This window comes from Paramacrobiotus metropolitanus, unplaced genomic scaffold, assembly GCF_019649055.1.
Source record: "Paramacrobiotus metropolitanus isolate TYO unplaced genomic scaffold, Prichtersi_v1.0 Parri_scaffold0000008, whole genome shotgun sequence".
NCBI lineage: Eukaryota > Metazoa > Tardigrada > Eutardigrada > Parachela > Macrobiotidae > Paramacrobiotus > Paramacrobiotus metropolitanus.
Window position 1 is genome coordinate 1173424 of NW_026570228.1, and position 68958 is coordinate 1242381.

The 68958-nt window shown below is 45.5% G+C and overlaps 7 protein-coding genes across 10 annotated transcripts; 3 read left to right on the plus strand and 4 right to left on the minus strand.

Moving 5' to 3' along the window:
• The first annotated feature begins 5786 nt into the window (after positions 1-5786).
• On the plus strand, positions 5787-10166 carry LOC129582625 (BTB/POZ domain-containing protein 6-like). Of its 2 annotated transcripts, XM_055474181.1 has the most exons (7): positions 5787-5855; positions 8025-8270; positions 8337-8459; positions 8880-9039; positions 9111-9292; positions 9541-9676; positions 10002-10166. In XM_055474181.1, the coding sequence occupies exons 2-7, from the start codon at positions 8092-8094 to the stop codon at positions 10158-10160; spliced, it is 939 nt and encodes a 312-aa protein (XP_055330156.1). In that variant the 5' UTR covers positions 5787-5855; positions 8025-8091; the 3' UTR covers positions 10161-10166. The 2 variants fall into 2 exon arrangements, with proteins under 2 accessions (XP_055330156.1, XP_055330157.1); XM_055474182.1 differs by lacking the exon at positions 5787-5855 and having other exon boundaries at positions 7908-8231.
• A 3798-nt stretch (positions 10167-13964) lies between these two features.
• Positions 13965-16373, minus strand: LOC129582622 (uncharacterized). Its single transcript, XM_055474177.1, has 4 exons — positions 16289-16373; positions 15499-16201; positions 14583-15416; positions 13965-14400 (listed from the first exon to the last, which is right to left on the minus strand). The coding sequence occupies exons 2-4, from the start codon at positions 16123-16125 to the stop codon at positions 13978-13980; spliced, it is 1884 nt and encodes a 627-aa protein (XP_055330152.1). The 5' UTR covers positions 16126-16201; positions 16289-16373; the 3' UTR covers positions 13965-13977.
• Positions 16374-29315: 12942 nt separating this feature from the next.
• LOC129582627 (BTB/POZ domain-containing protein 3-like) lies at positions 29316-31642 on the plus strand. The gene is made up of 6 exons (XM_055474183.1): positions 29316-29587; positions 29660-29782; positions 30436-30595; positions 30668-30846; positions 31020-31155; positions 31490-31642. Exons 1-6 carry the CDS (start codon positions 29406-29408, stop codon positions 31640-31642), a joined length of 933 nt encoding a protein of 310 aa, XP_055330158.1. The 5' UTR covers positions 29316-29405.
• A 3139-nt stretch (positions 31643-34781) lies between these two features.
• On the minus strand, positions 34782-35838 carry LOC129582853 (variant surface antigen F-like). The gene is made up of 2 exons (XM_055474471.1): positions 35682-35838; positions 34782-35473 (listed from the first exon to the last, which is right to left on the minus strand). The coding sequence occupies exons 1-2, from the start codon at positions 35713-35715 to the stop codon at positions 34782-34784; spliced, it is 726 nt and encodes a 241-aa protein (XP_055330446.1). The 5' UTR covers positions 35716-35838.
• A 2221-nt stretch (positions 35839-38059) lies between these two features.
• LOC129582623 (BTB/POZ domain-containing protein 6-like) lies at positions 38060-42512 on the plus strand. Its single transcript, XM_055474178.1, has 7 exons — positions 38060-38145; positions 38676-39233; positions 39322-39444; positions 39737-39896; positions 39954-40129; positions 40795-40930; positions 41699-42512. Exons 2-7 carry the CDS (start codon positions 39082-39084, stop codon positions 42218-42220), a joined length of 1269 nt encoding a protein of 422 aa, XP_055330153.1. The 5' UTR covers positions 38060-38145; positions 38676-39081; the 3' UTR covers positions 42221-42512.
• Positions 42513-47862: 5350 nt separating this feature from the next.
• On the minus strand, positions 47863-56688 carry LOC129582651 (carbonic anhydrase 2-like). 3 transcript variants are annotated; one of them, XM_055474221.1, is made up of 6 exons: positions 50069-50319; positions 49825-49947; positions 49491-49670; positions 49252-49403; positions 49007-49184; positions 47863-48633 (listed from the first exon to the last, which is right to left on the minus strand). In XM_055474221.1, exons 1-6 carry the CDS (start codon positions 50181-50183, stop codon positions 48143-48145), a joined length of 1239 nt encoding a protein of 412 aa, XP_055330196.1. In that variant the 5' UTR covers positions 50184-50319; the 3' UTR covers positions 47863-48142. The 3 variants fall into 3 exon arrangements, with proteins under 3 accessions (XP_055330196.1, XP_055330195.1, XP_055330194.1); XM_055474220.1 differs by lacking the exons at positions 47863-48633; positions 49007-49184; positions 49252-49403; positions 49491-49670; positions 50069-50319 and adding exons at positions 51922-52043; positions 53260-54144; positions 54255-55008; positions 56536-56688 and having other exon boundaries at positions 49903-49947; XM_055474219.1 differs by lacking the exons at positions 47863-48633; positions 49007-49184; positions 49252-49403; ... (1 more) ...; positions 49825-49947; positions 50069-50319 and adding exons at positions 51353-52043; positions 53260-54144; positions 54255-55008; positions 56536-56688.
• A 10128-nt stretch (positions 56689-66816) lies between these two features.
• On the minus strand, positions 66817-67950 carry LOC129582854 (uncharacterized). Its single transcript, XM_055474472.1, has 2 exons — positions 67213-67950; positions 66817-66987 (listed from the first exon to the last, which is right to left on the minus strand). The coding sequence occupies exons 1-2, from the start codon at positions 67399-67401 to the stop codon at positions 66817-66819; spliced, it is 360 nt and encodes a 119-aa protein (XP_055330447.1). The 5' UTR covers positions 67402-67950.
• Between the last annotated feature and the right edge of the window lie 1008 nt (positions 67951-68958).

The window sequence follows — 68958 nt, forward strand, 5'->3', positions numbered from 1 at the left end:
ATTCGAAAAAAAATTTTTGCTGTCGTATGTATAGATCTCATATTATTTATATTTTAATTTCATTTCCGGTGAAATTTCGACTGACCAGCGTTTTCAGGATATTTTGGCTTGCAACTTTTTAACGGTCTTCGTAATTTTCAGTGTTTGTTTTTTTTTCTCATGTACTTTGTACAGTGTCATAGGACTCCCGTGGTCGGCATCTCGACGCCACTGCCTCCAACGTACGCCCCGGTAATTCGCTGATAATTCCTGACAGATCCTGCGTACTGCCAACCGGTGTAGTGTGGAAGCCATTGAGAAGAGCCAGAAAGTACCGCTCTAGACACTGAGGGCCAAGAAACGGAACTCGAATGAACTGCAACACGTCCGATAAGTGCCCCTTCCGTCCAGTTATCGGACGTGTTTACTAATTGGTTTACGTTTTTAATAGGCTATGATTTGCCATAAAGAATTTATGGGTAGTGCTTTGCAACGGTGTTGCTGATTAGTGGTAAGGACAGTTGTGCGTAATCTTCCGCTTCCTGCAGGCACTGACCCTTATTGTTGCTGCTGAATGTTGCATACCTTCCCACGCCACCCGTTCTTCCTCGGATGCCGGAGCCAGTCCTATGCCGATTAGTTCTTTTCGTCCGGAGAAGATGGCTGCTTGTGGTGCTAATCGGCAAATTTAGCGTATAGAATTGGTGGTTTACTGTCTGGACTTTGAGGAAGTGTGCCTGTGATGTGTATAGGATACACCAAGAGCTGTAATACCGTCATACACCGTCATACACCCAGAGTTGTAATACCAACAAGCTAGAGGCTTGATCTCGATGTGATTAACTTTACGGACTGCTCTCGTTTTCTCTTTCGAGCGAGGAACGGCTTGAGACCTCTTGGTTAACTTTCACCTACGTCTTCGGTTCTTTTCTACTTTACGGGCTTGCGCAGTCATCTTCTGATTGTCTGGGCGTCTTAGGTGTAATGAGGTGACCGTTCTGCTTCTCACTTATCCAGTGACCTTTGGTCTTTTTGTTCTGCATGCCCAGTATCGCCTAATTGATGGATCTTTCTGTCGCTTCTGCAACCATCTAGCTTGAAAACAGGCAAAGTATAATATGTATTCTAGTATATTTCTCGTGTTTGTAGCAAGGACTCCTGGTTCCGGTCTCCTTCGTCGTAGTTAGGCCATCTAACTTCCATCCGGCCATCATTCCCCGATAACAGTTTCAGATAGAGAGTTCTCTTACCGCTTGACTGTGTGTCCTTATGACTGTGATAAAGGGGCAAGCAACGTGCAACGTCTTTTCTTTGCATCGCAACAACTTCGGTATGATATTTTCCGGCGGTTTTGTAGACTTTGTAGTCTTTTGTAAATCTTGGCGTCTTTAATCGTTCTGCATGTATTTTTCGATTTCTGATGGAAGTTAACAAGTTACTTTGTTTTGCATGCAAGCATCGGAATGGTAGTCAGACAAACTTTCTTTTACATGCGAAATTTTGCAAATGCTCTTTAGTCATTCTTTTGCTCATTAGAAGAATTACGATTTTTTGGATATTAATAGTACAGAAATAAGGCATACGCCTTATTTGTGGACATATGCGGTGTCAGTTTTAGATCGGCGGAATAGCTGTAGCAGTTCTTCCTTAATCATTTTCGTAATCGAATCGTCGACAATCTTGTTCTGCAATAAGCCGTACGTTGCCGGGGCAAACGTCAACGAACACGGTAGCGCGTTTAACTGACAACAGAGCAAGTGCGCCCGCCGTCGGCGCGCGCCCGAATAAGGGATGTTCTCGTGCAGTCGCGCTTCGTTAATTCCCTGTACACCTCATGCGCAGCTAGTATTTCAGGGTCAGAGCATTGCGGATTTTACATAGGCGTATGCAGTGGCTATAGCTTTTTACCCTTGTAGTTTGTACTGCGTTTTCTCAAGTTACTTCACCTTTTACCTTCACACTAGAATGTAGGAAATTAATTTCTCTACAATTTGGTATTTAACATGCCCAAGAAAACCTAAAGTGAGAGTTTCAAGAAGAGATTTACCAGAAGTTAAGATTTTATTTTTCAATATGTACGGCAACGAGCACCACTCAGTCTAATACAATCAAATGAAGAATTTGTCCCAGTTAACACGAGAAGGGACTGTGCATAATATTTACCAGAATGATCCAAATCCCATCTGCCATATCACCTTGCGAACGCCCTCGTTCGGCAGTACAATGCAAAAGAACAACTAAAGACTTCTTTGTTCAAACGCTTTTAAAATTGTTCCATAAAGTTTTACTTGACTCAAGATGCATCAAAATGTAGAGGAATGAATTCTCTACATTTCACTTTCTGTCTGACAGTTATGAGCTTTCCGTAACGCCTTAAAACAAAAAGATAGCTGATTCCGGCCATAGAGCCAATGCTATCCATGACTCTGAAATACTTTGTGCACTTGCGCACTTGAATGCCCGTCTGCACGCGAGCATCCCTCATTGACGATTCTCGCCAGGATGGCGCCCCGTGGCGGTTGGGAGCCCTACGCCCACGCTACGCCCAGAAGTCATCGTAGGCCCATAGCAACACGTGCTTTTCCAGGCATTGTTTAAACAGCGCGAGTTCGCACATTATTCTGCTTACTAATGCGGCAATCACATAAAAATTAATATAACACTAAAGCATGAGGTATACTCCATCTGGAGCGCTTCCAGTTTGCTAACTGGCCCCAGTTAGCTGAAGGTTGTTTATACTTTCGAGCTCCAGTTTCCTTCCAGCTTCGGTTGTAGTATAAACGACCCCCAGCTTGTCTGTAACCGAGGGCTACTGGACTAGCTCCGGTTCGAAACTGTCGTCAAAACTGCGGAATTGAACGAGTTCAATTTTTACTGTGGACTGGAGCCTGCGCTCAATTTCTGTTTGTTGCACTTCGTTTATTTTGATCGCGTTCGCGTGGTTCTACGCCAAGTTTTTCTTGTGAGCTTCTATTGTGACCTTATTTCTGGACTCGAATCTCTTAAAATTTCATTTATTCGTTTTGTGTTTTTGGCTTTTCTCAACGATATCGGAGTCGTTTTTATTAATACGTGTTCAAAATGCCACGAGCGCCCACCCAACCAATTCCTCAGGCATCCGAAGATGCTGTAAATCATCAGTAATTGTAGTTCCTCGTCCACCTCGCGCATCTGTTTTACAGCATTCGAAAATTCCCCATAATCACGCTTATGTGCATGAACAAACCAGCGACGTTGACAGAATAATTTGATCGTAATAAATCGTAATTAGCAAACGAACTGTTTGACGCAGTTATGAAGTACGAAGAACACTCTAGCGCAGGCGATCCAGATGTACTAACAACGCAAGTTTTAAGCAAGCAAGCTCGCTGCAGATTGAAAAACTGTCTCAAAGGAGAAGATGCAAGATTCAGCAAGAAGATGCACAACGGAGAAAACGCAAATTAAAAGATTTATCTAAAGTGATCGCACAGAACAATCAATGAAATTATAAATGTTTAAAACAACTATAAGAAGAGTATAAAGCTAAAGTCGCTAAAGTACTAGTAAGTTCTTTAAAAGTGCCATTTATTATTGTAATAATTCGTAAAATTAATCCGTACTGATATTTGTGTTTATACTGCATTGGCAGTTTGCGCTTCAGGCAATCTGCTTAAATTTCTGAATTTGCCATACAGTGTTGGCTACCGCCAACTGTGCTGGCCAGTCTCTGTATCGGTTTTGAATTTATCTGGATCTGGAGCCGTCTCCCGACGGAGTATACCCCATGCTTAAGCTCTACCAATTGGGCGGCACATGCCTGATAAAAAAGTGTAATGTGCCCCGTAAATTGTGCGGCAATGCCGATGGCCGTGGTATTACAGAACGCCTCGCGTGCGACCGTTTTCGCGTGTTACATGGCGCATGCGCATTTCCCCTTTTGGCGCACTGCGAAATTCCTGTAGTTTGTGACGTCAAAATGACACACTGCCAGTCTGCAATCCCGGCGAGAATCACGAATAAGAAATTAAGAATCGCTTGCTTCTGGGTCTGAACCGCCTACCGGGGGTGTTGCCTAATCCTACAGATGCGGTTCAGTGCACTCTGACGCAGCTGTCGGTTGTCAGCTGACCTGCCAGCCAGGAATGCAGTCTGTCCGTGACTCCGTGTATCTGAGCTAGTTTGAACACGAAACAGGTTTGCGCAGGTGCAGCGGTTCTTCACAACCAGCTGGCGTTTTGTTTTTGTTTCCGTTACAACTCTAAGAACTCTTGCAGACTTTTTTACTCCGTCTGTTTGTGCCAATATTCGATCGGACTAACAGACGTCGAGTTACTTAGCCCGTTATATTATGTCTGATTCTACCGCGTGGGGATGGCAGGGCGCCACCACCGGAGTTCGAGACCGTTGGGAGCATGTCCTGGAATGTGGAAATTTCAGTGACGTGCAGTTTGTCGTCGAACAGAGCCAGGGCGAAGCCAAAATTTTCCGCGCGCACAAGTACTTCCGATGCTGCTGTGTTTTACTGCAATGATGTTAAACAGTTCCAGAATAGACTCGTTGGATGCTTAGAGCTGTCTAGGTGGTGAATTATTTTGTCGTTGGTAGGCTTCTGCTGTGCATGGGTAGCGCGGTGTTCGAGACGATGTTCCACGGGAGTATGCCGGAAGCCGGCGACAAACCTATCAAAATTTCCGACGTCACGGCGGAAACATTCGGCAACGTGTTGAGGCAAGTGGTGCATGTTGTTTTTACTGCAAATCTGAAAATGGTACTGCAGACTGCTATCAAAAACTATGTGAATGTGCTATTGTGAATGTGCTTCGAAGGCTCTAGGCAAGATGCAGCCAAAGCGTACTGCTGCTTTCCTTTAAATCGACGCAAATTTACCCGTTAATGTTTTCCGAAGATTCCTTTATATAAGACCTCTTCTTTGATGTACGTCAGTAGCTATTTGTACACGGATCGTACGGATGATATGAAAATGGAAAATGCTTTTGAAACTCTGTATTGCGCTGAAAAATACGGGATTCCATCGCTGTTCACACACTGCTCCCAGTTTATTGTCAGCCGGTTGGACAGCAACAATTGCTTGATCAATCTGGAAAAGGTTCGTACTTGAAAAAAGCATCACTGAACATTGCCGAACAGGTCCACCGATTATAGCAGTTTTACTTGCATATTTTATAGGCACTGCGCTTCGGTGCCGACAGTGTGATCAAGGGTTGCCTGGAATTCATCGACGCCAACTGCAAAGCAGTGCTGGATACCCCAGAGTTCATAGCTGTCCGACACGAGATCCTGGAGAAGATTCTGCAGCGCAATACGTTAGCTGTTGATGAGAATACGGTTTACAAAGCGGTCGAAAGGTACAAAACAATCAGCATTATCGATGCCTTTTTAAGCGTGTTGCAGTTCGAAGTTGTAAATGTTTATATAGATGGGCGGCGAACGCTTGCGCCGAGGCCGGAATCGACAGTTCCGCAGACAACCGTCGTCAGGTGTTGGGAACGGCGTTGTACCTGGTGCGCTTTCCACTGCTGACGGATGGGGAAATCGCCAATGGCCCGTTAAAGGTCAGTCAAATTCGGCATGATACATTCTTCCAAAAAGCGATAACATTGGTTTATGAACGTTGCAGAGCGGATTGCTGTTGAAGGAGGAATTCTGCGCCATCTACGAGTATCTGTATAAGCACGGCGCCGATAAGCCGCATATTCCGTTTCCGGCTACGCCGCGTGTTCATCTTTTGTCAGACCACCCGGTGCGCCATGCCAGACAGCGACCCAGCGCATTTTTTATTCCTCCGCGTCGCCGATGAGATAACGTCTGCCTTAATCGTAGCGAGCTGTTTCTCGGGATAACGACCGGACAGTATGTCAAGAATTTCACGTCAGGTTTGCAGCCGCTCTTATGTCTGGAAATTTCGTTCAGAAGTGTTTGGTGCGGCAGTAAAGTAATAGTTTTTGACGCGTAAAAGCTTATTTACAGATACTTTGTAATTTTGTAATTCTACTTTCAGTTATTTCAAGTACGTAATTTTTTAAAATTTGTACAGTCAAACTGTGTTGAGCTTGCTGCTGAGTTTGGCAACTGTCTCATACCTACGGTGATTTTTCATCTTTGTTCCTGTTAATTTTGGAACTTGTTTTTTTGTGAAACGTAGAGCGGACCAGCGGCGTTGTACGTGGTACCTGCGGTTCGGCTTTTGTATAACTGGATCTTTGTACCGTTGTATAATAATTTACGCAGTACCAGGGCAGATCTCAATACAGGCAATACCACTGACTCGTTACGTCATCCCTAGAGTAGCTCGCATATTAGCGCGGCTATAGTAAAATGCTGGGGAAAATCGGTTTGCTCCCCTTTTTCTGTTTCTGTTGAATGCGATACGAACTGCAAAATATGCGTATTAACTTCCTCTATTTTTATAAATAAAAGAATCTTTAAATGTGTAACGTGCATAACTTAAAATCAATTTCCCACTATCCTATATATTAATAAAATAAGCCTTAGCGAATTCCATTTCTGTCACCCTTTTTTGAGCGATCCACTGAGCCAAACTTTGATGTCTATATGTCATTTAATAGCCGTGAGTTTGCAGATTTGCAGAAACCAGTCAGTTTTTTGAAAGTGTGTGAAGCTTTAGAGAAAATCCTAAAAGAACTTAACATACAAAGTCTATCACTGGATTGTTTTGTCGGGACGCACTGACTAAAATTTAACGAAGCTCCGAATGGTATCTGAACCAGTAGAAGTACTGCAATACGGCTACAAAAATTTCAGTAATTATGGAGTTTTTTTTATTTGTAGTTCTTGACAACTGACCGGCATATGCTGCTAATTGCGAGAAGCTTAAAAACTTTGTTATAACTGCAAACAAAAAGGACATATTCCTGGAAATTTTCAAATTTTTCGGGTCTAATGTAAGTTTAAATCTGAAGTCGGCGGAACGCGACAATTTTTTCTCAAAACGGCCTTAAACATTTAATTAGTAAACTGTGATACATTCTAACTGCTACCAATCTGTCAGTGAACTATGACCAAAGACCCAAAATAAAGAATTATTTACGACATTAGTTATGATAAGCATAACCAAACAGGTATTGGGCAGATACTGTTTGTCTCTGCCTATGAAACTAATCAAACTGTATTATTATTAATATTCTTATACGCTCCGCTCAATAAAACTAAATTTGCAGTCCTGGGTTTGTACTTTGTAGTTTTCCTAAATAAAAATTTATCGCCGATTTATTCCGCGCAGTTTGCGCGGGGTCTACTAGTTTTTTAATAATTTCCCCATACAAATGCAGTGTGCGGTACTGTGGGCAACTGTTCATATTAAATCACCGATGCGTGATTCTATCTCGGTATTCTCCATGTAAATTAGTCCAATTAGTTCTTTAATTTTGCACATTGTTCAGTTCAGTATCTGTTTCATTTTTTTCTTAGATTTTGAAAAGTTTCATTTGAATAAATCAACAAAACCAACTCGTGCAGTAATAATTTTGCCGTATACCGGTAGAAACCAATAAGTTTCCAACAGCCGCTTTGGAACTTGCCGCACCGTACTTAATCATGTTGCCTCTTCCTATTGCTTATTTTATATTAGAAATAAAATCCCAACTGCAATAAAAGAGCGAAAACGACTAAAAAAACACAAATAAGCTTTGAAAAGCTTAAAAAACTCTGGCTTTCACGGTGTTCTTCGGCAATTTGGGCTACTCTAGCGCTTTCGTCATTCCAAATCCCGCCCTCAGTGGGGTTGCCTGTATTGAGATCTGCCTTGTTTGTATCTATGATTAGTACTTAATATCTAATTCTACTGAAACTCTACCGAGCGCCAAACGCACTGGGACGGCAGCGGCATGCAATACTCGTGCGAGCAGTACTCGTGCGTAAAGCATTTGACTCAATCACTCAATGCCAAAGATTTTTGGAAACTTTGTCACTTGTGTTAATTTTCGTTCACTTTGGGATTGATCATTGCTATCACATATTTCTGTCAGGGAATTCTGCGCTTAATTCTTATCAGCTGTTTGAGGCTGCCTGATTTTGTCCTGTAGCCTACAAGCTGCAAGTGTACAACTGTGTAAGCTGTTTCTACGATCGCCGTTAGCAGCTATATCGACGATGGCAGCGAGCCAGGAACCTGTTGCAGCCCCAGGCATCGCCAGTCGTCTGAAACGCACGCTGGCCAGTGGGAACCACCACGACGTCGAATTTGCAGTTGGCCGACAGTTCGGGGAGGCGAAGAAGCTGCAGGCACATAAGTACGATCGCCTGGGAAGCCGGGATATCAGCTGTGTGCTGTGTGTATTCTTCCAAAGTGCAGGACGTTGTTCTGCCTGGCTTACTGATGTCGTGTTGCGTTGCAGGTTACTGCTGAGTATCAGCAGTGATATCTTTGATCGGATGTTCTACGGGAGTTTGTCAGAGAAATGCGACGCACCGATTAATGTTCCTGATATACTGCCAGATGCCTTCCTCAATATGCTCAGGTGCGCACTTAAACAGAGATGCTGTTTTCGTCTACGTTGTCCTAAATGCAGATGCCACGCAGTCCTCAGAATCCTGTTGAGTTTTTTGTTATTCTGAGTTTGCTATGATAAAAATATTCCGCGTTTTCGTTTTCCCCTTGGCACAGGATTACTGTACCAATTTTTCTGCTTGCTACAGTGCGGCTCCATTAATTCAGACACGAAATAAAACAATTAAAAGATTTGATTAATGTGTATTCGATTTTTTATAATTACGAGTGATACTAGATGATGATTACCAGATTTCCAGATGTATTTTTAGAAAAAGCGGCTAACGGTTTAAAACGACAAATTAACTAATGAAAAAGTAAAGTTTAAATGCACTCCACATGTAAGTGCAGTTCTTGTTCCTTCCGTTTAATTCACTGCTTTCGTTCGCAGTTTTGTGTACACGGACACCGTGAAGAGCCTGACCATTAACAACGTGGTCCAGACGATGTTCTGCGCGGAAAAGTACAACATGCAGCCGCTATTTGATCTGTGCTCGGAGTTCATCATTGGTCAACTGAACGTGGACAACTGTCTGACGGTTCTGCAGAGTGTGCGTAATGTTTTCGTTTTGCTGGCACCAGTGTGTGATTCTGATCAATTTTGAATCTTGGCGTTTGGTAGGTGAAGCAGCTGGGCGCGGATGCCGTTGTGGAGAAATGCCTGGAAATGGTGGATACCAACTCCGACACCGTTCTACAGTCGCAGCAGTTTCTGGAGATTGATAACAGCAATACGCTGCAGTTGATCATGGCACGTGACACACTGTCCGCTGCAGAGAACCTTATCTACGCGGCTGTAGAGAAGTAAACAGTGAAAACTACGGAAACCTACGGTACAGTGGGTGAATATCGTTTTACTCGTCTTCAATATGGTAATTTTTGGGCAGTAAACACTCTCCAGTCGATACTGCAGTACTTGATTCGGAAATTTCATTTTTCTAAACAAGTTCATTCTATTTCAATATTGTTTATTGGGTGTTTTAACGAGTATTTTTGTAACCCTTGTTATTGTTGATTTGTGTGCGTTTGGTAGATCTACCTTCCTCTTGTAGGTGGGCGGTGAATGGCTGCAGAATACGCGATGTGGATCCCACTCCAGCCAATCGTCGTGAGATGCTGCGACCGGCGCTGTACTGTGTGCGCTTTCCGCAGATGTTGGATATCCAACTGGCGGACGGCCCAGTCAAGGTGTGTGGGATAATGCAGTTCGCAAGTACGGATAGTCCTGGACTCCTGGGTTATCACTCAGCGCACCCAGAACCACCCTATGCTAAGATCAATTAGTTTTGTCTTAATAATAAAGTATGTTTCAATTTAAAGAAAAAGGTTCATTAAAATTTAGCCGATCTTATAGTATTAGAAATTACAATATATTATAAATATCAGTAGCTTATTATTTCCTTAATAGCTTTTCAGTAGCTTGTTATTTCCTCTGCTGTAGTTAGAAAATACAACATGCACGGTTGTTTTAATTATTTGCAGCATATATCATTCACATTAAAATACTTTGTAGACGGGTTTACTGTATTTTGATGAGCTGCGGAATATTTACCGATTCACGCACGCCACCGAAAAGCCGCTCTTGATTTCCCCACCGAAGCTCGCCGTCCCATCCAGTACCTGGCAACTTTCCAGATTGGAGAAGCAGTGTTTTTCCAATACGAGGAAGTGATCGCCAAGAAGTATAACAATTGGCACGCGGCGTACCTTAGAGGGATCGACGGGGAAATGTTCTGTGTTGAATGGGCGGAGGATTTAGCGGTGGACATTCGCATTCCGGGGGAGATCATGCGTGCCGCGGACATCCTGCAGAGTTGGCAGAAAGTGGTGGTGTTGGCTGGGACTGGCCATTATGAAGACGATAAGCCGGCATTTTATGATAAGCGTCTAGCGGTTGGACATCAAGTTGTAACCTTTCAGCCGGTCATCATGACAGCTGCGTTCGGGGAGCTGGTGGTGCTCCATGACGATGTACTGCAGTGGAAAGCGAAGATGGCGGCGTGCCGTTTACTGGAGGAGTAGGGCTGCTCATTTTGTTTTGAAAGGGGATTTTGTCGTTGATGCTGGCGTTTTGTACGACTATGTAATACGGAACTGTTGCTTACCTGTTTTTATTGCATTAGTTGATGATATCGTGTCCTTGGCGTCTTGAGCGTGTTAAATACAAGGTAACCTCGCGCATCCGCGCTCGGCACTTAAGTACTGGATAGTATTGGCTTTGTTTTGGAGAGGTCATTATAAATATATAAAGGCTGACGTTCGGAATTTCTGACGTTCTGACATTTTTAATTTTTCACGTTCTGAAGTTCTGATGTTCTGACGTTCTGATGCTATTACTTTATGACTTTATGACGTTCAGACGTTCTTCCGTTGCTATTACTTTATGACTTTATGACGTTCAGACGTTCTTCCGTTCTGGTTCTGACGTTCTATCGTTCTAACGTTCCGATGTTCTTACTTGATGACGTTCTAACGTTCTGATGTTCTTACTTCATGGCTTTTTAACGTTCTGACGTTCTAACGTTCTGATATTCTTACTTTATGACGTTCTAACGTTCTGATGTTCGTACTTTATGACGTTCTGACGTTCTTACGCTATAACGTTCTGATACATATTAAATTTTGATATGCAGCCGCTATAGTCTTTACAGTCATTATGTTTTAAAGCATTTTATTGCTGTGCAGTGAATACTTTTTCGATTCTATACGTAAGACCTGGTGAAACCATCTTCTGACCACTGGTTATTAAAAACAAACAAAAATCTATTGGCCCACCTATGGAAAATATGGAATTTTTTAAGACCAAGCTGGACTTAAACTGACCACGAGTTATCGAGGAGTTAAAAACGGCGCATAAATACGCTTTGGTCGGTAAGCTTGTATGAATACAAGGTAGCCTCGCGCATCCGCGCTCTGCACTTAAGTACTGGATAGTATTCGCTTTATTTTGGAAAGGTCACTTTAAATATTAAAAATCTAGAGTTCTGACGGTCTAACGTTCTTAATTTTATGACGTTCTGATATTTTGACGTTCTGAATTTCTGGCGTTCTTAATTTTTACGTTCTGGCGTTATGATATTTTCACGTTCTGAAGTTATGATTTTCTGACGTTTTGATGTTCTGACGTTCTTAATTTTTCACGTTCTAACCTTCTGATATTCTGACGTTTTGATGTTCTGACGTTAGGACGTTCTGAATTTCTGACGTTTTGATGTTCTGACGTTCTTAGTTTTTCACGTTCTGACCTTCTGATATTCTGACGTTTTGATGCTCTGACGTTAGGACGTTCTGAATTTTTGACGTTTTGATGTTCTTCACGTTCTGACCTTCTGATATTCTGACGTTTTGATGCTCTGACGTTAGGACGTTCTGAATTTTTGACGTTTTGATGTTCTGACGTTCCGACGTTCTTAATTTTTCACGTTCTGACCTTCTGATATTCTGACGTTTTGATGTTCTGACGTTAGGACGTTCTGAATTTCTGACGTTTTGATGTTCTGACCGATAAATTATAAATTACAAAACTTATTGGAAATTATAAAACTTATTGGAAACTTATTGGAAATTATAATTATAATTTGGAAATTATAAATTATAAAACTTATTGGAAATTAGGAAAGTATGGAAAATGTGATCTGTTTTAGAATAAGACTGAAATCGCATCTACGCTTTCGCAGTCGGGTTCTATAAGAAGTATTACCGTTCCAAGGTTTTAATTTTTTACATTCTGACGTTCTGATGTTACACGTTTTGATTTTCTGACGTTCTGATCTTCAGGCGGTTTTAACTTCTGACGTTCTTACGTTCTGATGTTTTCTTATTTTTCACATTCCGACATCCTGATGTTCTGACGTTCTAACTTTCTGATATTCTGACATTCTAACGTTTTGATGTTTTTAATTTTTCACGTTCTGACGTTCTGATCTTTTGACGTTTTAACGTTCTGATATTCTGGCGTTCTAACGTTCGGACTTTTTCTTATTTTTTACATTCTGACATTCTGATGTTCTGACGTTCTAACGTTCTAACGTACGTTCTGATATACGTTTTTAATTCACCTTCTGACATTCTGATGTTCTAACATTCTTACGTTCTGATATTCAGACGTTCTGAATTTCTGACGTTTTTGATTTTTCACGTTCGGATTACCTGACGTTCTGCCTTTTGACGTCCTAACTTCTGATGTTTTTACGTTCCGACGTATAGATACTGTACAGGCGACATACTGGGCGATGTACTTTTACCTTTATGGACGTTTACGTAATTTGCTGCTCACATAATAATTTTTTCATCTACATTAAAAAAGAAGTATTTATGTATCCGCTATAGTCTCCGTGGTTACAGTCATTGTGTTAAGGACTTTTTATAACTGTGCTGTGAATACAATACTTACTTCTTCGAGTGCTCTTTACGTTTCCTATACTTAAAACCTGGTGAAACCATCTTCTGACCACTGGTTAATAAAAACAAACAAAAATCTATTGGCACATCTATGGAAAATATGGAATTTTTTAACACCAAGCTGGACTAAAACTGACCACGCGTTGACGAGTCTCTAAAAACGGCGCATAAATACGTTTTGGTCGGTAAGATTGTATGAATATAAAGATAAAGATAATTAAAATATCAGTTGCGTGGTACTTTCACTTCTTTCCTAAACGGATCACGCACAGTTAGCTTCTATTTGCTCACGTGATCGCGTGCTTTAGAATTCTGGATGTTCTGTACCCATTCCGGGATGTCTGTGGTCGGAGGGAAACTGTCAAATTACGAGCATTAGGCAATTAAGGTTTATGAGTAAAATTTAATGTGGTTCAGTCTCATAGCTGGTGGTTCTGGAAATGGTTTCATATAGCCCGTATGATTTACATTGTATGTACTGTCCGTACCAGCATCGGCAAAACGTTAACCCTTGGCCTTCGGCCAAAACCGTGACATGTTGGGTCGACGCGGGAAACCTATTTCCAAAGCCAGCCCGTGACCTTTAGGAAATCGGCACCAGCGCTACCGAGCTGGAACATTTAGAAATAAAGAGTGGAAGCCGACATTATTGTCGTATTGAATTTCGTACGTGACGCACTAGACCTCATTGGGCTTTTTGTCGGTAAGACACTGATCATGACTAACTAAATGATATGCCTGAATGCCGCATCAAGCTTGGTCAAACAAAATAGTGTTGCTGCGCGCAACTAGTGGCGCGCGCGGCATTACTCTACAGATATGGTGTTTTGCATGGGGGACGTTTTTGCTGGTCGCGGCCGTACCTTACCATTGCCCTAACCATAAATAACCAACACATGGGAAGTATACACGTTCGCAGTAAACATTACTGTTATTATTTCATTGGATCGAACAAAACGTTGCTACCGTTAAAGGCTGGGCCTGCTCCGTTTTAAGGCGATGACAATTTCTTGGAAGGACGCCTATCATGGCCACCAACTAAACTTTTCGACAATCATCAAAAGCGGTTGCATTTTCCAATCGCATTTCTAATCGTCGTCGGATTCAGATTCGGTTTCGTCTTCGGATTCAGACTGACCACGCTCGCTGTCCTTAGCTTCCGATTCGGACGCCTCACGCTCGCCGTTTTCGGATTCCGATCCGTTCTCGGATTCAGATTCGTCCTCGGATTCAGATTCAGACTCGTCCTTGGATTCAGATTCACACCGCACGCGCTCGCTGTCTTTGACTTCGGATTGCATACGCTTGTCCTTCCCTGATTCCGATTTGGATTGTGCACTGTCATCCTCCGCGTATTCGGGCCACCAGAACGGCATATAACGCGACAAGGCATACAAGCAGAATAAATTCAGCTTGCTCACGTCCACGCGGGTCACATTCTCCAGCGTCCACTCGTGATTTCGGTAATGCGCCGACGGACGCGGATCGCAGGATTGGTAGTATTGTAGAACCTGCAGAATAACGTAGCAGGACTAAGCAGGTTAAGCATGTTAACTGCTCCAAGAAACGAAACAAAATATTATATACGGATTCTTAATAACACTTTTGTAAGACCGGTTCCGTTAAGAATTATACGCCAACCAGTTTAAATGATTTGTGCAAGCAAGGCAGTGACTGCATGTCAATGCCGTACCTGCATCAGTTTCTCTTTCTTCAATTTATCATCGATGTGGGAGGCCATCAGCTGGCCAATGCCATCAACATCCAACGGCGGCCCCTCGCAGCCCAGATGCAGCTCCAACAGGTCCGCAATGTGCACCTCATCCACATGTCCCGGTGTGAAGACGGCAGCAGGAATGTCGAACGCCACCAGGCACCAGCATTGCCAGGTTTCCCAGTTTAGCAGTCTGACCACCGCGTCTTTCCAGATCAAACGATCGCAACAAGACAGCAGCTTCACGATATGCGCGGTCATCTGCGCGAAAAGCGCGCAGTTCTTCCCCTGATCGGTCACTGACGGCGAGATCCCCACCGACAGCTGGTGCAGGATGATACGGTCAAGTCGGCTGCCGGCGTCGTCCACGATTTTCCGAATAAGGTCCAGTGTTTCATCGGAAACTCTCATGTCCCAGTGGTGACCGGCAGACACTTCGGGATTGCGGATACAGACGGTGCGAGTGGCGGGCGTGAGGTGTTTGACGATGCAGCCGTACATGGCGTAATTCCGGTCCCACGTTACGGGCAGTGCGGAGCTGGTCTGCTGCCGCGAAACAAGCAAATCTCGGCACAGGTCCTCCGAAGTAAGAATGCCTTCCCACTGTTGACAGGTGCGACGGCAGCGCTGCCGGTCGACGGTGTCCAGTGAATGGAAGATCTCCTTCAGCACTTTTAAGGGCAATTCTAATCCGCTTCGAAAGAAAAGCAGAGTGCTTTTGCGCTTTGGCTCAACATCCGACTCTTCGGTTGTTTGGCGCATTTCACGGTGAAATACAGGTAAAGAATCCATCTCTTTTTCGAACACGCTTGTCTGTGGCAAGAAAAAGCATGTCAATAGTAGTAATACTATAGATTTATTAATTATGACGCAAGTTTACTTAAACTGGACGTACCAGGTTTTGGTATCCCAAGGGCCGCTCATTGCGCCGCCGTAAATAGTGTATTTCCTGACTGAGAACCTTGATGAATCGCAGATGCAATTTGCGCTGAACTTGTTGAACAAGCATCACTGACAACTGGGGGTCCGTAGTCCAGTAGCCGTCAGGTACGCTGCAGGTGTCCATAACGAAATGGTCTGCTGCAAGGCGTCCTGGTTGAGCGATTTGTACAGCTGCATCTCGAATTTGTCGACGTGGCACGAGTTCGCGACGACGCTGCCCGGCAATCATCACTTCTACCAGCGCCACACAATTCAGGTTCTTGAACCAGGGGATCAGCATCTTCCCGGGATACCATTTCCAGGGGCGCCGCGGGCTGTCGTGCAGCAGGACTTGTACAGCGGCGCCCTCCCGAGCCTTGCTGCACCAGTGTGTGGAGCAATCGTAGATCGTCCCGTGAGGAACTAGCACCTGCTGCTGTGTCGGGCATCCAAAGTCGACAATCAGACGCGGCGGGGTGCTGTCGTTCTCTGACGTCTCTTCCAGGCCGATGACATATCCGTGCTGCAGATGACCGTCAATCTCCACATCCACAGCGTTCCATGTGTACACTGATCGTTCGGAATTTTCGTACAGGTACATTCTTAACTGTCTCGGCTGAGAGGAAGAATATAAGCCTGATGTAAAGGGCAAGGTTAGAATGATGTATTTCGTAGCGCTGCTAAAAAACGTCGAAAAGGACAAAAAGGCTTAGTGAAAGCTTACTAAAGTTCAGAGTAGTAATTACAGATACAGGCGCACATACCGTATTATGGCCGTTATTTGCAAAGCGACAGAAAGAGGCTAGCTAGCTAGGCTAGCTCGCTACAAAGAAGATACGTGCGAGGACGAGTTCACCGTTAATTGGCTGAATGTTACGTTAGGAGAATAGCGAGAACATACCGTTGCAGAGGCCGAAGAGTTTCTCAATACTTGAGAGTTTTGACAGTTATTTAAGTTCTTGCAAACGCAAGGCTCATTCACGGAAGAATGCTTAAGCTTTCACACTCGTAGTTCATACAAAATGGCCACTTCAAAGGTTCAAGAGTATCCCGGAATACGGAGTACAGTACTGACTCCATAGTAGCAGTACATAGCACATAGTACGTATGCAACGCTGTAGCAGTGCTGCTACCATAATACGAATGCAGTACCCTACTGCGTACTACTGTATTGCGATTTGTGTTTCTACTACAGTACTGTATTACTATTATCGAAAAGCGGTGGTAAAAACCCTGCTTTTCCAAGCGGCAGTACGATGACGTAAGTGTGAGATGTTAGTTATGTAAGTGAGTGTCGAAGTACAATTTGCACAGTACAATACCGATGGCCACTACTACGAACGGTTTTGCTACCCTTAGACAGCATTCCAAATCACACCCGCCTACGATTTGGACACGGGAAGCCAAAGGTATTTCCTGAACAATGAAAAACAGACTGTTTGTCCACAAGAACCTGGTACACTTGACATTACAAAAGCAAAATTCAGGGTAGATTTTGATTGTTCTGGTTCTGCATTCGCGTACAGTACATTCACGAAACTCCCACTTTCTCGAACTTCCAACCACTTTTTTTGTTGTTTTAAATTTTCTGTAGCCCATTAACTTACTTACAATGACGTGAAAACAGTTAGCTGGCGCGCGCGACATCAGACTTAAGAACCACTAGGTACGAAACTCGAGCCTTGCTGTTTACTCTAACTGTTTACAGTGATTCACTGGATTCGGAGGAAAATCGTTGCGTATCATCACTAACTAAATTACGAAATGATTCCAAATAATTCACAGTCTATCATGTTACTATTTTTACTTGACTGAACAGAAAAAAGGATCGTAATGTCGTAAATTACACCGAACTGGGAAAGACGCCAGCACAGCTTCCCCGTACATTCAATCCTTACGCCGCGCTAACCCGTGGGGCGTGTTAGCTCTGAACTCCGAAGTGATCGGTGAAAGATTAAAGCATATTTTTCGTTTCGTGAAACCATGAATGAGAAACAAATTTTCGACTGCCCTATCTATACTTCTATAGTTGAACAACTGGACACCAAAATTATTCACACATCTCATAATATTCTGCCGGCGTTTTGACCACAAGAAATTCGGCCGGCGTTTTCACCACCAAAAATTCTGTCGGCAGGAAATTCGGTCGGCGTTTCGACCACACAAAAATTCGGTCGGCAGGAAATTCGGCCGGCGTTTTGACATTGGCCGAAAAATAATTACGCCCCCGAAACAGGCCCCATCGAACGCGTTCAAACTATGTATTTCTATTTTGTATCAAAAGGGCACCAATTCGATAAGCTCGGTATTATTTTCAAAATTCCTTAGTGTGCAAAATAGAAAAAGATCCATCCATATTCAGACTTTTGGTACTCGTACACCTGTTCGCATTTAAACTTTTGGAATTAAGCAACTGAATTGAGGCAGGATGTTGTGAAACAGAATTTAGCACGCGCTCCATGGCTATAAGTACCATGTGAATACTGAATACCATACCTTTAGCAATTTCTTGGCCTTCTTTTTGCTAACATCCGGACGAGCCAGGTACTGGGCAATACGTTCCACGTGCAACAGCGCTCCCTCCCAGTGCAGATGTTCCTCCAACAGACCGACAATGTGCACCTCATCAACATGTGCTGGCGTGAAGACGGCCATGGGAATCCTAAACTCCATAAAGGTCGCATGTCTCTCGTTCAGTAGAATGAGGACAAGATCCTTCCAAATCACACGGTCACAGCATGACACCAGTTTGGACAGGTGCGCGACGATCAGGTCAGACAGTACGCGCAGTTCTCCTCGGTTGTCATCATAATCTGATGGTTCGATTTCGATCGATCGATGGTACATGATAAAACGGCGAATACGTGTTCCCCTGTCATGCACGACCTGCTTGATACAGTCCAACGCTTCATCGAGGTAACTCAGATACAAGCGATGTTCAGACGTTTCGGCATCGCCAATGCAGATGGTCTGAGCGCCGGTGGTGATGTGTTCGAATATGCAGGCGTACAGAGCATAATTATCACCCCACTGCACGCGAGAAGAAGGACTGGGCTGCTGCGGCGATACGCGCACTTCCTGGCACAGCTCCGCCGAGGAGAGAAGCGTCTCCCATAGTGCACAGGTGCGGAGACAGAGTTGTCGGTGAACTGTATCCAGAAAATGGAAGATCTTTCGTAGCACTATGAGTTCCAGTTTAGATAACAAACACTCTTCTCCGACATCCAACGGCTTTTTCCGCTTTGGCTCTGACTCTACGCTTTCCTGGAGTATTTTGGGGATGTACGACTCATTCGCACGTCTCTCTCTCGCAAACACATACGCCTACAATAAAGGTCAATAACAACAACAGAATGCGATTTCCCATTACAATAAATTATTAACTGTAACAAGCAGAAGCCAATTCAAGCCAAGCTTCCAAAAGAGCCACTTACAAGAGCTTCATCGCCAAGAGGATCGTCGTAATCAGAAGGCCGCCATAGATAGTGCATCTGCTGACTGAGAACCTTGACAATTCGCAGCTGCAGAAACATCTCAACTCGGCGCAGCAGGAACGCTGCTACAGACCGCTGCAGAATCCAGTAACCGTCCGGAACATTGCACGTTCCCATGACGAAACGGCCCGCTGCGAGGGGTTCGGGCTTCCCGGTCTCTCCCTCCTCCTGTGCGTCTTCCCATCCTCTGTCGCGAAGCTGTTGATGGGGCACCAGCTCGTGACGGCACTGCCCGTCCAGCATAACCTCCACCAGTGCCATATCTTCTAGCTTACTGAACCATCGGACCAGCAGTTTCCCCGGATGCCATGTCCAAGGGCCTTCTGGACCGTCGTGCAGCAGTATCTCGACTTTACCTCCTTTGCGCGCGGTGCTGGATCGATCGATGGAGCCGTCGAAGACGGTCCCATACTCCACCTCTTCGGGCTTTTGTGCAGAGAATCCAAAATCGACGAATAGGGGTGGCGAAATGTTGTCGTTCTCTGACTTCTCTTCCAAGCCGACGACATCGCCGTGCTGCAGCACGCCTTTAATTTCGACATCCACAGCGTTCCAGGTGTACAGGGCGTCAAGATCCTTGTACAGGTGCATAATAATGCCTATGACCTATCCAGAGTAGTGAAGAGGCAGATTCTGAGCCGTTTGTAACGGCATGGTATGCTAAGGAGTAAGGATGGTAGAGATTTCCGATTCCGGTGACGTCAAAGAAAGAAGCTGCTGGTCCTGAGCCAAATTGGTATGAACCATGGATTATCTTCGGACTTTGGGGGTCAAAAATTCAAAACCCAGCTGGCAACGAGAAACGACAGAAAGCACCTGCATGCTGACGTGTCACTATGGTAACCCGGACCGCCAGCTCTGACGGTGAGCTTGCACGTAAGTAACCGTTGGTAGACGTAAGGTTTTTTTCATTTTGTGGCGCAGTTGGGAAGCTTGGGATTGATACATTAGGCGCGGTGCGCCACTAGTACTAACCGATTACATGTGCGGAAATATCGTAGTCGTCATTTGCCGATGGCCCCAGACAGCGCTATGGTTCACTTGGTTTACGAGTACTCACTTTCGTCGATTTGTGGTAGGATCTGCTCTGCTCGCTGCGCTGCGCTTGCTCGCGCCGCAGCTCGGCGTCGCCTTTGGCTCCGCCTTCGGTTTCCGCTACCGTATTAACACGGTAACGAAAAGTTCAAGCGGAACTGTGAGAATTGCTTCAGAATATAGGGGCAATAGAATTCTCTAATTTTACTTTCTGCTCCGCTTGCTGCGCTACGCTTGCTCGCGTCGCAGCTCGGCGTCGCCTTCGGCTTTGCCATCAGTTTCCGCTACCGTATCATCACGGTTGCGAAAGGTTCCAACGAAACAGTAGAAACTTCTTCAGAATAAAAGGCAATAGAATCCTCTCATTTTTCTTGCTGCTCTGCTCGCTGCGCTGCGCTTGCTCGCGCCGCAGCTCGGCGTCGCCTTTGGCTCCGCCTTCGGTTACAGCTACCGTATCAACACGGTAACGAAAAGTTCAAGCGGAACTGTGAGAATTGCTTCAGAATATAGGGGCAATAGAATTCTCTTGTTTTACATTCTGCTCCGCTTGCTGCGCTACGCTTCCTCGCGTCGCAACTCGGCGTCGCCTTTGGCTCCGCCTTCGGTTACAGCTACCGTATCAACACGGTAACGAAAAGTTCAAGCGGAACTGTGAGAAATGCTTCAGAATATAGGGGCAATAGAATTCTCTTGTTTTACATTCTGCTCCGCTCGCTGCGCTACGCTTGCTCGCGTCGCAGCTCGGCGTCGCCTTCGGCTTTGCCCTCAGTTTCCGCTACCGTATCATCACGGTTGCGAAAAGTTCCAACGAAACAGTAAGATTTTTTTCAGAATAAAAGGCAATAGGATCCTCTCATTTTCTTTGCTGCTCTGCTCGCTGCGCTGCGCTTGCTCGCGCCGCAACTCGGCGTCGCCTTTGGCTCCGCCTTCGGTTACCGCTACCGTATCATCACGGTTGCGAAAAGTTCCAACGGAACAGTAAGAACGTCTTCAGAATAAATGGCAATAGAATCCTCTCAATTTCCTTGCTGCTCTGCTCGCTGCGCTGCGCTTGCTCGCGCCGCAGCTCGGCGTCGCCTTTGGCTCCGCCTTCGGTTTCCGCTACCCTATCAACACGGTAACGAAAAGTTCAAGCGGAACTGTGAGAATTGCTTCAGAATATAGAGGCAATAGAATTCTCTTGTTTTACATTCTGCTCCGCTTGCTGCGCTACGCTTGCTCGCGTCGCAGCTCGGCGTCGCCTTCGGCTTTGCCCTCAGTTTCCGCTACCGTATCATCACGGTTGCGAAAAGTTCCAACGAAACAGTGAAAACGTCTTCAGAATACCGCAGCTCGGCGTCGCCTTTGGCTCCGCCTTCGGTTTCCGCTACCGTATGAACACGGTAACGAAAAGTTCAAGCGGAACTGTGAGAATTGCTTCAGAATATAGGGGCAATAGAATTCTCTAATTTTACTTTCTGCTCGGCTTGCTGCGCTACGCTTGCTCGCGTCGCAGCTCGGCGTCGCCTTCGGCTTTGCCCTCAGTTTCCGCTACCGTATCATCACGGTTGCGAAAAGTTCCAACGGAACAGTAAGAACGTCTTCAGAATAAATGGCAATAGAATCCTCTCATTCTTCCTTGTTTCTGCTCGCGCTGCGCTTGCTCATGCCGCAGCTCGAGCGTCGCCTTTGGCTCCGCCTTCGGTTTCCGCTACCGTATGAACACGGTAACGAAAAGTTCAAGCGGAACTGTGAGAATTGCTTCAGAATATAGGGGCAATAGAATTCTCTTGTTTTACATTCTGCTCCGCTTGCTGCGCTACGCTTGCTCGCGTCGCAGCTCGGCGTCGCCTTCGGCTTTGCCCTCAGTTTCCGCTACCGTATCATCACGGTTGCGAAAAGTTCCAACGAAACAGTGAAAACGTCTTCAGAATACCGCAGCTCGGCGTCGCCTTTGGCTCCGCCTTCGGTTTCCGCTACCGTATCAACACGGTAACGAAAAGTTCAAGCGGAACTGTGAGAATTGCTTCAGAATATAGGGGCAATAGAATTCTCTTGTTTTACATTCTGCTCCGCTTGCTGCGCTACGCTTCCTCGCGTCGCAACTCGGCGTCGCCTTTGGCTCCGCCTTCGGTTACAGCTACCGTATCAAAACAGTAACGAAAAGTTCAAGCGGAACTGTGAGAATTGCTACAGAATATAGGGGCAATAGAATTCTCTTGTTTTACATTCTGCTCCGCTCGCTGCGCTACGCTTGCTCGCGTCGCAGCTCGGCGTCGCCTTCGGCTTTGCCCTCAGTTTCCGCTACCGTATCATCACGGTTGCGAAAAGTTCCAACGAAACAGTTAAAACGTCTTCAGAATAAATGGCAATAGAATCTTCTCATTTTTCTGCTCTGTTCGCTGCACCGCTTGTCTGCGCCAGTAACTCGGCGTCGCCTTTGGTCTGCCTTCGGTTACCGCTACCGTATCATCACGGTTGCGAAAAATTCCAACGAAACAGTGAAAACGTCTTCAGAATAAAGGGCAATAGAATCCTCTATTTTCATTGTTGCCTATGCTGCGCTGCGCTTGTTTGCGCCGCAGCTCGGCGTCGCCTTTGGTCTGCCTTCGGTTTCCGCTACCGTATGAACACGGTAACGAAAAGTTCAAGCGGAACTGTGAGAATTGCTTCCAGAATATAGGGGCAATAGAATTCTAATTTTACTTTTCTGGCTTGTTGCGCTACGCTTGCTCGCGTCGCAGCTCGGCGTCGCCTTTGGTTTTGCTCCCTCAATTTCCGCTACCTTATCATCACGGTTGCGAAAGGTTCCAACGAAACAGTAGAAACTTCTTCAGAATAAAAGGCAATAGAATCCTCATTTTTCTTGTTGCTCTGTTTCGCTGCACAGCTTGCTCATGTTGCAGCACGGCGTCGCCTTTGCCTCCGCCTTCGGTTTACCGCCACCGTATCATCACGGTTGCGAAAGGTTCCAACGAAACAGTAAGATTTTTTTCAGAATAAAAGGCAATAGGATCCTCTCATTTTCTTTGCTGCTCTGTTTCGCTGCGCTGTTTGTTTCGCGCTGCAGCTCGGCGTCGCCTTTGTCTGGTTTCCGCCACTGCATCAACACGGTAACGAAAAGTTCAAGCGGAACTGTGAGAATTGCTTCAGAATATAGAGGCAATAGAATTCTCTTGTTTTATTGTTCTGCTTGCTGCGCTACGCTTGTTCGTCGTAGCTCGGTTTCGCCTTCGGCTTTGCCCTCAGTTTCCGCTACCATATCTTCACGGTTGCGAAAAGTTCCAACGAAACAGTGAAAACGTCTTCAGAATAAATGGCAATAGAATCCTCTCATTTTTCTTGCTGCTCTGCTCGCTGCGCTGCGCTTGCTCGCGCCGCAACTCGGCGTCGCCTTTGGCTCCGCCTTCGGTTACCGCTACCGTATCATCACGGTTGCGAAAAGTTCCAACGAAACAGTGAAAACGTCTTCAGAATAAATGGCAATAGAATCCTCTCATTTTCATTGCTGCTCTGCGCGCTGCGCTGCGCTTGCTCGCGCCGCAGCTCGGCGTCGCCTTTGGCTCTGCCTTCGGTTTCCGCTACCGTATGAACACGGTAACGAAAAGTTCAAGCGGAACTGTGAGAATTGCTTCAGAATATAGGGCAATAGAATTCTCTTGTTTTACATTCTGCTCCGCTTGCTGCGCTACGCTTGCTCGCGTCGCAGCTCGGCGTCGCCTTCGGCTTTGCCCTCAGTTTCCGCTACCGTATCATCACGGTTGCGAAAAGTTCCAACGGAACAGTAAGAACGTCTTCAGAATAAATGGCAATAGAATCCTCTCATTTTCCTTGCTGCTCTGCTCGCTGCGCTGCGCTTGCTCGCGCCGCAACTCGGCGTCGCCTTTGGCTCCGCCTTCGGTTACCGCTACCGTATCATCACGGTTGCGAAAAGTTCCAACGAAACAGTAGAAACTTCTTCAGAATAAAAGGCAATAGAATCCTCTCATTTTTCTTGCTGCTCTGCTCGCTGCGCTGCGCTTGCTCGCGCCGCAGCACGGCGTCGCCTTTGCCTCCGCCTTCGGTTACCGCTACCGTATCATCACGGTTGCGAAAGGTTCCAACGAAACAGTAAGATTTTTTTCAGAATAAAAGGCAATAGGATCCTCTCATTTTCTTTGCTGCTCTGCTCGCTGCGCTGCGCTTGCTCGCGCCGCAGCTCGGCGTCGCCTTTGGCTCCGCCTTCGGTTTCCGCTACCGTATCAACACGGTAACGAAAAGTTCAAGCGGAACTGTGAGAATTGCTTCAGAATATAGAGGCAATAGAATTCTCTTGTTTTACATTCTGCTCCGCTTGCTGCGCTACGCTTGCTCGCGTCGCAGCTCGGCTTCGCCTTCGGCTTTGCCCTCAGTTTCCGCTACCATATCTTCACGGTTGCGAAAAGTTCCAACGAAACAGTGAAAACGTCTTCAGAATAAATGGCAATAGAATCCTCTCATTTTTCTTGCTCTGTTTCGCTGCGCTGCGCTTGCTCGCGTTGCAACTCGGCGTCGCCTTTGGTCTGCCTTCGGTTACCGCTACCGCATCATCACGGTTGCGAAAAGTTCCAACGAAACAGTGAAAACGTCTTCAGAATAAATGGCAATAGAATCCTCTCATTTTCATTGCTGCTCTGCGCTGCCGCTTGCTCGCGCCGCAGCTCGGCGTCGCCTTGGTCTGCCTTCGGTTTCCGCTACCGTATGAACACGGTAACGAAAAGTTCAAGGAACTGTGAGAATTGTTTCAGAATATAGAGGCAATAGAATTCTCTTATTTTATTCTGCTCCGCTTGCGCTACGCTTGCTCGCGTCGCAGCTCGGCGTCGCCTTCTGGCTTTGTTCTCAGTTTCCGCCACCGTATCATCACGGTTGCGAAAAGTTCCAACGGAACAGTAAGAACGTCTTCAGAATAAATGGCAATAGAATCCTCTCATTTTCCTTGCTGCTCTGCTCGCTGCGCTGCGCTTGCTCGCGCCGCAACTCGGCGTCGCCTTTGGCTCCGCCTTCGGTTACCGCTACCGTATCATCACGGTTGCGAAAAGTTCCAACGAAACAGTAAGATTTTTTTCAGAATAAAAGGCAATAAGATCCTCTCATTCTCTTTGCTGCTCTGCTCGCTGCGCTGCGCTTGCTCGCGCCGCAACTCGGCGTCGCCAGTGGCTCCGCATTCGGTTACCGCTACCGTATCATCACGGTTGCGAAAAGTTCCAACGAAACAGTAAGAACGTCTTCAGAATAGATGGCAATAGAATCCTCTCATTTTCCTTGCTGCTCTGCTCGCTGCGCTGCGCTTGCTCGCGCCGCAGCTCGGCGTCGCCTTTGGTTTCGCCTTCAGTTTCCGTTACCGTATCAACACGGTAACGAAAAGTTCAATCGGAACTGTGAGAATTGCTTCAGAATATAGGGGCAATAAAATTCTCTTGTTTTACTTTCTGCTCCGCTTGCTGCGCACCGCTTGCTCGCGTCGCAGCTCGGGGTCGCCTTCGGCTTTGCCCTCAGTTTCCGCTACCGTATCATCACAGTTGCGAAAGGTTCCAACAAAACAGTGAAAACGTCTTCAGAATAAATGGCAGTAGAATCCTCTCATTTTTCTTGCTGCTCTGCTCGCTGCGCTGCGCTTGCTCGCGCCGTAACTCGGCGTCGCCTTTGGCGCCGGCTTCGGTTACCGCTACCGTATCATCACGGTTGCGAAAAGTTCCAACGAAGCAGTAAGAACTTTTTCAGAATAAAAGGCAATAGAATCCTCTCATTTTCATTGCGGCTCTGCGCGCTGCTCTGCGCTTGCTCGCGCCGCAGCTCGGCGTCGCCTTTGGCTCCGCCTTCGGTTTCCGCTACCGTATCAACACGGAAACGAAAAGTTCAAGCGGAACTGTGAGAATTGCTTCAGAATATAGGGGCAATAGAATTCTCTAATTTTACTTTCTGCTCGGCTTGCTGCGCTACGCTTGCTCGCGCCGCAACTCGGCGTCGCCAGTGGCTCCGCATTCGGTTACCGCTACCGTATCATCACGGTTGCGAAAAGTTCCAACGAAGCAGTAAGAACTTTTTCAGAATAAAAGGCAATAGAATCCTCTCATTTTCATTGCGGCTCTGCGCGCTGCTCTGCGCTTGCTCGCGCCGCAGCTCGGCGTCGCCTTTGGCTCCGCCTTCGGTTTCCGCTACCGTATCAACACGGAAACGAAAAGTTCAAGCGGAACTGTGAGAATTGCTTCAGAATATAGGGGCAATAGAATTCTCTAATTTTACTTTCTGCTCGGCTTGCTGCGCTACGCTTGCTCGCGCCGCAGCTCGGCGTCGCCTTTGGCTCCGCCTTCGGTTTCCGCTACCGTATCAACACGGAAACGAAAAGTTCAAGCGGAACTGTGAGAATTGCTTCAGAATAAATGGCAATAGAATCCTCTCATTTTCCTTGCTGCTCTGCTCGCTGCGCTGCGCTTGCTCGCGCCGCAGCTCGGCGTCGCCTTTGGTTTCGCTTCAGCTCTGCTACCGCATCAACACGGTAACGAAAAGTTCAATCGGAACTGTGAGAATTGCTTCCAGAATATAGGGCAATAAAATTCTCTTATTTTACTTTCTGTCTGCTTGCTGCGCACCGCTTGCTCGCGTCGCAGCTCGGGGTCGCCTTCGGCTTTGCCCTCAGTTTCCGCTACCGTATCATCACAGTTGCGAAAAGTTCCAACAAAACAGTGAAAACGTCTTCAGAATAAATGGCAGTAGAATCCTCTCATTTTTTGTTGCTCTGCTCGCTGCGCTGCGTTTGTCTCGTTGTATCCTGGCGTCGCCTTTGGCGCTCTTCGGTTACCGATACCGTATCATCACGGTAACGAAAAGTTCAACGGAACTGTGAGAATTGCTTCAGAATATAGGGCTATAAATTCTCTTTGTTTTACTTTTCTGCTCCGCTTGCTGCGCACCGCTTGTTGCGTCGCCTGTCGCTCGCCTCAGTTTCCGCCAGCATCACAGTTGCGAAAAGGACTCAACAAAACAGTGAAAACGTCTTCAGAATGGCAATAGAATCCTCTCATTTTTCTTGCTGCTCTGTTTATGCGCTGCGCTTGCTTGCGGTAACTCGGCGTCGCCTTTGGCTCCGCTCTTCGGTTACCGCTACCGTATCATCACGGTTGCGAAAAGTTCCAACGGAACAGTAAGAACGTCTTCAGAATAAATGGCAATAGAATCCTCTCATTTTCCTTGTTGCTCTGTTTCGCGCTGCAGGCTTGCTCGCGCCGCAACTCGGCGTCGCCTTTGGCTCCGCCTTCGGTTACCGCTACCGTATCATCACGGTTGCGAAAAGTTCCAACGAAGCAGTAAGAACTTTTTCAGAATAAAAGGCAATAGAATCCTCTCATTTTCATTGCGGCTCTGCGCGCTGCTCTGCGCTTGCTCGCGCCGCAGCTCGGCGTCGCATTTGGCTCCGCCTTCGGTTTCCGCTACCGTATCAACACGGTAACGAAACGTTCAAGCGGAACTGTGAGAATTGCTTCAGAATATAGGGGCAATAGAATTCTCTAATTTTACTTTCTGCTCCGCTTGCTGCGCTACGCTTGCTGGCGTCGCAGCTCGGCGTCGCCTTTGGCTCCGCCTTCGGTTTCCGCTACCGTATCAACACGGTAACAAAAAGTTCAAGCGGAACTGTGAGAATTGCTTCAGAATATAGGGGCAATAGGATTCTCTTGTTTTACTTTCTGCTCCGCTTGCTCGCGTCGCAGCTCGGCGTCGCCTTCGGCTTTGCCCTCAGTTTCCGCTACCGTATCATCACGGTTGCGAAAAGTTCCAACGAAACAGTAAGAACTTTTTAAGAATAAAAGGCAATAGAATCTTCTCATTTTCCTTGCTGCTCTGCTCGCTGCGCTGCGCTTGCTCGCGCCGCAACTCGGCGTCGCCTTTGGCTCCGCTTTCGTTTATCGTTACCGTATCATCGCAGTGCAGCTAGGCGTTGCCCTCATTTTTTTTATCGAAACGGTCAATTATTAAAGTAAGGGCAACTCATTGGGACAACCGGCGATGCTAAAAGTCAGCAGTAACGGTTACGGTTACCTGAAACGGTGACAAAAATATGCACGGTAATCTGTTACGGTAACGGTAGCAGTAACAGTATCCCGCCATAGTAATCCGTTAAAGAACGGTTTGCGGTAACGGAAACCAGTTACGCTAAGGATTAATTATTATAGAAGTTCAGTAATGATCGCCCGTTGCATAAAAAGTAATCCGTTGTGGTAACAGTAATACCCTGCTAAAGTAATGTATTGCGGGTACGGTAATTTTATTGATAGTATTTAGAAATGGTTGCAAGAACTCACGATAAAACCAAACCACCAACACCGGGCAAAGTGATTGGACAGGGCTCATAAGTTAGGCCACCTATATAAATGCACCGCGGACTCCGGAAGAATGAATAAGTATTTCCCAAAACGTCAGTTCCCAAAACGCCACCCACCCGGGGCCGAAAAGTAATCATTCCCAGGTACAAATTTCACGAGCACCCGTATATTACTGGGTTCGTCAATAATGACCCGGTTACATTTAACGTTGCGGTTCCCAAAAACTGTTCCCAACCTAAAGAAATTTAGACCGGGTCCAAATTTCCAGGCACACCGTCTATTACTATGGCGGGTTCGTCAATAATGACCAAGTTATAATTTACGTTACGGTTCCCCAAACAGCTCCACCCGGGGGCGCAAAAAAATCCGGACCGGGTCCAAATTTCCGGACCCCTCGTATATTACTACGGCGGGTTCGTCAATAATGACCGGGTTATAATTTACGTTACGGTTTCTCAAAACAGTAACACCCGGGGGCGCAAAAAAATCCGGACCGGGTCCAAATTTCCGGACCCCTCGTATATTACTACGGCGGGTTCGTCAATAATGACCCGGTTATAGTTTACGTTACGGTTCCCCAAAATGCCACCACCCGACGCGGTCTAAGCGTTTGCACTGGGTCCAAATTTACGGTCGAACACATATTTCCCCATTGGGTCCGTCAATTATAACCCGGTTAGGTTTACGATTTTAAACTACCTTCTCAACTGCCGAGGGCTGCGCCCCCGCACTTCTTATATTGGGGCTCCGCCCCAAACCCCGAAGCCAGGGGCTTCGCCCCTGGACCCCGGGAACCCGGTTCTCCGGTTCGCCCCGTTACACACTTTAAATTAAAAACGCTTCGCTCGCTCGCTTGATTACAGTGCTTTCATTCGACCATCCATCGAAACCATCATTATCAATATCAGTATATTCTGATGTGTCATATCCTCGTTGAATGGTAACTGGGTTTATTCACAACGCAGTGCAAAACACCGTTATGCGTACTAAGCGTAAGCAGCTCCTGTTGCCTCGACAGTCTGCCCACTAAAAATATGTCGCAGTTGACAGCATCTCCATCCGCATCATCCCTGGTCCAGAGTGACTGGGGCTGGCAGGGGCGTACTGCAGGCATCGCCAATCGCAACAAACATCTGTTGGCTACCGGTGAACACAGTGATATCCAGTTTGTCGTCGGACGCAACCGTGGAACCACACAGACATTCCTTGCACACAAGTAAGATTCCAGTTTGCAGTCGTACCCAGCGTGTAATAGTTCTGTTTCAAGGAACTTCGCTATTTTGTACAGATTTGTGCTGAGCACTGGCAGCCAGGTGTTTGATCGGATGTTCCACGGGGAAACACCGGTGCAGGATAACGGTTCTCTGGACGTGCCGGATGCGACGCCAGAAGCCTTCCACAACTTGCTGTGGTGAGTGTTGCTTTAGCGAACGAAACAGCAATTTGTCAGAAATAATTGGCATTCAATTAATGACGAATAAAATTAGTACAGTGTTAGTAAAAAAATACGAATGGTGCTGCATTGCCACCGGTTCAGAAACGCTCCAGGGACCGGGCAGCGCACACGGATTGTCGGCCCCTTTGAGATGAAAACCGCCGACAGCAGGTGTGTGCTGGCCAGGTCTCCACCGTGAACTCTGTGGCAGGGCGGTACAGTATTATATATAAATAAACTTGTAGCGAATAATGGATTATATTTATGTTATTTATTTGAATCCCTCTTGTTTAACAGTTTTATAAAATTGTAATTTTTGCAGTTTTTCGTTGCATGTGTTGTGTTTTAGGGAAATGAAATACTATACTGAAATACTATATTTTTTGGCAGTAATTTTGAAAAATTTTCTGTCATGGTTTGATTACGCGCTTGAGTATATTACCGTTACAGTGAGTTTTACGCGTAAAAATAGATATGGAGTTGTTAGAGACTTCTATAATAATAATTATTATCGTCTTTTTTTCTGATCTGGTAAACCGATCTATCGGTAGCAGTTTGTTTTAACTCATTTTGCGGGTCCGTGATTGCTACAATTATAAATCCCTGCTATTTTCTTGACCTTTTTATAGTTATCTGTACACGGACAGCGTGGGAAATCTGAATTCGCATAATGTTTTCGACACACTGTCCTGCGCGTCAAAATACAAAATTCAGCTACTGTTTGATCTGTGCTCGGATTTCATCATCGCCAGCCTGAACATGGACAATTGCTTGACAATGCTGGAAAAAGTAAGCAATTAATTAACTGAATATTATGACAATGTCTTATAACAATTCGCTTCCGTTGTGCGCACTGCGCAGGCCGAAGAAGTGAACGCCCAGCGGGTGATCGGGAAATGTTTGGAGATACTGGACGCCTCCAGCGCCGAGATTCTGCAGTCGGACAGATTCCTGACGGTGAAGAAAACGACACTGGACGCCGTTCTGCGACGCAGCACACTGACAGCGGATGAGTTCATCGTATATACAGTCGCCGAACGGTATCTAATTTTAATTTTTATCGGGTTTTTGATTATTTTACTTTTAACGCAGTTCTAGGTTTGATATAAATGTTCCGTTGGCTGCAGAAAATTTGATACTGCATTTTCTAGATTACGAAAGTATCGCTTCCATCGCCAGATCGACCGGGTTGATCACTGGCGTTTTCTTGCAGATGGGCGAAATATGCGTGCCAAGTGGATAAGATCCCCGTCAGCAGTAAGAACCGACGCGCTAAACTTGGCCGGACCTTGTACTTCATCCGTTTTCCCTTGATGACAGATGCCCAACTGGCCAATGGACCGGGCGAGGTAACCCCGTATAACAAATAAGGAAGTAATGTAATATTTTGTTCGAACTGATACCTTATTAATTTTGATATTTCCATAAAGATTTCTTTCTTTTAACGCCTCGATTAGGAGTTTCATCTTTATTTATTAACTTCACTGCAGTTGCTTACGGCCTTTTTCGTGAATACGTTTTACCCCAGGATGCTCCAGGAGGAGCTTGTGAACTGAACTGTTTTGCGATAAATATCGCAAAACAGTTCTATTCACAAACTTTACTTATTAGTAAATACTAATACTTTTACTGTTTTACTAATATCACGATCTACCACAACTTCCTGTGCATTATTCTTTGCAGACGGGATTGTTGACCAAGGATGAGCTGTGCGATGTCTTCCGCTACAAGCATGCCAAGACCAAGCGCTGCATCCCCTTCCGCGCCAAGCCCCGCTCAGCGCCATCGCGACGTGCGGCGCCTTATCGCGTTCCCACCCAGACACCGACCGGTTAGCCGAATACTTCCTGTATCTACCGTGTACTCGATCCTTTGTATGGGGAAAAATATGGACACTGTGTCGCTGATCAACGGCGGTTGGAATATGCGGAAATGGTTGCCTAATTGCGCTGAGGAAATGGACAGCATGCTTGATTGATATTAGTCTGTTTATTTAATTGTTTAATGAGATGAGCATGTCTGCGACTTATTGAGGTATGCCCGGCACGAGATCTTGGACTGACGCAAAACAAAATGTAACTTTTTTTTTATTGGTCTTAAAATGCTCTGGATTTATCGACTTCTAATGGAGACTTACGATAGCAAGGCACACAAGTTTTGTTTGGTGCTATAGACCGCATTGACAACATCATTTCTTAGATGAAAGTATGCAGAGTGGAAATGCTGTTTAGGGATTTGATTATTGTTTGATATGAAAGTTCAAATAAAGCGACTGATTTACCGATGCGGCTTTACGTTTGTGATTTGAGAACAATAAGTAGCTGCACTAAAATAAATTTTCGATAGTATACTGTATTCGCTCGCACATCTTGGACCACAGAGTGTGTGTACGGGAAAAACGCGCATTCAATATACACACTCTAACCGGGCCAAACGCGCGATTCGCGATTTGATAAATTTCTGATGTCTTACAACATCTGGACTGGAGAACTTCTTGAATAATGAAAAAAATTAGAGCTCTAACAATTTTTATCATGTTTAGGCTCGAAAGCAGCCATTAACATACAGCTTTGGCGTAAGCACGAGCTACAAACGGATTTTGTTGTGGTTTTTGGGGTGCCCCTGGAGGGGTACGTTCGCGTCAACATTCTTGATGGCGATGAACCACCGAACAATGCGAGCTTTCAGCTACAGAACCTTTTTTTTCCAGAGTGAATTGCCATTTAAATGAAAAGACTTGATTTAATAAACAAATTCACAAGAAGAACTGTTCATCTTGAAACCAAATGAGGAATATTTCGTAGTCGTGCATTTTGCCCGGTTAGAGTGTGTATATTGAATGCGTGTTTTTCCCGTACACGGACTCTGTGGTTCAAGATGTGCGAGCGGATACAGTATACGTTTCAGTAATTTTATAACGTATTAATTTGGTACCGCATCAAGCCGTATTTTTGCAGTGAAGACTCAAAGTCATAATATTATGTAATTTATGTGGCGGTGTGCTTCAGACGTTAGAAAAACTGATCCAGGATGCGCGCAGCCGGCGCGTTTTACCCTACAGATTTACAGTTTGTTAACCTGCTCTAAATAAAATCTCTCTTCCTAGGATTTACCGGTTGAAATTATTGCTAATTTTTGTGGCTCCCGTATGCGTAGTATCTTCTGCTTGTGCCCGTCTTTGATCGCATTACATACATATCGGTGACAAGCAACTGTATTTTGTATCGGTATGTTTTTGCTGAGTGTCACACCATGGTAGCTTCAAAAGAGGAAGTTATATTGCATGACCCGCGAAGGTCTCACAACGGCATACATAAATCCGGGTGGCCAAACTCAGGAAATCTTCACAGTAAAGAAAGTTTCTCCTAATGTTATTTTTGATGGCGATCGCACGCTGGGGTACACCTGGTTTCCCGGTTACACATGGAAGCATGCTATTTGTAGAACATGTTTTAGCCACCTTGGATGGCGGTATGACGCAGTGCGCAAAGATGTGAATCCACAGCGATTCTTTGGTCTTCGGCGAGAAGAGGTTTGGTAACTGCTCAGTAAGACTTTCAAGCAGTTATAATTATCAGCTTGTTTGATTCTGCCGCATGGGAATGACAAGGGGCCACGAACGGCATACCAGACCACCTGCAGCATGTTCTGAGCATGCTGTATTCGAGTCGATTGCGCAAGGGAGTGTACCGGAAACCGGCAGCCGCTACGCGCTACACCGATATCTAATGTCGAGCGAGCTACGACGTATCGAGACTGTCAAGTATTTCAAGTTTCTGTCTTATCGTCGTTTATCTCCGCTGCCCTGTCCCAGGACCAGTTGCGAATCAGTGGTGTTAAATTAATCCCAAATAACGTCTGGATGGGTGACTCACCGGGTTTTGCATGGTTGGACTGCGGCATACAGGGGTGCCGGCCCGGGCCAAGTTTGGGCAATTAAAAAAATTCCTGTGCTTCTACCAACGAAGTCTAATTTTTTTAATTTTTGCATGATAGTGCTTGGTCTGTTGCAACTTCGGTAATTTCGTTTTCATGGAAAACGATGAGGCTCAGGGAACGGGAGCCACATTTCTAATGTAACTTTTGGTGCGAACATCGCACTGCTTACTAAGAAATAATCAAGTTCATAATGCTCATCCGACAAGTATTAAAGTGGAGGAGGTTGAAAGGTTTTAAACGATAGCATGGTCACCTAGCGGGACCTTCTTGCTTCTCTTTCGAGCACTAACGTCTTGTCTGATGGTACCAGTGGTCTTGGCAACAGTACTTCTCCGAAGGTGCTCCTTAACATACAAGTCTATGGGAATGCGCCTTGTCTCGAGGTCATCTCGGGCACTGATGACGTAAGTTCCCTCTGCTGACCCTAACAGATACCTTCTGGCTCACCTGAAATCAAAATCGCCCACCCCGAAAAGTCAGCTGGTACATTTTAACAGGCGCAATTAGAAGCCACTACCCCTTTCCCTAAACTCTCGCCCCGCCCTTTTCTTTCATAGCGAACGATTTCATTTAACACTTTTCGGTTTACGATTAAAAGTTGCACCAGAAAACACAAAAACGAAAAACAGACTTGCATACCGTAACTTTTTAAAATAAAGTTTACGTACTGCCTGAATGTAGCCCGGCACCCATTCCATGTAAATAGGAATTTCTGACGAATTTGTCGGAAAAAAGACAGGGAACCAAAGTAGTTGAACTACTATGCAGCGCAATATTACAAAGGTTTTTTTACAAAGGTGTGTTTTCATTTTATCTATGGTTCGTAACAGGCATAAAGTGTAAATTGTAAAACTTCCAAAATCAGAATGCGCCAGAACCTTCCTACCCAGAGCACCCCCGATACGTAATTTCATACCCAAGGCTCAGAAACGGTAATTTGTACTGAAATTTATTGCACTCTTTGCGTATTCGTGTCTATGGCATACAAAGGTAAATCACATTAATGAGGGTGGCATAAAAACTGCCATACATGATTCTAATGAATTCGCTCATAGAATTCATTATTATGCGACAAAAACAATTTCTTGAAACTAATTGCGAGGAGGACCTTGTTGGCCTCCTTGCTGCTGACCACTTTGCTGTCCTCCTTGTTGGGGAGGTCCTTGCTGGCCGCCTTGTTGGCCTCCTTGTTGGCCTCCTTGTTGCTGACCACCTTGTTGTCCTCCTTGCTGGGGAGGTCCTTGCTGACCACCTTGTTGACCCTGTTGTTGCTGGGTACCTTGTTGTCCTCCTTGTTGGGGAGGTCCTTGCTGACCGCCTTGTTGGCCTTGTTGCTGGCTTCCTTGTTGGGGAGGTCCTTGCTGGCTACCTTGTTGGCCTTGTTGTTGCTGACCACCTTGTTGTCCTCCTTGCTGGGGAGGTCCTTGCTGACCACCTTGTTGTCCTCCTTGTTGGGGAGGCCCTTGCTGACCACCTTGTTGTTGCTGACCACCTTGTTGACCCTGTTGTTGCTGGTTACCTTGTTGTCCTCCTTGTTGGGGAGGCCCTTGCTGACCCCTTGTTGCTGTTGACCTCCTTGTTGTCCTCCTTGCTGGGGAGGTCCTTGCTGACCGCCTTGTTGGCTGCCTTGTTGAGGAGATTGTTGCTGACCACCTTGTTGCTGACTGCCTTGTTGGGGTGGTCCTTGCTGTTGCGGAGATGGGCGGGCGTGCATAACGGCGACAAGGCCTATAATGTAACAGTGAGCAAATAACGGTGTACAAGCCACAGAAGTTTACATGTCAGTCAGTCAGTCAGTCCCCTTTGATATGGCTGATGAGTTATGACGACTGCATTAACATTATGTCGGTAAATGTTTTTAAACAGTGGCATAGAACCACATACAGTAAAATATTTGCAATGTAAATCTGAAGTACAGTACATTAAATTGACTCACCGGCTAATGCAAGGAATACCAAAGCTGCCTTCATGGTTATTATTTAAAGTAAATCACACGATTTAATGAAATTCTCACCAAAAAGGCTAATTTTGGTTAAGAAAAGGAAAAGTGACTGTGCCTTTAAACTGAACTTTGGTGTACTTATATAGCGAAGTTGTTGTTCGTTGAGCGTCCTCCAACCGGATGTCTATCGTCTGTAGATACCGTAAAGTTTTCACACGATGCCCAGTATTGCGTACGAAGTGGTAAAAACTTGCGCACGCAGCGCACACTTGGACATCCTGCTCCACAAGCTTTGCTAAAGGCAGCAGAAATAGCGTGCTTTGTTAATTATGACATCCTGTGGTAACGCGTTCGATTGAAGTGGCAGCACGTGGTACTTGAGTTTCATATCAAGCATTTCATGATTTCAACTACCCCAGAAAAGAACACATACAAGTAATTAGTATCATAATGTCCACCAGTTTTCTACTCGTACATTTAACGGCAACGCAAGTGCAAACATGCGTACACGGGGTGCTTCACAGTTATTGCTATTAATTTTTCGTAATATTTTCCGCCTTATATCCAAATGTTTTTCAAAATTTGCGCACAATTAACGACAGTTGGATGCAGTTGAAACGTTGAAATTATTTAGTTCACTGCTCGGAAGGATATAAGTACGTATGTCGTTATTACTTCTGCGGGTAAATTTTTTTCTTATCGGGCCAATTCATATTACCTGCTCAAATGATTCCCGACATCAAAAATAATATCGTCACATTTACAGCTAAACAGCCTTAACTTATTGAGCTACGGCAACAAGTTAATGAGTTACCATAATATCAATTTTGATCATGAATTTGAATTTCTTATATCTGTATAAGAAATTTAGTACCTGCAAAATACATAGTTTATCAATCTGGGCAGCGTCAGTTGTAATAGAGCTTTAGAAACGTCCTTGTCCTTGTTAATGGATTTTCGGCTGGAATATCAGTGCCTCTGCTCTAGAGTGGCCCATTTGAACCAGTGATCACCTGTAATGGTCACTGGAATGGTTATCCCAATAGCTGTTTGAGTGGGTGGACCAGATATGCTTCTAGATTTTAATCTGTGCGTCGGTGAAACGCTGTAGGAGACCATGTTCTAACTTCTATGGCAAGGGTACCGTCGATCACCGATATATCGTTTCCGGTTTCCCATTTCAACATGAAGCCGCAAATACTAGTACATACTAGCCAATATTATGCGGAAGTAAACGGTGCATATACCGTTAAATTTTTGGCATTAACCTGTTATAGTGCTTACAGAAATAACACTTTCGCATGAATAAATAACATAGAAAGCATAGTGGCATCGTAGTAAATAACATACCAGCTTAAATAACAATTTGGAGGCTCTAACTATTTAAGTTTAATTCATTAACGTCCGCACACAATCTGGGTTAAAACCCAATTCGGGGTAGCAGACACGCCATAAGTAAAAAAAGAGAAGCATAGAACAACATAGAACAACAACAGGTCAGCATTTCCGCAAGTATTTACATTTCCAGTAAAATCACATGTTCAGAATGGTAAAACTTTTTCAAGGACACGACAGATTTCCAGTTAACTCGATTCAAAGCTGCAGAAAATCTACCAAAACTTTGATAAGCTTCTGCCGGAATCTCCAAATCATTCCATATTCTCGCCATCCGGTAAGCAAACGATCTGTCCAATGGGGGCAGTTGGTGGCCGCCGAAATTTGATCCAGTGGCACGAATCGGGCAGGGGTGTTTGACCATCCGTTGTTGAAGACGCGATTACCTGCAACACCAGAGCGCACGGCAGTATCTTTACAAAATAACTTGTTACCATAAGGAATTAAGTTGTACATGAACTTGTAAGTGAGCTGTAGGCTGCGCTTTAGATTTCGCAGTATGATCGGCTCCCATTCTAGTTCTTTTAGTCTTCCAATATAGTTGTTACTTTCGCTTTTAAGATTCAACGACTTCACGAATCTTTTTTGAACGTTTTCAGTATTATCGATTAGACCCTTCTGAGTGGAGAATGTTACGGAAGCACACTAATCAGAAACAGAAAGAACAAGACTGGTATACAATACACAGCGTGCCGACAAATCACGAGCAGGAAACAATATGTTTAAGTATCTTAAGCGCTTCAGCATTCTGCTAGACACATTTTCGGACTGCAACTTCCACTTGTGGCTACGGTCTAAATAGATGCCCAAATACTTGGCCGACTCTACTACAGGCACACTCTTCCCGTTAACCTGATAGGACTGAGGAACTTTCACGCGAGATGAGAACTTAATACACACCGACTTTGTCGCATTGAAAATCAAGTTATGATTACGTGCCCATTCAGTAATTGCATCAAGATCTTTCTGAAATGCCACCTCATCAACATCTGACTCAATAATCTTACATGCCATTACATCGTCAGCAATATCATCATATCAGTGCCATGGACACAAACGTTAGGTAAGTCATGAAGCATACAATTGAACGCAGTTGGTCCGACACGGGAACCCTGGGGCACCCCCACTTGTAGCCGGTAAGAACGTAGATTTTACGTTATTCACAACAACTGACTGAATCCGATTTGACAAGTAATCACTTACAAGATTCACAACATCTGACGTGACATTTAGCCTAGATAACTTTTCAAGCAAAATTGAGTGGTCAACTTTGTCAAATGCTTTACTGCAATCTAGCAAGACAACATCAACACGCTTATTACGAGCTCTTGCATCTGCTAATTTTTGACAAAATAAAGTTAAAAGCAGCTCGGTTGAGTGCTTCTCGCGATAAGCAAACTGTTTAACTGCGGTTTTGTCCGTAAAATAATCTTTAATTTTCCTAATTTGTGTAATATCTTTGTTGGGGGAGGGCTGTAATTTAATCAAAAACGGGTGTTCATACTTCATAGTCCATCAGTACTTGAAGAAATATCACTATACGCGAGCCGATCAGCTGTATTTTAGTGGCAAGTTTATTTTATTTATGTACAGCATCACGTGAAATGGATAAGCAGTTGGACTGTTAGACAGCAGCCTTTGGAGTTTGGACAGACAAAATCAAGAACGCTCTGTCAAGCCCACATGGACGGCAGCGACCATGAAAGCAGTTTCCACAGCGTGCATATGCGTGAACCAGTACTGCTACAACTCGTCGCATTTGGACAGTCCCACCAGTTTTACAAGGACTTATGTCAATTATCTCTGCGAATTTATTTGTTCTGCGTTATCTGTTCTGCGAGGTTATTTGTTCTGCGCAATTTTTCCATAGGAATTTGGAAGGTTTTTCACCGACTAGCGCATGGTCGTGCACAGCTGCAGAATATTCTTAAATCTGTAAAAACCTGTTCCTCGTCGTTAGCATGTGCTTTGCTTTCTCTGAGACTGCAAAGAATTAAATATGTCGATGATCATGTCAACGAGCCAGGAACCGGTTGCAGCCACAGGCATTATCAGTCGCCTAAAGCGCGCGCTAGCCAGTGGGGATCACCATGACGTGGAGTTTTCTGTTGGTCGTCAGTTTGGGGAGGCGAAGACGCTACAGGCACACAAGTGCGATCGTCTGTCATGTTTTTCGTGGGCTCTGGGTCTTGCAAAGCTAGATGGTTTGCCTGGCTTACTGATATTTGCTGCTTTGCAGATGGCTACTGAGTATCAGCAGTGACGTATTTAATCGACAGTTCTACGGTAGCCTCCCAGAGAAATGTGACTTTCCCATTGATGTTCCTGATATTCTGCCAGATGCGTTCCTCAATATGCTCAGGTACGCACTTTGATAGAAATGCTTTTATCATATGAATGGCTGTATCTTGAATTGAATTAGAGGAGCCGATGCCTCTTCCGCACCCTTTCAGTTTACTTTTTCTCTACTTTTGAAGAAAATTTGCCCTTTGGCTTTGCGTGTTGTCAGAGAACTACAATTATTGGCACTTTTAAGTACCGCAAGAAAATTGTTTTCTGGCTAATTTGAACTAATAACCATGTATGTTATCTTTAATTTTTCATTTGCTAGCTTGAATTGGCCTTATGTCTGGTGCTGCTTATCTCGTTCGCAGTTTTCTGTACACGGACACCGTGGAGAACCTGAACGTCGACAATGTAGCCCCGACCATGTACTGCGCTGACAAATACAACATTCAGCCACTGCTTGATCTGTGCTCGGAATTCATCATCGGTCAACTCACGGTGGACAACTGTCTGACTGTTCTGCAGAGTGTGCGTGATTTTTTTGTTCCTGGACATGGTGGGCAAATCGCAGCGTGGCGTTTCTAGGTGCGACATCTGAACGCCGTTGTGGAGAAGTGCTTGGAAATGGTGGATACCAACTCCGACACCGTTCTGCAGTCGCAGCATTTTCTGGAGATTGATAGCAGTGAGACGCTGTGTATGGTCGTGTCACGCAACACACTGTCCGCTGACGAGCATCTCATCTATGCGGCTGTTGAGAAGTAAGAGAAAACTACGGAATTCGTTTTAACTGGACATTTTAATTGTGGATAGCAGTAGACATTTTCGAATTGGCACACCGACATTTCGCTGATTACTATCCTGCCAACCGACAACTTGTTGGCCACTTATTGCTGACCGACGAAACGATAACCCGATGGTTAAACGACATATCACTGGACGACTTAATTTTGTGTACAACTTGCTGACGACGTTTTGCGGAGTTGAGGATCCCAAGAAACCTAAAAAAACTAAGAACACACCACTAAGAAAGAAATCTAAAAAAAAAACAACTACCAGGTCAGAAAGCTCGAAAACCAATGTATCGAAATGTTTCGGTAAAGCGTCGGTCAACAATTTAGCAGAAAAGCAAATGGTCGGTCAACAGTTTGTCGGTCAGCGAGTTGTGTAAGTCAGCATTCAGCAACATGTCGGTCAGCGAATTGTAGGTCGGCGAATTCACGTGCTACCGCAGTGGACATTCTCGAATTGATAGCACGAACAGTTGGTATTTATTCGCCACAAACTACCGGTTTTAGCGCTTACTAAAATATATTACGTTTCGGCTTTCGATTTTTTAAAATTCGGTTTTGAACTGTTCTTTGTGGAACCTATAACAACCGATGGAGTTTTGAGCTCATGTTGAATCTTCGCTGTTTTTCTGAAGGTGGGCCGCAAATGCCAGCAATTTACGCGATCTGGATCCGTCGCCGGCCAATCGGCGTGAGGTGCTTGGACCGGCGTTGTACTGTATACGCTACCCGCAGATGTCAGATGTTCAACTGACGGACGGCCCACTCAAGGTATAAAATGCAGTCAATTGTAGTCCATATCCGTTTCACTACATGCACCAGGACGGGCAACCTATGCCAAATACTGTGGTGCCAAGTCGAAACAGCACCCGCCCGTACAGTGAGTTACATGCTAAACGGACACGACTCACTGTAAAAAAAGTTCTGTTTTGACTTGGCACCACAGTACGCTAATTTTCTTTATATATATATATATATATATATATATATATATATATATATATATATATATATATATATATATATATATATATATATATATATATATATATATATATATATATATATATATATATATATATATATATATATATATATATATATATATATATATATATATATATATATATATATATATATATATATATATATATATATATATATATATATTTCGACGACGACGTTATATTTTATATGTACTTCGACGTTGTTCGCCTTCCGGTCATTTTCACGATAAAGAGTTCGCGTATCGGGGCACCATAACACGGTATTTTCCGCGTTGTTCCAGATGACAAAGCTATTCTAAAATTGATTACTTGGTAACCACTGTTTTATGCTAGCTTGTGCACGAGTTCAATAAAAAATGCATCAAACTGCACACATCAAACTTTCCAAAGTGAAACAACGCAGAGAACACCGTGTTTTTGCTGCCCGGTACGCGAACCCATATTGCGAAAGTTTGCGGAGTGCGAAAAACGTTGAAGTGCTCGTACTAAAACTTAAAAGCAGAACAATCTGAAATTTAAAAATATTTTGTAGAGCGGTTTGCTGTACTTGGATGAAATGCGGGATATCTACCGGTACAAACATGCCACTGAAAAACCGGCCATTGCGTTCCCCGCCGAACCCCGCCGTCCCATCGAGCGTCCAGCAGCTTTCCAAATTGGGGAGGACGTGTATCACTTTGGAGAACAAGTGATTGCCAAGAAGCATTATAACTGGCATGCGGGACGCATCCATGGAATTGACGAGCCTGAGTTCCTGGTTGAGTGGGCGGAGGGTGGCCTGGTGGAGAGCCGCAGTCCGCAGGAGATCGTGCGTGCCGCGGATATCCTGCAGAAGTGCCAGGAGGTGGTGGTGCTGGGTTATGATCGCGGGGAGAATGAGGAGGGGTATTATGTCAAAAGCCTGTCGGAGGATGAGCACCGCGTGGTGATCCCGCATCCGGATGCTGTGAGGGATGTCACGTTCCGCGAGTTGGTGGTTATCCATCACTACGTACTGCTTTGGAAAGCTCAGGTGGAGGCGCGTCGTCTGCTAGAGGCGAAGGGCTGTTTTTGATTCTGTTGATGGATTCTACTACTGTGTTAATGTTTTCTTATTAACCTCTATACTACTGTTGACTGAGCGCAAATTAAGTATGGGTTGCGCGATAAATTTACGTTTCTCAGGTTCGTAGGATCTATATGTAGTGACTTACTGTGTTCTTCGACTTAATTGGCCCCATCAGCTATCCTGATCACTTTCGCTGTATATTTTGCATTCCAGGAATTAGGATACAATAATTTCAACAATACTGGTTTTTAGATATTATGTAGCTACCACATTTTGTCTGATTTTGTGAATACTTGTGCCAATCACACGCACGAAAAAAAGAATTTAATGTGCTTAGTAAAAACTCTGACGCAGACACACAGCACAACTGATTGCATCTTTATGTGTAAAATTGAAATGAAAGTGATGAATATTAAGTACTAAACTTTTTTGACCTTCTGGAAGTTGAGAACGTTGGGAATCTCTTGTTCAATATGCAGCAAAACTGCGAAAGTGGTCAACTGTTAAGAAAAGCAAAAATCACAAATAATTATTGAATCTTCATACTGTAAAATCTGTATTACCAAACAAATGCCATTGATATAGTTAGTACGAGTGATTAAAAGACTGCCGAAAAAATTTCATTATGATCGTACTAAGTTGTTCCATCCTATTTTGTTATATTGTCCATTCGATATCAAGGTTTCTTAATACTGAGCGGATTGCATTCTGGCTAATATCATTTACGAAAGACAGTCAAGATCTGCGCTTTGGCGCACGTATGACGTTGAATGCGAGAGCGGTAACTGGCACCCCACACAGGAGATGACCCAAACGCCCAGGAAGATAAATCTTCGATTATTCATAATTTTCGCTCTTCTTGTTTAACTAATTATTTTCGTCGGTGCGAGTCCACCACGAAAGGCTCCACGGTTTCGTACAGCAACCCGCCCGAGTACGAGTGCAGTCATTACTGGTCAGTGGTCAACAGCGTAGTGCACACAATACACAGAACGATCGGAACGGTCTACGTCTTTCCCCATGCGGCAATACCAACCGGTGCAATCAAAGTAATATAAGCCGGCATTCTAAATGTGTTTTGAATGACTTCGACTGTGGAATAGACTGTGACTCTCCAGCTCGTCTAGTCTCAAGAGAAGCCATTATGGTCTATGCTCATTAGGAAATCATTTGTTTGGTTAAAGCCGCTTTTAACTGGAATTAGAAGACAGTGGGCATTGGCGTCGGCGGCGGGTCTGGCTGAATTAATCCACATGTGAGACTAGGAGAGTAAGTGCTCTGTGCTGGACTATGTCGGAGTTTCGGCACATGTACAGATTGCCGACAGGGTTCTCTCTTCTTTCGCGCATCGCTGGGTATCGGGAGGTGCATCAAGACAGCAGCAAGCGGTGAGATGTTATCGCAACCATCCATGATCATTACTGTAGCTGCAATGCTCATGGTTACATGCTGCACAAAATAGAGAGGTCTGGAAGAGGTAGACAGGTGGGAAAATACGGAATGCGTAATGCCTGTAAGGTTTATTACAATCGTAGTACTGGCCGTCTGGCGCCATCAGCATTTTCCTGATATGGCTTATGTCACCTACAGCTGCTAATATTTTTTAAGAGTCCCAGTTTCATTTCGCAACATATTGCCTTTACTGTATGTCTTCTTAAATTTGACACATATCTTACAGGACACTTTATGACTCTAATGTTGTACTCGGATTTTTGTCAGTTGGAAAGCAAAGACTCCATAAGATGTCCAGCAGCAAAAAAGCCACTTTGGGCATTGTCAGTCGTCTACGGAGCACATGGACCAGTGAGAAGCACAGTGATGTCCAGTTTACTGTAGGCCGTCAGTACGGGAAAGTGCATGTGCAGACGTTCCAGGCACATAAGTACGAAGATACTTATATTTTTTACTGTACGAAATTGTCTCAGCGCCGAATTGTATCTAAGGTTGTTAGTACTTTGAAGGCTGATCTTGAGCATCGGCAGCGAAGCCTTTGAGCGGATGTTTTTCGGAAATACGGCACATACAGGAGACGCTCCTATCGATATTCCAGATATACTTCCGGAGGCCTTCAGTAATATGCTCAGGTAATTTATAAGGTTTATAACTACTAATTCCCAATTATTTTTAAAATAAAGTGATGTTATAGAGGTGCTGATGTGAGTAAAAATTCCATTTCGTACGTATTACAGTGATGAGTGGGCGGAGCGAGCAGTCACCGTTTTTCGGCATGCAATTATTATAGCTCGCGTGTATGGTATAGCACGGTACTGAATTGTGCAGCACACTTTGCATTATTTTGTTTTAATTTGTTTTACTAGCTGCTAAACAACTTATTTCGAAGTTTTTTTTCGTCTGCTCCACCCGGCGCTGTATTCCCGTATAGTAGACGCGCTTTTAATAAAGGCATCTGTGTCACTTTGTTACATTGACCTATCCAGATTTTCGAATTTGTTTCGGCCGTTTTCGAGTTTTTTTCGTCGGGCAGGAAGAAATTCAGAAATTTTGTTTTGCAAATACTGGTGTGAAACGTGAATGTTGGACTGTAAAATGCAGAGCAGGGTGACCAATCAAACACAATTGACTCTGCAGCTTTTACAAGATGACCCTTCCTGGTATATCCCCGGGTGACAGGTGTTTTGTTGGGATTATTTGTTTTCTATCGAATTTTTACTCGTATAACAAATTCTGCCGTGGCTTACCGTTCAAATGTAAATGTCGATTCTGCTCGTTTTCCTTTCAGTTTTATTTACACGGACGCCGTGAAATGTCTGAATGGCCACAATGTTTTCCAAACCATGTACTGCGCCATAAAGTTCGGTTTTCCGGGACTTTATGATCTGTGCTCGGAATTTGTTATTGCTCAGTTAAATGTGAAGAACTGCCTCACTGTCCTCCGAAATGTAAGTACTGACTTCAGTTTGTTGTCGGTGGTCACAGTATACGCGGCGAAATAATATTCTCTTTCCTATGAATTTGCCGACCACTGCACTATGACGCCACGAAGAGCGTCATGGCTCACTTTTCCAATTCCACAACCCCAGTACTCAGTGGAATTGGCGCTCGCGCTCGTGCAATAATCTGGTTAACAACCACCGCTAGTAATAAATAATGATCTACAGATCTACGGCAAAATAGATCTGTACATGCTATTTTGCCGACTGTACTTCGGCAAAATAACTTCGTAACTCTAATTTATGCCGTTCGTATGGTGCCTGGTCAGGCACATTTCGAGGCATTCGTGAGGGTGGACCGCGTGGTCATCATAATGTACAGATTATCGGTGCGGTAGGTGAGACATCTTAATGCCCATCACATTAAGGATACCGCAACCGAAGCCGTGTTACAATCGCTACAGTGGATAAGCATCGACCAAGAGATGCTGAGGATGATTCTGTCCCGGAATACGTTAGCCGCCGAAGAGCATATTATCTACAAGGCGGCTGAAAGGTAGAGCAGTGAAATCTGTGGAGGCGACCTATTGTCGTCTTTGGGGACGACTGTAATCTGATAGTGAAATCTGTATTCATCTTGAAGGTGGGCGGCATGTGCCTGTACAGTACGCGGTCTTGAACGAACACCGGCCAATCGCCGCCACGTGCTGGGATCGGCACTGTACTATATTCGGTTTCCGTTGATGTCGGATGCTCGCTTGGCGTGCGGCCCATACAAAGTACGGACACGATTGGACAGTTCCTTGTCGTACAAACGCAGATATTCCTCTTCTATGAGCCTGCAATGACAGAGCTTTCTAAATGAGCACTGAATTACCGAAATGATTCAAATATTTATTCGTTCCGGTAATGCCGCACCGGCACAGATAGCGCATAGATTTCGGTAAGACGGAACGGCATTCAAAGTACATTCAAAGAATAGGAGTGGTTTTCCATAAAAAATAGCGTGAAGTGATTCAAGTGTTGAATATTAATGAAATCACCACGCACTGGCACACTGCGTAGGACGCAGTGAGTCCAAACGCAACAGCAACGCAACGCATTAACAGCAACGCAACGCAACAGCACGCAGTGGACGCATGTAGCCGGCAGGAAGGTTGATGACCTTTAGAAAAGGTTGATCAAAAAGGTTGATGACCTTTAGAGAAAGGTTGATGACCTTCATTGAGCATCAACCATCAACCCGTCAACCTTCCTGCCGGCTACAGACGCAACAGCAACAAAATCTCGTGGGCGTAAATCAAGATCATTGAGTACGCACAGATAAGCGCCTGCGTGATCAATGCGATTGCGAGCTAGTGTAAATTAAAAATTATTTAAAACGAAACATAAATTTTTGTCGCAATTTGTGCAGTAATTACACGGTCATATACAGTACTGACAGCAAAAATGTTTTGCACAGTCACGCTAACTTGATTATCAGTCATGGTCTGTGCTCTGTAGTCAGTATTTAAAATGGGAACTTAAAATCTCGAATCGGTCAAGATGCATGGCAAAATCGAAATAAAAGCTTTTTATAAAGATTTAATAATTTCTTAAACTTTTCATAAAATTGTGAACAGCACAGCGGCAGAATGAATAAATGTGAACGTTATAACCAGCTTACAGTTTGACCTTGCTGAATTTTAAACAGTTTCGTTCGCGTAGGATTTTGCGATTTTGCGAGTTCGTGTTTTCGGTGATTGTGTTTTCCCAAGAGAACGTCTGTAGTAACTAAAAAGTGAAGCAATTTCCGGCCATTACTGCGGATGATTTTACACAACATATTGCCTCCTTAAGCGACATTCTTTAGCGCAACGCTTTTGAAACTTTCAAGCTTCAAGCGCCAAGAAGTCCCTTACCATCGGACTTTAATAATTAGCGTGATATAAATTCAGTAAATATGTGATTTTTCCGATAGACGGGTCTCCTAAGGCAGGACGAGATGCAGGACATCGACAAGTTTAAGTATGCCACCAACAAGCCGGTTCTTTATTTTGCCTCCGAACCGCGCCAACCGACCGCGCGCCTTACGGTTTTTCAAATTGGTCCCACAGCCTTTCAGTGTGGGGAAAAAGTATTCGCCAAAAAGAACGAAAACTGGCACGCCGCTCGCATTAGGGGGATTGATGGAAACCAGTTCCGCTTGAAGTGGTATGACGATGAACAGAGGGATGGTCGGAATTCGGAAGACATTATTCGTGCTATCGACATTCTGCAGCGCTGGCAGAGGGTTTTATTGCTGGGTGAACATGGCGAAAGCGATCAGATCCAGATGGCTTTCTATCTGAACGTGAGAGAATCTTCGGCAGATGAACATATGGTCGTTACATTCCAGCAGGTTGTTACGATTGCCGAATTTAAGGAGTTTATCATTGTCCATGGCGATGTGGTGCAATGGAAAGCTAAAATGGCAGCCCAACGTTTAGTCAGCAGTTAGCATTGCCTGTGTCGTCTGCCGTTGATGGTGCGTGGGACATGCAGTGTGCTGTTTATGTTTATTTCTGGTAATTTATGCTTTTGTGCGAGTGACTCGACATTGAAGTATGATAGAGCGCGTACCATAATGCTTAATCCTAAAATTAAAATTCAGACTCTCGGTTTTCTCTTTCGGTATGTAAACGTTACAAGAACTCCCGTCGCTGTTTAATGATACGTTCGTTCGCAAATTTCGCAAAATACAGTAAACTCAATTTGTATTAGGGATAGAATTTATGGATTTTTATATAGCATACGCACCGTAAGCTATATAAAAATATTACGCACAGTGAAAGCTATACATCCTGGGAACGCAATCAATAATTATAGTTCTGCTATGCCCGCTTACTGCATTGAGATGAATGAAATTACGCAATGAATTCCAGGAACTAATGAATCAGGAAAATGGTGCCAGATGATTATGATAAAAACCGGAGTTTGAGAGGGACTGAACTTAGTATGGAATAGCGAACAAAAACAAAAAAGACGGCAATCTTAAAACCACGGTTCGGGATCGATCTCACGCGACCGCAACAAGGAAAAGTAAATACACTGAAAGCGGAAGGATGAGGATCTCGGCAGTCCGCGAACCGGATCCTCGTGCATCTTCCGGTTTTGCCGTCGTCGTTGTCGGCGCGGCCGTTATGTCCGCCGGGTGACCATGTGTGGGTTCCGTCACCGCCACTTCCGTAGTCAGAAAGGGACCTTTGGTAGTCGTTGTCAGTACTTGTCCGCTGTACACCTTCACCTCGCGTCCGTTGCGCTGCTGTACCGGGCGGAAGTTATCAACCAAGACGTTGGTAGTGTCATTCATACCCGGGTGTTCCCGTAGACTGCGGAACATGTTTAACTGGGCTTGCGTAATCTGCATGGGTTCTTTGAATACCGTCCAGATCACCGCTTCGGCACACGGGGGAGTGGTTAGCGAACCCAGGTAACGATAGTAAACCGGGGATGACGGGAGAAGGTCCAAAAGGCGGAAGCCTTTCAAGATCACGTCGTGGGATTGACCTTTCAACCAAAAATTCATTTTAGTACATTTCGTGCGCGCATGTACATCACTTCAGTAACATATTTTTATCGTCATTAAATTTGATAGTTAGACAGAAATATAAAAAAGCCATGTTATATGAGCCTACATGAAAATGCAGTATTAAAATTAATGTTTTATAAATAATGTTTTTATAAAACACAAAAGTGTTACACGCCTTTAGATTTTCGTGAAGCACAGCAATAAACTACAGTATGCGTCTTATCTTTTTTGGCCCAAATACGTAAGTAAAACTTTTTGATTGCATTTTACATAAAATATCTAATCTACAGCAACATGGAAAAAATGCAATTTTAGCGATAAAACACTTGAATTGTATGTTTTACGCGTTACCGGGATTGGTGACCTCGGAAAGGGCGCTGATCATGGAATTAATATGCACGAAATGGGGATCATTTGTGTCCACAGGATTCTCCGATACTTCGAACATAATGCCCAGCACCGCCAACCCTGTGGAATCCCCGGCCGCTTCGCTGTCGTAAAACGCACTTTTCCGGTGGACAATGTGAAGCTGCACATTGAAACAAATGAATACAGTACACAATGCTGGAGAGGGAAAAGAAAACAACATGACTAACTTCAAGTGGAAAACGCTGCTCATCGATCACATGTTCGGAGCCGCGCGTATTCACCGCTCCCCAATGGAAATGGAACTGCAGGAAAACGTAATCCTCTCCCAGACTTCCGCCGCGGATCTCAGGTGGAGTTGCGTAATGACCGCTAAACTGCGCTGCAATGACAACCGGTGAAAAGTCATTTATCGATTTCTAATCATCTTTAACGGTGATTGAATGCTACATCGCTTGAACGAGCGTACCAACGTGACCGTTATTGACCACCGTCCAGTTATCGTTGCGCGAGGAAGCATCGTAACGAACAAACGTGAACGGCTTCAGCGCCGGATCATTGACGATGAAACGCGTCTCAATGGCAATCGGTGACTGCCGATGTCCGTCGCAGATCGGATATGCTTTAGACCACGTATCCGGTAAAAGATCTAATACAAATAAGAAAATGAACTTACCGAATAATGCCGAAAACTGTAAATTTAAAAAAAACTGTAAAAACAATTTAATTATATTTCTTATGGGATAGCCTTATTAACAGAACATATTTAGCAAAAGTATTCAACGCATTTGATCGTTTTTGACCTTCCGTATGATTTCCTTTTCCAACATAGCCCCAATGCGGTGGCGCGGGAGGTTTGGTAGCTTCAGGTGGAACACCTGGGGCTGCCGTTGCCGGGGCATTTTGTGGTTCATTCGGCGTACTCGCTAAAAATTAAATACAGCACGTTATTATGGAGAGAGTAATTTACTATACTTTTAATATGCTTCTACGGCGACTAAATTTAAATAGTTTTTACGAATAACAAAAATTGATGTTGGAGCTCACCACTCGCTAAGGTTAAGAATCCCAAAAGCACACAAATTCGATAAAACCAGCGAAACGTATATGGTCCATAAAGAAAGACCTTTAGTAGACAGTCGCAAGAGAAAAAAGGCGCCATGTGATTGATGCAGGTGATGAGAAATTATTATAATTTATACGCAAAGCTTATTCCGGTATTATTGATGCTCCGTTAGCTGCTGATGCCTAACAGGCTATCACCGATTAAGTATACCAGAAACACATACGCCTCGCAGCCCAAACGATTTATGATGTCGCGTTTACCTTTATTCTGAACTTACGGCGGAGACAGTGTTACGATTAAACGCTCGGTCTAACATGTTTCGACAGATTTCTTCGGTGTTGTAAAAGGTGCAGCTAACCTATTGTGCATGAAGTGTTTATGGTACTTTCCATGCTCTCTGATTGACAGGAAGACAGGAGCACTTGAGCGTTCTTCCCTTCAAAATGGCCGTAACCGCAACAATCAATCCATTGTCTACGACTATTATGCGACGTTGCCTACTCATGGTCAGATCCAAAAACAAGACCTCTCTACGTACAGGGTACAGCTAAATCCAAAGATACGACTTTTGTCCAAAATAATTTATGTACGAAGAAAATGCATGAAACCAATTAAACAGTTTCGATCGCGAGTTTAATCAGACTGCAATTTAATGCTAAGCCACTAACCAAACAGACTTTTCGACTTAAATATCGTACAAACAGTGGTTAATCGATCGATGAAATGTCTAATAGTAAAGAGTATAACGACGAACATGCCCACATTATGAAACTGTAGGCGTAACAAGTAAATTTTTTTTCTTCCAGTCATTGTTAAGTTGTTAAGTGGTAACAGTTTCTGGCAGTAACACTAGTCAGCTAATCACTAGCACTGTAAATACGGTAAAGGGCATCACTCAGCCGCAAAACTGCTGCAGACTAACACATCCACCTAATGCCTATATTGTACAGTATTGTCGATACTTGTACAGGTGGCTCTTGACAATAAATTCAATAATCAACACAAATGACACTTGACACAATCAGTTAATACTACTATATCACATACGGCATGATCCGACATCTTATGTAGCTTTTTTCGTTTTTATCTGTACCAGATTTGAGTTTACGAAGTCAGTGTCTGGCTGGTTTAGTTGCAGTGTGTTGCACTGCTTTCGTGCATGCACCGTTACAATACTTTTTACTTTACTCTTTCAAAATGCTGCCATGAAATAAAAAAAGCAACTAAAAATTTTTAAAACCACCCTGATTTTAATGGTATGCAGGTGAGTAGATGTAGACTATAAGCGAGCGAACCTAGACGAATCTAGACTAACAACAATAGACTGCGAGTGTTATGCACTAATTCTCTCGCTGTTCGTTTCAACATACCAAAGTTTCCAAATACGTAAAAACTGCACACCTGCGATTTTCTACCCGAGTACCGTATGAAAAAGCGACACGGTAGTAAACTCGCACAAGAGTGAAGGGAATTTCATGCCATCTGGACTGTGATAACCTAACCATTCAGAAAAATCAAGACACTTAGAAAGTTAAGTTCAGAATCTAGGAACCGAAGGTGTGTTTGACGGACAGGCACGAAATGCATACATGTAATATCCAAAAAACGCTATATAACTGTATGTCACTATTTGGCATATTAACCAAAAACTATATGTCACTGTAAAAACAAAATACCTGTAAAAATAAAATAACTACAACTGTCTGATTCTGTAACAACAAAATAACTGCAACTTTCGTGCGAAGGAAATTCCCCTGATGAAATTAAGCGACATCAAGTGTTTGTTGTGTAAAGGACGACAAGGAGAAAGATGTTTACATCCTTCAAAATCTACCGCGACAGCATCTGCCAAGATGCACACAGCCCGAACGCTTAGGAATCCCTTGAAAATCCGACCACAGAGAGGAACCCGCAAAGTATGACGAGGTCCGCATAGCACTGCTGCCACCGGCAATTCTGAAAGAAATCGTCCATTTACTGAACACCAATGACCGGGTGCGCTTCCGGCGCACTTGTCAATTGTGGGAACAAATTAATAGCTTGCCGGAACTGTGCCGCATTATGCATGTGCTATTCCATAATGAGCATATCATTAGTACTGGGAATTTCAGCTACTGCTCCCAGACGTTTGGCTTGCTACGGGTTGGATTCCGCGAACGGTCACCGACTTAAACAGTGTAACGGAAACTGGCTTTAGATTTGGGAAACGTGAGATGTCGGGCCATCATTGTTACACAAGAAACTTCATAAAATCATTATCAAAATTGCAGCTCGAATGCCACATTGCGTTGGCACTATCATTTTATGCAAATCAAATAATAATCATTACACTGCAGCGTATAATTCTTATAAAAGCAGGCAATCATCCTGCAGGCCTATAAAAAATCTTTCTGGAACGCTTTGGCCAAACTTTTAAAATAAGAAAACCAAGACATTATAAATTTTTCCTAAAGAAATACTAATTTTGCTTTAAAATGAAGTTTTTGTATAGTTTTTAATACCGAACGATGACCCCAACACCCATTTTAAAGAGATACTCTAGGGTTTTAGCGTACAACCGGCAACCCCGTTATTCGACGTCCTGAAGAGACATGTTCGCGCATTTTGCCTTTGATTTCTTCCTTGTCATTTACTGGATCTAACCATAACCGACTCGCAGCCAAATGTAGAATTTTTCTGACGACTTAATCGGAAACCAAACCAGAAGAAAATCTTGCTGGCAACATGAAAACGGGGTGGCAGTGATTCGGTATGTTCGCAGGAGTTGCCAAAAGGGACTGTCACTGGCTTAGGCAAGGGCCGCAAGGCATCTCTGTACTCGCTGCAATTATCTGGCTGGCGTGTGGCGTTGCGGCAATACATACCTGTACAGCTTAGGACTAAAAAGACGAATAACCTCATACAAAGATATCCGTACGCATGTGGCAAGTGCACTTTACGACAACCGGATATTTTAGCTGAGTCGTACAGCCGCCGCATGCGTTCGGAATGCTGTGGGTGGGATTATGCGTCTTTTTGGTCCTAAGCTGTATGGTTGAATCAGGTCCGGTAGATCTACATTAGCGATGTTTAACCACAAGTCCACAACGTACAACACCGGGTGACAGAGTGCGGCAAGTACTGGAAGTGCGTGCCCAATTGTCAATCCCTTTTATTTAGATGTGGCTCTTACTTTGCAAACTCCATTGCGATGCACCCAGTGCCAACCGTCATTCCCCGCCAGGATCTCCGCTAACCACTTTGACAGCGCCCGCAACTCATTCCTACTTGGTGCCGGCAGCGTCGCCTCCAACGCTTCCCACACTGCAGACGCGCAGTTACCGTTCAGCGGCACACGCGCCCTGGGGATGACGACGTTTAGCTGCATAGGTTCTCGAGCATAGCGCATCAGCTCGTACTGCAGGTTCATGTTGAACCGGACCAGATGGATGGTATTACACGGCAGACCACAATAAGCTGCAATGAAATCATCCAAGCAACCATAGGAAACAATCCGTTTACCATCCACGCTGTCCGGGTTATGCACTGTGCAGCTTTCATGCGTCACGTTCTCCGGCCCATCGCGTTGATCTAAGACCAAATTGGAGAATCCCACCACATAGAGCGCATTCAGGTGGATCCCGGGCCGAGCCTTCGCCATTTGGTGGATGACGTCCAACACGGTGAAAAACTCCCCCAAAGTTGTATCCGTCGCCCGGATTCTACCAAAGCTGCGAACGATAATGTTCTTAGTTGAGGAGCACAGAAACTTGACAATGGGCGCCGTTAGTTCATAGTCACTGCGTTGCCGCTCCAGTGGATTCCCGATGCCAACGCTCGTCTCAACAATAATGTTGGTGGCCAAAGTAGGAGCATCCAGAATAGAGTTCCACAAAGGGCATACCGCGCGCAGCCCGGTCTGCGTCATCGTGTCCACATTGGAGAACACATGTAGCCACTCATCGGCTCCCAGCGCACGCGATTCGTCAACAAGCCTGCGTTCAACCGGTGCCGTGGCTTCAAGCAGGATGCCGGGGAGGCGCTGAATCAATACATTATGTAATGGCTGAATTATTTCCTGCAAGAAAAATTCGGTAAACCGAGTAACACCAAGCGCACCAGATATGGTCCGTGAAACACGCCTTACACGGAAGTTCCGAGTCGGAACCATGAGACCGAGACACATACCTGCCTCGCATCTTCAGGCAGCGGAAGCACGACCCCATCGTCCAGCAGCACAATGTACTGCAGCTGCGCATCCATGACATCGATGCAGTCCACCTGACCTTTGAAGGCTTTTTCTTCCTCCATCACCCGTTGCAGGTGTGCTTTTGACGCCCCACGACAGTCGTCCGGCAACGGCATACTGCGCTTGACAAATCGTCCCTGTTCAATACGCAGCGGCAGCGTCGTATTCGGCACCATTGCACCATTATGGTGCTCCATCGTCCACCAAGTGCTCGGCACGGGCCAGCGGATGCGGTGCTTAGAGAAGATTTCCGTCCAGGTGACGGCGGGTCGGTCTTCCGTGACGGCCATGTCCTCCTCCCCCTGGACGACCGCCACACTGCAGCATACCCAGTACGTACGCCAGAATAATGGGCCCGGCGCCTGCCGCGCCATCACTTTCCCGGGCCACCAGCGCCATGCACCGCTAGAATCATCACGGCGCAGTACTTCCACAGAGACCGCCTCCCCCGACTCTCCGTCCAACATCCCACTATAATCGCGTGATGTGCGTTCAGTGCGCTGTGACAAGGCGAGTTTGTGGAAAGGAAAGAATTCGCGGCGACGACCGGAGCACAGTAGGTCCATATAGAGCCCGTTGTCCGCCACGTCCACCACACGGCCATACAACAGAGTGTTGTTGTCACCCAGAACGTTGACATAGCTGGTCCGCTTTGAAAACATGGCTGGATACTGACGGATTTCCGGGTGGTTTCTAACAAAGCGCAACGACCGAAACATTAAGAAAAACAAACAGAAACATTATTATTTCTTGCGGGCCCGTTGTCGAACCGCGAACTGTTTAAGCTTATTTGATAGAGAATTTATTCGACTATCAAATCAACAAAGCGTTCTTAAAAGTGTTTAGTCGTGCTCGTTTGTACTGGAGCCACTTGAAATCGGGTGATTTTTTTTCGTGTCCTTGGTCTCAAAACCCAGAATTTCGTAGCACTTCCTTCCAGTACGTACTATTTGAAAAATCTCCAGTGTTCTATCTAGAGCATGTCTACTTTGATTAAAAAAAAGTTGTAGACATCGTGCATTCACGGGAAGAGTTATGCAATCAGAACAGTTTGTAACTTTCCGAAAAAATGATGGTTTTTTAATTAATTTTTATGGGATTTTTAATCTAACCTTTGGCATTACGGACTGCACCAAAAAATTCCAGTTTTAGCTTTTTACAGTAGCTAATGTACTGCGCTTGCAGAGTCAGTGTTGAACCAGATAAACTTCTGAAGGGCTGGCCAGAAATTTACTATCAAAATCCCTGCTTACGAATTTCATGAAAATTGTTCCGTGCCTAATCGCCGAAATTCCGTGTACTCGTATTGATCGAACACGGTTACCAGAATACAGCAGTTCGGTAGCAGAAAAACTAGAGACCACCCCTCAACCCGAAACAGCAACGTTAGACAGTCGTTAGTTACATTAACGCTCTTTGCTGAACAACTGCAATTTTTAGTTTATGATAAGGTAATTTCAGACTTCTCTTTTCAGGACATCATCAAAACCTGCCCAATTTTTAAAAGAAACAATTTAGGATGAAATCAGACCTTTGCCTAATATAATCCGAGTTTAATTTTTGTATGTACGAGGAGGGGGTAAATCAGCTCGATGCACCCGAGCAATGGGTAACAGAGCTCGTTATCTGTGCCCGCGCCTGTGCAACACGGTTAGCCACAAGAGATAGCTGCAGAACACCTGAAGCAGTTGAGCCCGATAGTTTTCTGTCTCCATAGACTTGTATGCTAATCGAGCACTTCTGTTTTTATTGGGAACGAAACCAAGAATAACAAAGAATTAGAAAATTCACGAGATTTTTGATACTAAACAAGTTCTGATTCATGGGCAGGACACAAGTTATAGTTTTTGCGTTTCTCGTAGACATAGCATAGAATTCGAATCAACGGTTGGGTTCCAACTTCCACGCACAAACTCTATGCTGTGTCTACGAGAAACATAAATGGCCATAACTTGTGTCCTGCACCATGAATCAGAACTTGTTTAGTATCAAAAATCTCGTGAATTTTTTCTAATTCTTTTGGAATGTTATTTGCTTGGTTTCGTTCCCAAATATGCAAAACAGAAGTGCTTCAGTTTAGCATACAAGTCTATGGAGACAAAAAACTATCGGGCTCAATGACTGCTTCAGGTGTTCTGCGTGATAGCACGGGCTGCCGTCTCTTGGCAAACAGTACAGTACTTATCGTTACTTCGGAAACTGCTCGAATATTCTCCGTACCTGACTACGTGCCTTGGCGGGAATTACTGTAATAAAGAAAACTAATCCACATTGACAAGGAAGTAGAGTAGGAAATTAGACACAGGTAGTGCTGCCAAAAAAAAACAGTGAGAAATATCAAGTTATCAGCAGCAAACAGCAGACACAACAAAAATCTCGTTCTGCAACAGTTATAGCAAAAACGTGAAACTGCACGCACTGGATGGCCAATGCGCCACGTGCTCGGGTGACCGCCATCTGGTTTATGACTGGTATATTGATAACACCATGACTACTCGTACATTCGATGACTAATCGGCTGTTGCCTGTTGGGCACTTAGTTGGCAGGGGCAAAACATAGCAGTTCACACGATAAACACGGACTTTGAAAGCAATATTTGCTTTGTTGCCAACCGCCCAGGGTGTTGGTCAAAAAAAGCGTTTTATACCAGCTTGCGACACCGGAATCGCGTGGCGCATATTTTGCATCCAAACCGGCGGTAACTTAATCCACTTACATAATGGAGAACAGCTGTCGAAATCGCACCCGCCCATGCATTCGAAACCCTTCATGGGCATTGGCGTTGGCAGACGACACAAGTTTTTGACGGACTGTGGTCGTCTACGATTCAACTTCAAGAACCCATATTAGATATTTTTGAATAAAGCGCTATCAATTATACCTTGTTGATTTATCTCCGGTTTATTTGTTCATCCGCTAATTAGTTAATTAGCACGACCTACGATAAAAAAAAGCTTGAAAAGCTTAAAAAGTTTGAAATTAGCGATTTTTGCGCACCTATTGTTCTTAATTGACTTAAGACACAAGTTCAAATTATGTTTATAACGCTGCTTTAAAGTCCCTTGTTGCTTATTACATTAAGGGATAGCGAATAACTGTAGCCGATCGCTGGGGGAAAAAATCGAAACACCTTGTCGTTTCCAGACACCAATGCCCGTCAACGGGCAATGCCCTAAATCAAATGGACTGTGGTGGAAGCGGCGTACTGGCCAGAATGCTCATTAGCCGCCCGCTCACGCTCATAGCCACGTGCAGCGAACCAGATGCAAGACATCACACGGCAGACCGCGGCATGCTGCGGTGAAATCATCCAGGTGGCCAGCGGTAAGATCCTGCGGCATCTCAGCGTTATGCACCCCGCAGAACTCATGCCAGATGGATCCGGAGAAAATGTGTTCATGGCCCAGTTTGGACCGCAAGTCCGTGACGCCTACCACGTACAGCACCGTCAGATGGATCCCGGGATGAGCCGCGCCACATAATGGATTATGTCCAACATGGCGAAGAACTTCGGTAAACCGATACTGCCCTGCTGTCGGTCGTGGATGATAATGCGATTAGTGGAAGGACGCAGGCATTTGAAGATAGGCCCCGTTAGGATGTAGTCAAAATTTCCGGGCTCAGCGCTGGTGTCGATGAGAATGTTGTTCGTCAAAATAGGCGCGTCAAGAACAGCGGTCCATATGGGACACGCTGCGCGCAGCGAGGTCCGCGTCATCGTGTCCAGATGGGCGAATACTTGCTGCCATTCATCCACGCCCAGTGCATGGGATTCATCCACCGGTTTCGGTTTAACACGAGCCGTCATCTCACGCAGGGTGGCTGGGAGATATTTTATAAGCGCCTGATGCAGCGGTCGAGCAATTTCCTGTTACAGACTCACAATAAGTATAAATTTATCATGACCGCAACTCGATGAACAGACGAAATTAAACACAAAACAAACCCGCGGACTGCTCTCGAGAACGGAAATGTGGTTCCCTTACCAGACGCGCGTCCGGCGCGTATTTGGTACTGAGGGCCAGGGGCGGCAACCGGGTGCACTTTGGTAAACAAGTTGTAGGGGGCGGACGGAAATTTTAAACTAAATTTGCAAACAAGTCGAAAAGATAAAAAACAGTAATTTTATAAAATCAACAACTTTTATAAAAAATTTTTCTATATAAATTCAAAAAGAGTTTATGAAACTTGAAAACAGATTGAAATTTATTACGATTTTATTACGATTCAGTCAAGCCTCTATGACCTTTGCAGTGCTTCCGCAAGCACTATCAAAGTGAAGGGTAACCTTATTTGCGAGATTGCCTCGCAGCCGCAGAATGCCAGAGAAAGTTGTTTCTGATGAAACCTCGTTCCCAAAGCACTAAGCGTTAGCTTCAGGTTTACAATCTATACTGAAGTATAGGAGGGCGAAAACACGCGGCCACAAACAGCCACCATGACTTTTTGTTGCTACCGCTTTGTTGATTTTTTCTTCCGCTCTTCTGGCGCTTCCATCTCCCCGCATGTGAGGCAAATGTTTCGCGGCACAACAAAATCAACTAACAGGACCTATAGTTTATTCATGAAAAGTGTTGGTTTTAGGTTATCTCAATTTATGCGCTAGGCAACCACAATTCTCGGTAGGGCATTTTTAACATACAAGTCAATGGGACATACCCCTTGTTGCAGCGCTAAGCCAACAACTGAACGCGAAAGATTTTTGTCTTGGCCCGTGAAAAATACCTTTTGGGTCATTCAACAGTTTACAGAAAAGTTCGCGCAAAAATATCGATCGGCGAATTTGTTAGAGGGGCAGGTGTAAGCAGCCTAAAAAGGACTACTACCTCTTCCCCTAAATCAACGCTCGGCCCGCTACTGACACTGAAAAACCACTTTCCTGCCAGGCTCGCCAACAGTCAACAGGCCAATATATCTGCCGGCTAAAAACGTCGACGCTCGGGGCACAGCAGATCGATGTAAAGCCCGTTATCGGACACGTCCACCACACGACCGTACAGGAGGACGTTGTCATCGTCCAGTTCCACAACACTGATGTGACTGGACCGTGCCACAAACATGGCTGCTGAGCGGATGGGGTTCTGAGCGGTGTCTAATCAATGATAATGAATGCTGCAACTGCGGGCACTCCGCAAACTGACCACTGGGCAGTTACGAAAGCAACTAAAAGCCACTTGCCAGTAATTAACGTATAAGTGAGGAATTCCCCGTACCACTCTTTGTTCCTTGCGGATAAAACTACAAAGCTCATCCACAGTATCCTTAAATTAAACAGCGCGCTGCAGAGCATAAAATAATGTAAACTAGCTTATTACAAAGTATAAACTACCCGGTACCTATGGGAAGTTGAAATAGGAGCAGCAGAGCATATCTATACCTACAGACAACAGCAGAATAGACAAGGCCGAAAAGCTGTTTAATCTGTCACCTCCCAAAGCTGCCATCACACTTGAAATTCTAGCAATGACAAACCATTGACATTGAAATGACAGATGCAGGAGGTCGATGCTCCTCGATAGACGCACAAACTGTGTAGAATCTTGACAAGTCGTACATAAGTAGTACTCGTACACGAAATACATGCCAGAGGCTGAGAGATGTGTGCTTTAGCTGATTGCGTATATTGCACCGGAACTGATGAGTACTGTACAGATACGTACAGTATACTGTGCAGGCCACCAGTGAAGAAATTTTTTTCTGATTATTATTCTCAGATTGTAAGGCTTGCCTAATTATTCGTTGTTTCTAGCTAGCTCTTCACTGTTTCTGCGGATTTTCCCTGTCTGCTCGCTGCATGCACTTTTATGGGACGTGCAACACAGTCTAGTCGTATTAGTGGGCTGATTAGAGGTCTGTGACTCTATGACTTGTCAATATCGCCAATAATGTAAATATTTCCGGGTTGTTTCGCCGATGGTTTCCGGGCAATCATTCGGTGCCGTGTGACACCGTTAATTCTGGAACTTCAAGCTTTCCTTAACTGCCGGAATATCCAAATCTTGCGTCTCATTAGGTGAGACTTTTCACTTATAAAGTGACAATACAATTTTGTTGAAATGCTGCATGGTCGCGGAGGCCAGTGGCTCGCTCTGTTTCTGTTATTCTACCATTGAAAGGTCATGCAGTACACTTCTTTTCGCTACGCTCATTTCTGCGATTCTGATTTTGAAGACCAGTTATTTTTGCTAGGACAAATTGTGTTTGTCTTTGCAGATTGTCAACTGAGCTGTTTAGAAAACTGAATTGCGAAGTGTGTGCCGTGTGCAGGTCATTGTGCTTCGTCAGCCTGTACCCGGAAATTCATCGCGTCAGCCATGTTTGCGGCACGGACCAGTCATATCAACATCGTGGGCGACAACAAGACCCTGTTGAACGGCCGTGTGGTGGACGTTGAGGACAACGGTCTCTACATTGATCTACTGTGCAAAGACCGTCTCTGCGAATTCTTCCCATTCAACAAGGTCTTCCTGTCCAAGGCCTGCGAATTCAAAGAGTACAGTCGTGAGGATGAGTCATGGGAGACGGTTTCGGTGGAAGTACTGCGTCGTGAATATCCCGGCGGTGCGTGGCGGTGGTGGCCCGGAAAAATTATCAGTCCGCTGGTGTCAGGCTCATCATCGTGGTTGGTGTACTGCACCGTGGCCGTTGTCCAGGGGCAGGATGACAGCGGGGCCACCTGGACGGATATCTTTCCAGAACACCGCATCCGCTTCCACGTGCCGGACTACTGGTGGGCGGAGCGATTGAAGGAGCGACAGAGGATTCCGAATGTAACGCGGCCAGCGTGCATTAAACCGGGGCGCTTTGTCAAGCGCAGCATGCCATTGCCAGCTGGCTGCCGTGGGACCTCTGCAGTTCAACTACTGCAGGCACGGAATGAGCCGAAGATGGCCCTGTTGAATATCTGGGACTGGCTGGGTAAACCATCCGGCCAGGTGGTTTGCGTCGACGTCGTGGACGGGCAGTTGCAGTATATCGTAGACCTGTACGATAGCATGACGCTGCCGCAGCGTGAAGACTTAGCAGAGGTTCGTGAGTAACTTATTACACCTGGGTGGACCTTGTTTCCCGGGAAATTGGGTTACGTTTCTTTTTCGGCGGTTTGCTGAATGTCGTTGTGGTTGTTTGCAGAAGATCATTGAGCCGCTGCACGCCGCATTGATTAAAAGCCTTTCGGAAATCCACCGCAAGAATGCGGCGTGTGCGGAACGTGGGATGATGGATGGGTCCCCTGATCTGGGTGTGGATGTGTGGCAGGAAGTGTTCGCTCATCTGGACACGGTAACGCGGACCATGCTGCGCACGGTGTGCCGTGCCTGGGACGCTATTCTGGACATAGCGGCAATGACCGGCGACATTGTCATCGATTTATCCGACGAACTCCGCTCTTTCCACCTCAGAGGATACGCCCTAACTGCGCCCTTCTTCAAGTGTCTGCGGCGCTCTATCAAGCACGTCATTTTGCACAACAACGGCCCCAAAAATCACATCTCTTCAGAGGGCATCTTCAGCGTTTTAGAAGTGATTAGCTTCATGGTGCGCACCCATCCCGGGATCCATCTGACGGCACTGTATGTCGTCGACGTGAGAAACTTGCTCGCGGAACTCGGCCATTTTCTAACTGAACCTGCAGAGCCCGAGAGCTGTGAAGTGCATGATCTCGACGACTTAGCCGATGGAATGCCGCTTTTTAACTCAGGTCATCTGAACCATTTCATCGCATCGTGCCGCGGTCTGGCGTGCGATGCCGTTCATCTGGTCCGATGCAAGATGTGCCTGCAATACGACATGCAGGACCATTTCGGCGAGGTCATTCAGTTTGAAGTCGATATGCCGATGACCCGAATGGTTGTTAACGGAGATGTGGCATCCTCGGTGTGGGATGCGTTGGAGACGGCGCTGCCGGCGCACAGCGACGACGAGGTGCGGGCTCTGTCGAACATGTTAACTGCGATTACGGCGGACAACAGCCAATGGTTTCCAAGCATGGCGGTCGGCAAGGTAAGGACTAAGGTTGAATGAATGTGGAATGGCATCCAGTCCTGGGCTCAAGCTTAGAGTTAGCGCATATCCACGGATTACTTATACGTTCATGTATGTTGTAACGGTTAGCGTTGTTAATTCTAAATTGAAGTCCCTCGTATAAATATTTACCTATTTATATCTTACAATCGAGCAGTGACAAACGAGCACCAACACAATGAAGTTTTATGATGGAACAGACGTAACTGCTTCACAGTTTACATGGTCACCACAATTTGTCCAACTAAGTTTTGCACTTAAATTTTCTATCAGAGTTAGTACTTGATTTCGCGCCTAAAAACAAAAACCATACTTAAAAACAAGAAATACAAGTAACGGCGATCATCGATTCATCGTGTTAATTCATTTTCGTCCTTGCTTATAGGTGTTGTGCACGGTGCAGACCGCGGATCCGCGTCCGTCCTCGGCTTACCGCGGGAAGAGATGGTGCAGGGATGGAGTGCAGGATCTGCGCTGGGAGAAGCTGTCCCGCATTACTCTGTGCTTCCTTCTCAAACTGTCCGATTTTCTGCGTGGCTACCTTGATGAATCTCCGGCGTCATCGGACTCGGAATAACTAGCGGCGGTTTTCATCCAACGTCCCTCTCCTGTTGCTGTTGTAATTCATTGTTATCGCTTCTGTAGCGACTTTAGTTTGTTAGCTTGTTTATTTGATTGGATTGTGAGCGTTCTCGATTGGCGGATGTCTTGTGTTTGCTTCAGCAGAGCGTCTGCTCTACATGAGATTCTGTTGTTTTGTAATGGTGCCGGAGAGGCGGGATGTCCACGCTACACAATGATTTCTTCAGTTTCGAGTTCAAGTTGCCACGGCGATGTTGTGAATCCAAATGATCCAATAAAATTCAGTTGGTCGCGTCGCATCACTGCAATCGTAGAACATCATGCAAAATGGATGTAGATATTGCCTATTTAACTTGTCCTACCTTCAACGGAAGTCGTCTGTAATGAATGTTGACGTTCTGCCAGCGACTGCTGGATCGGCTGCATTAATTTTGCATGACGCGTATTATTTTCTTCATCCCGCGCGCTTGCCGGCTTTACCGGCGCAGTTACAGAGAATACTTGAGTTGTTGTACTTTATGCATTGGTGGTACATATGTCTAATCTCTGCTCATCTATCTGATCAGGTGCAATTATGTACCACCCGTGCATAGGGGCTTTATTCGGGAATTTTTGTTTCAATTGGTAAGGTTGGCCTGCTAACGCCGCCTACTCTACCACTGTTCGTAACTATTGGGAAGTTTCCTTGTCTGTGCATTTCATGCGTTTTTATCAGCTGCCGTGGCTACTCGTACAGAAAGCTTTTTCGTTTTAGTGGGTTGATTCAAAGGTTTTGTGACAATATCATCAATAGCGCTAAAATTTCAGGGTTTTTTGTCACAAAGTTACTCCGGCACTCATCAGGTGCCGTGCGACGCTTTGAAACTCGCATTTTATACTTTGCTTGAGCGCGGGATGTGCAGATTTGTTTGAATCATAAGGTGAGACTATTCACTTGTGTCAGTTACGTGGGAAAACTAATAATGTTGAAGTCCAGCATGCTCGCTAAAATCATTGGTCTTCTCCACTTTCTATTGAAAGTGTCTACATGGCATACCCCCTGTGTCTACAGTACATGGATGGTGTCTGCATGGACTGAAGTGTCAGTTACCATTACTGGGAAAAATTATGTTCGTCTTTGCAGATTTTTACCTGAGCCGAGCGAAGTGTCTTGCGGATGATCGTACGCTGTACACCAGTACCTGAAAATCCTTCGCGTCAGCTATGTTTGCCGCACGTACAAGTCAAATCAACGTTGTGGGCGGCAACAACACTCTGCTGTACGGTCGTGTAGTGGACGTGGCGGACAACGGTCTCTACATCGATCTGCTGTGCCGCGACACTCGTCCCGAATTCATTCCTTTCGACAGAATCTTCCTATCGAAAAGCAGTACACTGGTAACAGAATATCGTCGCACGGCGGAGCCTTGGAACTGGAAAACGGTTTCAGTGGAAGTGCTGCGCCGTGAATATCCCGGCGGTGTGTGGCGTTGGTGGCCCGGGAAAATTATTAATCGACTACTGTCAGCCTCGTCATTTTGGCCGATGCATTACAGCGCGGCCATCGTTCAGGGACAGGAAGACAATGGCGCCACCTGGACGGACCTCGTCCCCCAGCACCGCATCCGCTTCTGCGTGCCGGAATACTGGGTGACGGAGCAAACAAAGGACCAACGGCAGGTTCCGCATGTGACGCTGCCAGTGCGCATCCCTCCGGGAAGCTTTGTGAAGCGCAGTATGCCACTGCCCGCTGATTGTCGTGGTACATCAGCAGTACAGCTACTGCGGGTGAGGAACGAGGCGAAGATCCACCGGCAGAATGTTCTGGCCTTGTTAGGTAAATCTGCCGGCCAGGTGGTTTGCGTCGACATCGTGGACGGGCATGTGCAGTATATCGTGGAACTATACGATAGTGACACTCTTCCGCAGCCTGAAGACCCGGCACAGGTTTGTCAATATTTTAATAAATCCGATGAACCTTAGTGTCATCATGTCATCGGAAAATAGTGTCATCATGTTTGTCGTCCGCTTGCTGATCTACTGCTATGATTGCTTTATTTGTTCCTAGAAAATCGTTCAGCTGATGCACACCGCGCTGATTGAACGCCTTCCGGACATCCTCCGCGAGGCGGCGGGCTCGGTTGAACGGGGGATGATAGATGGATTTCCGGCACTGAGAGCGGATGTGTGGCAGGAAGTGTTCGCCCCCCTGGACACGATGACGCGGACCATGCTGCGCGCGGTGTGTTCGGCTTGGGATGCTATTCTGGATACACCTGCTCTGGCGGCTGATATTGTCATCGAGATAAGCACGGCCGGCGAACACCTGCGTCGTTTCTACTATGGAGGATACACCTTAACGGCGCCCATCTTCCGGTGCCTGCGTCCCTCTACCAAGCACGTTATCTTACATAACCGGGGCCCCAAGAGCGACATCAGTTTAGATGACACCCTTGCCGTTTTAAACGTGATTTGCTACATGGCGCGGGCCCATCCCGGAATCCATCTGACTGCATTTTATATCGTTGGCGTTAAAAACTTGTACGCGGACCTCGGCTATTATCTCGTTGAACCCTCGGGGCCACACAGCTGTCCAGTGCATGACATGAACGACTTTGACGGAAATGGGGTGCCGCAGTTTAATTCGGGTCACTTGAACCATTTCATCGCATCGTGCCGGGATTTGGGGTGCGACGCCATCCATCTGGTCCGATGCAGAATGTGGCTGCACTACGACATGCTGGACATATTCGACAAGCTCATTCAGTTTGACTTCGACATGCCCCTGACGCGGCTGCTGCTGAGCGGGGATGTCACGTCGAAGGTCTGGGATGCGCTGGAGGCGGCGATGCTGGCGCTCAGCAGCGAAGAGATGGGAGCGATGTCGGATTGGTTGGCCGCAATCACGACGGATAACAACCAATCGTTTCAGCGCATGGCAGTCTGCCAGGTAAGGTCAAGTTTTGAGGGCTATTAGCCGAAGCTTCTCACAGTCAATATGGTCTCGTATTTGTGACGTCACTCTATAACCGTATAAGCGATTGTTTTCAGGTCTTGTGCACGATGCAGATCGCGGATCCGCGTCCGTCCTCGCACTACCGCGGGAAAAAGTGGTGCAGGGACGGCTTGCAGGATCTGCGCTGGGAGAAGCTGTCTCGCATTACGCTGCGCTTCCTTCTCATGCTGCCCGATTTCTTGCGTGACTACCTTGCTAAATCTACGGTGCCACCGGACCCGGAGTAACAAGCGGCGGGTTTCACCCAACATCCGTCTCCTCTTGCTGTTGTAATGCACTGCTATTACTTTTTTTTGACTTTAGTTTGTTAGAGGGTTTATTATTTTTCGTGCTGGCGTTTTTGTTTGGCGGCTGTTTCCTGTTTGCTTCTGCTCCTGCTCTTTATGAGATTCCGTTGTGAAATGGTACCGGATCGGCGCAATGTCCACGCTTTATGGTGATTTCTTCAGTTTGAAGTTCAAGCTGCACACGACCATTTGATAAAACCATAGTTATGATCGAATAGAATTCAGTTCGTCGCATTGTTCTTTCTGCCATGAATGCTGTAGCGGCTGCTTTATGCAATTCAGTCCTTGGAACTGTTTCTTCGCATGCGAGCTAAGTACTCTGTAGAACAATTTTTTTCATTTTAATGATGTCGATCTGGGCGCGGCGCAGCCATTAAACTTATCGAATAAAGTTTCACGAATGTTATGGTTAGACTTATTAGAAAAGCATATCGAGGATAGCACAAATCCTCATCCCCATTGCGCTACGATAGCATCTAATTAGAAACAGAATTATCGCTGCTAAAGCGAGAACTTAAAATCAAGACACTGACAGAACCACAAAAACGCCAATGCCCATAAAAATTATAAACAGTGCGAGTAATTATAGTAAGAAATGTGTATCAGGATAAAACCTATCCTGGGGACAGGCAATTGCGAAGGAAATCGGGCAGGATTAAAAGAAAACGCTGCGCAATGCGGGACAATTCCTCCAAGCGCAGATCCTGCAGTCCCTCCGCGCACCATTTCTTTTCCCGATAGTGCAAAGACGTCCGTGGATCAGCGGTCTGCGTCGTGCATAACACCTACCAAACAAAGGAATGCTCTTGAGTGAAAATAATCGGCACCATCACGCCAGTGCCAGTGCCAAACAGTTACTGGACTATATTTTTACGCTTATTTAATTACTCGTATTTTGATCCTCTCCCTAATTTATTATTATTTATCATCATATTTATCTGAAATATTTTGATTAACATTTTATGTTGACTAGGTAAGAAAATCCAATAAGTACTCTGTGCTACTCTTACATTGCCGACGGCCTTGCGATGCAGCTCGTAGCCCTCCTCTGTCGTGATCATCGTCAGCCATTTCGACAGTGCCTCCATATCCTTCACGCCGGTCACCGACAGCGCCCCCTCCAACGCAGCCCACACTGAGGACGCCGGATCTCCGCTCAGCGGCAGACGCGTCCTGTTCATGATGATGTACAGCTTCATGACCTCGTCCCACTTTTGCCGCAGGTTGTACTCCAGGAGCCACGTGCAGCGGACCTAATGCAAGGTATCACACGGCAGACCGCGGCATGCCGCGATGAAATCATCCAAGTTACCAGCGGTACGGTCCTGCGGTATTTCAGCAGTATGCACCCCACAGCGCTCATGCCAGATCGATCCGGAGAAAAGGCTCTGTTCATGACCCAGTTCCGAGTGCAGATCTGTGACGTCCACCACATACAGCGCCGTCAGATGGATCCCGGGGTGAATCCGCGCCTTGTAATGGATCATATCCAACAACACAAAAAACTCGGGTAAACCGATGCTTCCCTGCTCTCGATCATGCACCATAACGCGCTTAGTGGAAGGACGCAGACATTTGAAGATGGGCGCCGTTAAGGTATAGTCGATGTTTCGGCGCTCAGCGTTCGTCTCGATCAGAATGTTAGCCGTCAAAGCCGGCGCACCAAGGATTGCGGTCCATATTGGACACACCGCGCGCAGCGAGGTCTGCGTCATCGTGTCCAGATGGGCGAACACCTGCTGCCACTCATCGACGCCCAGTGCAAGGGATTCATCCATCGGCTCACGTTCTGCAGGAGGCCTCATCCCACGCCCGAGAGATCCTGGATCAGCGCCTTGTGCAACGGCCGAAGAATTTCCTATTACAATCACAACAACTCGGTAAACTGCCTACAAGACGCGAACTAGTGGTTATTTTCCTCTTAAACTGTTCTCGCAAACGTGACATGGCTAATCCAAATCAACCAGAACAGTAGTACTTATATCTGTCACAACAACAACAGCTGTCACGACAACAGAATAGATAGCGGATTTTCTAAGCCCAGTCAAGCTGGCTGACATAACAGTCAACCGTGGACGGTATCATTATCCCACAGCCCCATTCTAGGTCCCCATAACAATCCACCGCGGTTGGTTGCAGCGTGTGATGGACACACGCAATGTTGGGTAATACATAGATCGGCATGAGATCGTTAAATCCGCTACCACTGTCGATTGCACGCCTTCCTGTGCGTAGAATGGGACATGATGCTGAGTAGTGCGACAGCGGTTTTCCTGTCACGGATAGAAAAACTGACGTACCTGTGCTGCATCTTTGATCTGTGAGTACCCGACGCCCTCCTCCAACGCTACAATATACTGCAGCTGCCCCTCCGCCACATCGACGCAGTTCACACGACCGTTGAAAACTTGCAGCTCCGCCATAACCATCTCCAGCTGTGCTGCGGTTGCACCACGACAGTCAGCGGGCAACGGCATACTGCACTTCACAAAGCGTCCCGCTGCAATACGCTGGAGTAGCGTTTCGTTCACGACCTTCGGTCGCTTCCGTGGCTGCTCCGACCACCAGTAGCGCGGCACGGGCAAACGGATGCGCGGCCGGGGAAAAATATCGGCCATGGTGGCGCCACTGCCATCCTGCCACCAGACCACGGCCGCAGTGCAGAAGTTCCAGTGCATACGCCAAAACCCTGGCCCCGGCACCTGCGGGGATACCATCTTCCCGGGCCACCAACGCCACGTTCCGCCGGCAGAGTC

What these genes read in the sequence shown, in the direction of transcription:
- LOC129582625 (XM_055474181.1), top strand. Translation starts at nt 8,092, where the DNA reads ATGGCAGCGAGCCAGGAACCTGTTGCAGCCCCAGGCATCGCCAGTCGT. An exon ending in GCCTTCCTCAATATGCTCAG is followed by an intron (nt 8,460 to 8,879) that starts GTGCGCACTTAA and finishes TTTCGTTCGCAG; the next exon opens with TTTTGTGTACACGGACACCG. An exon ending in TGGCGGACGGCCCAGTCAAG is followed by an intron (nt 9,677 to 10,001) that starts GTGTGTGGGATA and finishes AATACTTTGTAG; the next exon opens with ACGGGTTTACTGTATTTTGA.
- LOC129582651 (XM_055474220.1), bottom strand. Translation starts at nt 54,977, where the DNA reads ATGTTTTCAAAGCGGACCAGCTATGTCAACGTTCTGGGTGACAACAAC. An exon ending in TGCCTGAAGATGCGAGGCAG is followed by an intron (nt 54,145 to 54,254) that starts GTATGTGTCTCG and finishes TTTTTCTTGCAG; the next exon opens with GAAATAATTCAGCCATTACA. An exon ending in ATCGCAATGGAGTTTGCAAA is followed by an intron (nt 52,044 to 53,259) that starts GTAAGAGCCACA and finishes GATTTCTTTCAG; the next exon opens with AATTGCCGGTGGCAGCAGTG.
- LOC129582622 (XM_055474177.1), bottom strand. Translation starts at nt 16,125, where the DNA reads ATGTACCTGTACGAAAATTCCGAACGATCAGTGTACACATGGAACGCT. An exon ending in CCTTGGGATACCAAAACCTG is followed by an intron (nt 15,417 to 15,498) that starts GTACGTCCAGTT and finishes TTCTTGCCACAG; the next exon opens with ACAAGCGTGTTCGAAAAAGA. An exon ending in AGAAAGAGAAACTGATGCAG is followed by an intron (nt 14,401 to 14,582) that starts GTACGGCATTGA and finishes GTTATTCTGCAG; the next exon opens with GTTCTACAATACTACCAATC.
- LOC129582853 (XM_055474471.1), bottom strand. Translation starts at nt 35,715, where the DNA reads ATGAAGGCAGCTTTGGTATTCCTTGCATTAGCCG. An exon ending in GGTATTCCTTGCATTAGCCG is followed by an intron (nt 35,474 to 35,681) that starts GTGAGTCAATTT and finishes GTTACATTATAG; the next exon opens with GCCTTGTCGCCGTTATGCAC.
- LOC129582627 (XM_055474183.1), top strand. Translation starts at nt 29,406, where the DNA reads ATGTCGCAGTTGACAGCATCTCCATCCGCATCATCCCTGGTCCAGAGT. An exon ending in CAGACATTCCTTGCACACAA is followed by an intron (nt 29,588 to 29,659) that starts GTAAGATTCCAG and finishes TATTTTGTACAG; the next exon opens with ATTTGTGCTGAGCACTGGCA. An exon ending in GCCTTCCACAACTTGCTGTG is followed by an intron (nt 29,783 to 30,435) that starts GTGAGTGTTGCT and finishes ACCTTTTTATAG; the next exon opens with TTATCTGTACACGGACAGCG.
- LOC129582623 (XM_055474178.1), top strand. Translation starts at nt 39,082, where the DNA reads ATGTCGATGATCATGTCAACGAGCCAGGAACCGGTTGCAGCCACAGGC. An exon ending in GCGTTCCTCAATATGCTCAG is followed by an intron (nt 39,445 to 39,736) that starts GTACGCACTTTG and finishes TCTCGTTCGCAG; the next exon opens with TTTTCTGTACACGGACACCG. An exon ending in GTCTGACTGTTCTGCAGAGT is followed by an intron (nt 39,897 to 39,953) that starts GTGCGTGATTTT and finishes TGGCGTTTCTAG; the next exon opens with GTGCGACATCTGAACGCCGT.
- LOC129582854 (XM_055474472.1), bottom strand. Translation starts at nt 67,401, where the DNA reads ATGAAGCTGTACATCATCATGAACAGGACGCGTCTGCCGCTGAGCGGA. An exon ending in ATCGCAAGGCCGTCGGCAAT is followed by an intron (nt 66,988 to 67,212) that starts GTAAGAGTAGCA and finishes TTTGTTTGGTAG; the next exon opens with GTGTTATGCACGACGCAGAC.